Raw genomic sequence first — 72,089 nt, 5'->3', positions numbered from 1 at the left:
CTCCGCTTGGTGTGAGCTGACTTTCATCTTCTTGCCGAGAGTGTTCTCGCCGACAACCATGTTGCCATACCATGTTGCCGCTAACTCCACTGCAGTTGAAGGATTTCTGATGTTTTTCTCCTTGATGAGGTACGATTCAAAAATTAAACGATGGTGTTTCGTCAACGTTTTGGTATTCTCACTGTCTTTATCATTTAGTAACTGGGTAATATTTTCTTCCCTCAAACTTGTAAACCTACTCGTAGCCATTTCTGATGTTTGTCTGCCAAAAATAACACAAGCTCGTACCCAGGTCTTCTCGGTTAACGGTGCCTTAACCTACGAAAACGCTGCATTTGTGACGTCATTTTCTCGTTAAACACAAAATTCTTCCAAATTTGGTCATCACTAACTGGTTATGGTGAATTAAACGTGTGCTTTTAGCCAATCAGAATCGGGGAATTTTTTTGAATGAATAATAAAGAAAAATAATGCTTCGTGAAATTAACGTGAATCTCAATAATTCACGTTAATTTTTGTAAACGTTAATATTCTCACCATTAATTTAGTGTAGCGTTAATTATCGCGACCTTTATTTTCATGATTTTGGCCCCAAATTCTCGATACACTTCTGACATTCATTGATTCATAAAAAGGAGGAGTATGTCAGGGTGAAGATCCGCCGGTATCAGTGAGACTGTGATGAACCCTCGAAGTGGACAGATTTATTCGCTGGATCCCCTTCGTGCGTTTAGGGAAAGAACCACTGAGAAAGTTTCCATTTTGGATTATACGTTTAACTTTGTTCCATTTGTCTCAGCAAGTTCAACCTCGTTCCCAGGTTCTCTCTCCTACCCTTCGATTTCTCTGGCTCCGTAGGAACGGGTAGGAGAGAAACCTGGGAACGAGGTTGCAACAAGTTTTGTTCCTTCGAGAACGTCGCGTTAATTTCCCTCATTTTGAAAAATCACACTCTCTTTCGCGTTAGTTTCCTTTACGAAGTCGTTTTCGCTAATTTAAGTCGCCTTAATTTGCAATACCTTAATTTAATTTATAATAAGGTTGCCTATTTACTTGACTTTAGGACTAATATATAGATTTAGCCAGGGCTAAAAGCGAGGCTCCCATTAATAAATTTATAATTTAAATCAAACAATAAACTTGTATTCCACAATTCAGTTAACTTTAAAGCACATTCGTGTGACTTTTCAGGGAAAGGCTAAGTGATTTTACAAAAAATAATTTGTAAACAGCCCAAGAGTGAACCAAATCTCACATCGAGTTGATAGCCTCATAAGTACACCCAAAAACTGGCAATCATCTTCGATCACATTTATATTAAGAGCCATAATGGCTCTTGATCACCGTAGATTAATTTGGCCTGGAAAAAAAAATTCCGGCCGAATTTTTTGCGTTCGACAAGTTTACTTTACAAAATCTTGCCAACAAATCTGGGTGCGTGTAAACCAAGCTTTTATATCACTTATACATCACATCTGAGGTGAAACAGTACGATGAGACACTGTTTTTATCATACAGACCTCGGACAACAGAATACAGTATTTCACAATATTGCGATACAAATTGCTATCATTCAATTAACTAGCCTGCCCCTACCCCTACCCTACCCTACCCCTTTCAGGCTATAATTAACTGGTCAGCGTACAGCTTCCAAATAAATCACGTCACCTCAATGAGTTGACACATGAGCCCGCGATACGGTCATGGGATACTAGTCAGTGGCTATCCTGTTTTGACAGCTGTCAATTGACCATATTGTGAATAACATTGTGAATGTTCAATGTAAGATGTGGACTTGGCAAGACACGCCTGAGACACCCCTCCCTTCCTTTTGATAGTCTCCCCTACCCCACCCGTACAATCCGTAGACGCGTACGTACGTACGTACGCTCGGTCAATCACGTGACAACCAAACGAAAAGAGGTTGACCATAATCTATGAGTATGGGGCTCTGTCGCGTGGGAGCCCCGCTATAAGTTCGTGACTTCTATCAGAGAAAGAAAAATCGAAGCGCGACACCTGACGTCACAGATCCTCATAAGACAGAACGCTTCACAGAATTATCACGACTTGAGTAACGGCGAACGGGTTTGGACGAGTCCCAGCTTTATATCTTTATACAGGGTTAATTAATAGCATATGCACGCAATTATAAATTAAATTACATTTTGAAGTATGAAACAACGGAGGAAAATAAGATTTAGAGCAAAACTTTTGGTCGTAGTAGCACTTTCCGTGTGCCCGAAATAACGGGTATTGAATATGTCCACCCACTTACGGAAATAACGACTGAGTTTTCATGGTTAATTCAGTCAAATCAAGTACAATATAAGTACAATTTATTATAAGTTCTACGAGAGCAATTCACGAAGGTACTTATGAAGTCCTCGAGAGTATATGAGAAGAGGACTACTAAGGAATAATATTTTTACACTCAGTGCCATATGAAAAATGTCATGTGAAACATCGATCAGCAACATTTGCCTTGCTCGAGCTCCCTTAGTTTTTTTATAATAGTTACTTTGGAGATAGTTTTTTGCCGGAAAAAAAAAAGAAAAGAAAACTGTTGGACGCAGGAGGTCCATTCGGCGATGACGTTTTCAAAAATCCGGCTAGACGCGTACTTGTTTATTTTAAATTATAATTTTGTTCAGGTACCTTTTTTAATTGTTGAAGTCATACTTGGGCTCGCTTGTTGTCCGCTAAAGCCAGAACTGTTACATTAAGAACTCGCGTGGCTCATTGATAGCTTTGCCATCTTGCTTATGATAAGAAGGTGATTGTAAGCACAGACATAGCGATATCGACTACCAGACCAAGAGTAGAGCAGAATTTCTAAAATCTGACGAAAACAAGTGGGAACTGTAAGATCCTCTCTAAAGGTACCTGTGGCGTTGGACGTTGCTCTCTACGCATGTTTCCCATCAACTCGTCCGTTTTTCAACGAAATGGTCGCTTGCATATCAAGAATTTATTGTTGTTGTTGGTGGTGGTGTTTTTGGTAGCGCTAACTTGAGCAACCACCACAAAGACCACGGAAACAAGAAAATATAGGGAAGAAATAGGCAACACAAAAGCTTTGAACGTGTATGACGCTTAAGGCAAATTTCTTTGCTGTCATCGCACGATTAATTTTTTAGACTTAAAAAATAAATTGTTGCCGCTTTTCTTCCTTACCATCAGATGCATATAGCACTATTAATCGGCAAATGCTACCTGAGTTTAAAGCTGAAACCTTAAATTACTTACAGGTGCAGTTTCCTTGCCAATTTCAACATAAAATCATAGGAACTGTGCCTTTTAACCAAATTTCATAAAGTTCTGTCTTTATTTGTTTCGGTTTCCTTGTCCATGGAGAATTGAAAGCACTCTCCTGCCAATCAACAGCTGCATTTTGAAACTGTTTGAGAAGTAGTTAAAATGTATTTAAATGACTTAAAAACCATTTCTACCTCAATTAGAAATTTTTTTTTTTGTATATATATTTAACGGATAAAACCGTCTCAGTCGTGACAGTCGTGACACTCTTTACACTCGCCCAAATGATTGCTGCCTTAACTCTTTATTCCGTAAATTTGTTTTATTCTTTGCGGTATAAATATATTTTTAGAAATGTAAATATAACAAAGCTAATGCAACCACTTGCTGCTGGTTGAAATTGCGTCGTCAGTCGGGGGCTGCCTTGCCACTGCTTTCTTGCTGTATATTTCCGAAAGACAGTGGATGTTCACAGGCTGGTGCTTCTACTCGACGGGGAATTTATTGTTTGTATAAGATTCTGTTAATTGCTTCTATAACTTCTCTAGTGCGCCAGATAAACACAAGTGGATGCAAAGATGTCGTGAGAAAGACAAACGTAACCATAAATGTGTACAAAATTTTTGCATGTTCTAGTTTCTCTGTGCAGACATAAACTTTACAAAAGCTAACAACAGTTATTGGGACATAGCAAACCAAGATAAGGACAATGATAAAGAGAACTGTGCAGGCATACTTTTTAAACCGCGCAAAGTCAAATAAATTTCTCTGGCAACTGTCTGTAGAATTCCAGGGTCTGTGTTGGCTTATTTTGAGTTGATGCCTTCGAACGAGCAAGAGGATTTTGACGTACACGGCCACGATTATGCACAAAAAGGCAAATTTAACTGACTTGGTCATAAGAAGAAAGGTCTTGTCACTCAGCCAGAATCTAGTCATGCTCATTGATATCGAAACACAAAAGGCCACGAACACAGCTATGGTTATTCGTTTCTGCGTCACTACCTCCTTGTATCGCAGGTGAAGATGAAGTGATAGGTAACGATCAATTGTCATAAAAGTTAACAGTGCGAATGAAACATTTAGAGCAACCTGTGAAAAAAACTCGAACGTTAGCCGAGCACCGCAGTATATTTTAAAGTTTTTCGTTATTTCAGCTGCCTTGAAACCGACAAATGCTGGTCCAGCGATAAATCCCAAGATAAAGTCACAAAAGGCAAACCATCCAAGTAATATGTATTCTGGCTTATGAAGTGAGGCTGTTTTCCAAATTGCAATGACGATCAGTAGGTTACCAATAGTGGAACACAAAGCAAAGAAAGAAGTTAATACACAGGAGATAACATTCGAAGCAAGAGTTCCACTAGTCATGAAGACTGGAGCTGTGAAATAAAAGCATGTGACCGACGAAAACTTTTCATCGTTCGAGAATGTAGGGGAGCCGTCCATGTTAATACACAGCAGGCATTAAAGTGACTACAGTGTAACAATTCGATTGCATGAGGAAGGCGGGGTACTCAAGCGAAGAAATATGCTATATTTATACAGATTGTATCGTTACGTATTGGCTTCCCCGAATTCTGATTTTATCAACCGGTACGTTTAATAGAAAATTGCATTTAGCTTACAATATGTTGTGTTTGTTATGTTTAACTTCTGACAGAATTTGAAAAGCTCACGTTCAATATCGAGCAATAAATGAATGTTTTACAGGATGATTTAAGCGATTCAATCAATCAAACATCGTCACGGAGGGTTATTAAAATTTATCCTAACCAATAAGAAAATCTTATATTTTAAAACGATTTCCGTTGAAGGTGAATTATAGCTATAAATGGAATTCTCTTAAAAGACTTAAGGCTTTATTTCAATTTATTCGCAAGAAAAATTTCAAACTCTGAACGGCTAGAACAAGATAATGCGACCGGGGAAAAAAAAGGCGAAAAACAACAACAAACAAAAAATGGCACGGAAATGGTATTAACCTGTGGAAACGTTTAATTTTAGATATTTGTGCTTTGACGTCAAACATTGTTGTATTGTAAGCAGGTTACAATATAGGGCTCTTTTAGTTGCTGCTGAGAAAAAATTGCGCCCCGATATTACGGCACATAACAAATCCATCTCAATACCGCGTAGCTACGTTAATGTGGTTAGAAGGTCTCCCGAGAAGAGTAAAAAAAGATATCAACTTTAGCTTTTTTTGTGTGTTAAATTAAAGTAAATGAATGAAACTGTGCCACCATATTACCTCTTTTAATTTCCTTTAAGTTAAAGCTCCCTAGGTCAAACAACTTAATGTTTGCCACACTACCTGGTGATATAAAAAAAAAGTTAAAAGTGAATTATAACATAACGCCTGTGCTTGCCCTATATACAGGTCCTGTTGAGCCGCTATGAACAAAATCGTTTATGCACGCACGCTAGTGCGTTAATAAAGATTTTTTTTTTTTTTCATGATGACGTGTTCAGCTGTGTTTTTCGTATATTTTCCCAAGTACTAAGTACCCAAAAATCGACGGCAATGATGAAATACTTCATAGCATTTTCGGAATTGAGCTTCTAGCCACTCAAACCAACAGCAAAAGCGATGAAGATGTTTCGCAAATAATAAAGGCTAAATCGTTGAAAAGTCTTTCGTAAAGACTGATATTCAGCTGGAAAAAGACCTCAAATTTCGTCTTTGTCGGGAAATATCCAATTTGTATATAGTGTCCTCCGTTTTTAATGAAAAATTATGTACTTTGTTATCGCCGAATAATCCGACTGAAGCAGGAAGATTTCTCTTGTAATAACAAGAAAAATCAGTTACACAACAAGACAGATTTATTAGTTTTAAACGTTACGTACTCAAGGACTCTGACTGGTACTTAAGTTTACGACAGTATAATATCACTTCAACCGCAAGTTCCTATTTGGCTTGAACGGTGTGAACTTTGTGAAGAGTTAGACTTGTAACATACCAATTTCCGTGTTACAAACTCCCCAGTCTCGACCTATCAATTCATCTACCAAAAATAGCTTGTATGTTGTCCTTTCCTTATAGTTAAGTTAAACTTTATTAAAGTTCTAGACACGATGCCATGATGTAAATTTCGTTGCAGTTATTATTTTTGTATTCATTTACACCCTAGTTATTTCATTATGTTCACTTTTTTTTTTCTGCGCAGTGCATTATCTCGTCATAAAACTGAGTAATATAAATTTCTTAATTATTCTGAATTTAATTTGGTAATCTTTTCTTAGAACAATGTGATTTAGACGTTACAAAATTGATGGAGACCATATTTCTACTCTGTGCATAGCAGGATAGAGTTCACTATTTCAGAGAATGTTCATCTTAATTTGGCTTGATTGTGCAAACTTTGTGAAGGGTTAGAATCATATCAAGTCAATTTCCTTCTCAGCCTCGACTTATCAATTTCCCTGGCAGATAGCTGTTTTAAAAGCTCTGACTTTAATCTATCATCCGTCAGTCGTTTCTAAGGACTGCGATATAGACCTTGCAAAATTGATGAAGAGCATATCAATTCTTTGCCTATGATAGAGGGCACTATTTCAGAGAATGTTCAATCCTTGCGACAACTGGCTCCTAATAATGTAGTAATTATGATCGACCTAAGGAAGTGACTTACCCTTTTTTTTACAACATTCTGCCGGGTGGGTCTTACCCGCTGGCAGCAGGTTAACCTTTCATTGATCCAATATCACCAAACAGACCGTCATAAATTTGCATCGTCATAATACTTTGTTTGTGTATTTCCTCGATCTCGCTAAACACTAATATATTTTCCAGGATAACTGCGTCAGTTAGAAAAAACTGCTATCAATGAAGGCCTTGTCTTCTGAGTTGTTAAAGGGGCTGTTTCACTGTTCTTTTTGTTAATATTGTCAATAAATAACGAGTCCTTTTCCCTAGGGAACTTAGTTACGTTAGCGAATTACTTGTGAATAGGTTTGTAAATAGTCAAGTTCACAATTTCAAAGAAGAAGATAATCTCACTTGAAGACGCAACTTCTGCAGTTGCCCCAAGAAAGCCTAAAAAAATCCAGGCTTGCCGGGATTCGAACCCTGGAAGCAGGCTGTAATCAGCTACAATCCCACTCCGGGCTTTTCGTTTCTTTCTGTGACCGCCCGCCGCTTCTCCATCTTCCTCATCTCAACTTCAAAAACGCCAATGATACGACCTCCAAAGTTAAACAGAAAAATGAAATCGTTATTTCCAACGTCTACCGTATATAGGCGACTAACTCGATTGACAGTGATGACTGTTGAATAACATGGCTGTCAAAAGTCGGTTGGCATGCTAACATACATGTCACAACAACATAAAAAGTTCCTAGATAAATTTTAGGGAAAGTCGCTTCGTTTGAAGGCCATGTAACCTTGTAGGGTTTTGAAGTTATTCAACTTTTAGTGGGGGGAGGAATGGCGTAAAAACTCCTCCCAATGTGAATAGGTTTGTGGGATCCAACACACTCCTCATTCGCTAAATATTGGATTGCCTTGTAATACATTTACCATAACACTGTGAAGAAAAACTGAAGGTCCTAGTCAATTTCTTTGGTCCATATTGATGAAAACACCCGCATATAGCAGCTGTGAACTGAGCTGTGAATATATTTTTATTATTTGCTAAAATATATTCTCCCTCGCTTTGCTGTAGACAAAAGATGTGCACCTCCTCTTGTTTGATGCAGAAATTTTGACTCTCTCCTTTGAAGTTAGCTACGCTACAAGTTACAGGAAAATCATGTTATTTGTAAATTTTAATTTGTTAACCCATGAAGCACTTACAAGTTCTTAAAAAACGTGTCCGTGCGTTCCCGATCGAGTGTTTGCTTTTCAGAACAGAGAAAAACTGGAGTACCCGAAGAAAAATCTCCCGGAGTAAGGGATTTGAACCGGGCCACATTGAACCCTTGAAAAATAGATAATCAAATAAATAAATGAATAAATAAATAAATAAATAAATAAATCTTGAAAAGATTTGAAGTTTGCCAACAATTTGTGATTGGAGGCAGCCACTTGATGATACACAATGGCAAGTTTTTCTGATGATTTCTATCGTCAGCCACAATTGTTACTACTCTACTCTCTACTGATTAAACGGATTCTGTCACGTTTGTGTTATTTGTTGAATATTTGGCTCTTCTGTACATTGAGAATAAATCTCCTCTCGTTCTTGCCAAGCGACGGTGTCCTGTGGGTCCATTTGCAGAATTCAAGAAGTTGTTAGCATGTAGCAAGTTTGGACTTAAAGCTAAAAAAGTGTTAGTCACGTTGGAAACTGAAGTCAACGTGACTCCTGTAGCATTCCTTACCCGCGTGCGACGCCTTTTAGAACTTAAGGAACCGGTTCTGAGGAAGCTAAAAATTGCTTTACGGAAATCTTGCATTCGAAATGAATATACTAGCGTATTCACAAAGGAATTGCTGTATTGAAGTAGTTTAATGACGTATACTATTCTAATCGAAGGATGCGCACAGTCTTTACAGAAGTGAACAATTATAATTATGGATTCAAAGGGCATCCAAGTTATAATGAAAATTGCAGTAACAACAAGCAAAGTTTTTGATAATTTCTTATCCCTTTCAACATCTCTGCGACGCCTCCGTCGATGTCTTATTCGTATCAACAAAGCGCTGTAAGCGAAACAGGCGATTGCTATGGAAACTGATAAAGAAATTACTGTAACCATGTTGACGACACCAGATATCAAATTAAAGCGGTATCCCAAGTAAAGGCAAGATATTGCCACAGCTAAAAACCAGGTGGTAGTTACAGCGAAAATGTACCATTTTATTGGCGTAGAGTGCCGGTACTTCCAGGGCCAACCGACTGCATAAAGCCTTTCTACAGAAACAACTGCTAGGGTAAAGACCGAGGCCATGCCAGATGCAATGTCGATAGTGTAGTAGACGGTCTGGATCACTTGGCTTCCGTTCCAGAGGCTAAATTCTACAAAATGGCAGATGTAAAGAGGGACTGCAAAGGTGCCAACCATCAAATCTGCCACGGAAAGAGAAATGAGAAAGTAGTGCGTTGGTTTTCGGATAAGCCTTGTCTTTGTAAATGCAGCGATGGTCAAGATATTTCCAATAACAATTGTTAAGGCGACCAGGCCAAATGCTGTGCTCAAGGCAAAAGACTCAGTTGTGGTTAATGGAGAATTCGGCGAACTTGGCATTTCAGATATGACTGCAAAATAATAAATAATTTTAGAATACTTTTCTCTTGTTTCTTTGGATGACTTATTGATCCGAACTTTACGGTTAATTGCAGGAAATCATATGCTAATATGAATGCTTAGCCATACTCTTGAAAATCACAATCTGCACGTAAACACTATGCAAATGCTTTCAATGGCCAGTCACCCTTTATATTTGTAAGAGTAAAGGCTATTTTAACTTCTTTGCTACTTTTAATGAAATTCTATCCGTGTAAATATAAAATTGTAAAGCTAAGTATATTTAAGACCACTATAACCAATCAAACAACTTCTTCCATAATTTTGCTTAATATATTGTCATGGGCGCTGTCTTTCCAAAGCAGCTGTAGCCAGCTGTAATTAATTTACATTCTGCCTCAGTTGTGCAGCCTTTTAAGGAGTAACATACTGATAAAGAAGACTTCCGACTGAACACTTTAGAACGCACTTGCATGATATTGTCTATCTTTATTTGTGGTAAAACGCAATATAGCTGACTGACATTTTGACAAGACTATGAGATATTCTTGGGGCCTTTCTATGGCTTAGTCTTTCCTATTTTAACTCCACAAAGTAGGTTTTCTACTCCGGACTTTATCATGCATGAGAATGACTTTCATGAAACATATTAAACGAATTCAAGGAAACCTGTCACTGAAGGGTTAGAATAGTGGCCCTTAACAGAGCTGAATGTATACTATAGATACAAACAATAAGGGCAATTACAAATCTGAACATAACCTCCTAGAAAAATCGTTTTACAGACGAAAGAAGACAGGAGAAGAAATGATACCTGATAAAAATGCGGGTTGTCGTTAATATTTACTTCAGCTGCCAGGATATCGGGATCGCCTTCCGATCATTCAGACGTCTCAGATCTTGCAAAAAGGAAAAAAAAAAGGAATACCAAAAGGAAAGTGTTCATTGTTACGTATAAGCATATCTCTATTTGTTACACAAAAAGTACCTCGGTGTTAAAAACAGGTATGTATTAAACAATGAAAAAACGAGAAAGAAGTCGGTGACAATGTTTTTTAGAGTGCGGTTGAAGTACAGCATGAACTACTCTCACTAGAATTCTATGTGCTTATTCTGAGATAGAATCCCGGAACAGAAAGATTGTCTTGAACATGATTAAGGTAAAACCTTAGTTTTCAACACCGTCATTTTATGACGTTTGCCTTAAAGTTCCGGTGTTTGCCACAATTAGTCTGAAGGAAAAAAAGCAAAATTAAGCTAAGACTTACATATATTTCATCTGTGTCAAGTAGACGGTACCAATTTTATAAATTTTTGCTACTGCTTTTTTTATCATATCTATGTCTTGGGATTTGGCTTTCTAAAAAGGTATCTGCGGCGAGCACTGGGAGGAATTACAGTGTTATACGTTTCTGACTAATCAAAATTCAAATTATATAGTTGTTTTGATGGCAGCAGGACAGTTGACACCGGGTTTTGCAGTACGTCCTAATATTTAATGAACAAACACTTCATAACTACGTGTCATAAAATTGAAATTAATTTTCATTTATCTTACCACAGAATGGAAAATGAAAGATAATGTGCTTGCAGCTGGCAAGAAATCGCGCTTTCTTCAATTATCATCTTTCCAATGGTTTTCTTTTTTCCTTCTTTCTTCTTCCTCTTCTTCCTTTTTTGTTTTTCTTTTTAATCTAACGCGTTTCTTATTTTAAAGAGAACGTGTAAAACAAAGAGGTATTTGATTTGCACATTTTGGACGTTTTATCACAAATATGTCATAAAAGACGTAGGAGGGAGAATAACCTAAAGATTCTAGCAAGAACTTCAATAAATTTCGCAACAGACATTTAATTAAAACCTGAATAAAAATTTTGTCTTTTTCAAGAAAACAATTAAAATTTCACAAGAATGTTAAAAGAGCGTCTCCTATAGTTTACTTGAAAAATTGTAAAGACTAGTTTTATTGCCCTAAAAAGTTTGTTATGCTCTTTATAAATAAGACAAGAGATATATAAAGATATATAATTTAAGTAGACACCAACTTAGTCTTTTAGCGTATTAGCATAACGAATTCTGTAATCTAATTGGCTAATGCACCCCCTATCTATTGCGTGATATTTAAAGTGAGTAGCAATGAGTAGCAAACCTGCGTTTCGAACACAAACAAAACACTAACAACGTTTTAATGAATCGTTATTGCGATTTGTCTTGGGTAGAAGTGTTAATCAAATACCTGCAATGATGCCAAACCAGCAAAAACTGAAGTGGTGAAAAAATAATAATAAATAATATTAAGAACGCACAATTTAAAATATTTATTTTGAAAATCAAACACGCTTTCGTGAAGTCACCCTGTGTAAACGTATCAATCTTATGTATTTTTATCAGAAATTTGTGGTATAAAATCGAAAGATTAAAGCTTGAATAAAAGTAATCATGCTACTCGTTTCCGTTTTATCAGAGATTTATCTTTCTCTGGCCATGGCATGTTTTCTTAGGAGAACTGAGAACCTTATAAAATTAAAAAAATAGATTAAATGGTGAATAAACAATAAATAATGGTATACACTAATAACTTAATAAATAATAAAATTGATAAATTATACCAAGGCTGCCAGCGTGTTGGTTTCGATTTTCAGTCACCTTTTTAGCAGAAAAGATTTAACCGATTTATGTGATTTTTGGCCCAGGCCTCAAGAATAGTGGAACTTTAAGACTAAAACATATTATCGACTTCTAGATATTGGCATAATAATGGATGGGTCTTATTTCACACAAGATAAAGATACATATCGCAAGTTACAACTGTTTATGAATACCGTAAAACATAATTAACTAAATAAACTAATCATAGAATCCTAACTATCCTGTACTAAGGTTGTGTTTATTAAATATTGGACTATTTACAAAGGCAGACATGAAACGCTCAGTATTAATTTTAGGACGGGCACATTGTTTTTTCGGAGATTTTAAGAAAAGACTTTATTTGAAGGAATATATGGAGCTAGCGGGTGACAATTTATAGAAGTTACTTTCTTAAAAATTGTACAGTCTTGCTTCTATAATAGATACTTAATTGAAACAGGGTAAGAAGTAAAACGGCGTTTACGACATCTATCTAAAAAGTTCTGTATAATATTAAGATCAGGTTCAGAAGCTCCATATACGGGTAAATCATAAATAAAATTAGGCAAAACTAAGGAAGTGAACAAGTGATCTATTTTAGCTTGTGAATATTGCTTTTTTCTGAGGGTCCTTAGAACATGGGGACATTTGTTTGCTTTAATTAATCTGAGTTTAACATGTGCCGGAAACTTACAATCACTCTGGATCGTAACCCCCAGTAGAACAAGACTACTGCGATGAGAAATGTCAAATACGGGGTTATATCGAGAATTGTTGCCTTTACTTCTGAAGATAAGTTCTTTACATTTTTTCGGCCCGGATTCTAAGACATGTTCTTCTCTCTGAATTTTGCCACAAGGTTAGCAGACGGATCACACTGATTACTAAAAGGAGACACTATTATGGAGTCATCAGCATAAATACAGCAGGAGCATTGTTATAAGAAATTTCTAAGTCATTCAAAAATATATTAAATAGATAAGGCCCGCTTACGCTTCCTTGGGTGGTTCCTTTGTTAACGACCTTCCAGTTACAGAGGGTCCACAATAGGGGTTCTCAAATCCCGCTTTCCCGCTTTTTTTCTTCTCAATCCCGCCATCCCGCCCTATTTTATGCCCGAATCCCGATCCCGTCCCATTTTTTCACGAGATTTTTTGCTTAATTATTGAAATAGACGTTATGTAAGACTTACCTTCTAAACTTATTGTCAGTTTTGATGGTCATTTTTTCGTCCGCGCATCGGTACATGTTAACTTTCTATTTTTAATTAAAAGTCCTGTATTTTTGGAGTTAGGTAGATTGATGTCTCACGATGACTCAACTGCTTTGCTGCTAGTTTCCGGTGATGAAGCCAATTCTTCCATAAGCCTACTATTGAATCAAATAGCACGACCACATGCAAGCACCCTTCCAAGCAGGAAGTTTGCTTCTCCATCCAAAGTGGCAATAATCAACTTTCGCAAGTTAGCGAGACCATTTTAGTCGCCGACCGTAGCGCGGGGCACAAAGTCCATTGATATTCCAGGTTATAATACATCTAATACAGGGATAATGAGGTCGTTGAAAACCATTAATAATGGCCATGGATAGCGGTTGGACTGCGAGCAGTCTCCTATTTTTCTTTGCAAATTTATTGTACGAGAAACCCAAGGACGCGAGCCTCGATAAACGCCCGGGGGGATACTGCCATATATGGGCTATATAGGTATGTGCCGCTATGAAGGGTATGGTTTTCAAGCAGTTTACTCTAGGATAGGGTATATAAATCAGTACATTTGGGTCTAGAATAGGGTATCATTTTTCGGGGAACTGATCAGTTGGTTGAAGATTTTATCTAGACTAGGGAAACAGCTACTCTAGGATAGGGGGGATTTGTGAAGTTTACTCTAGTATAGGGTAGCAAAATTTAGCTGATCTATCTCTGATGTAGGTTAAGGGTTCCAGGCTCCCAGCGGAACATCCCCACCCAGAAATTCCTAAAGTACCCCCTGGGATAAACGTCTCGTCCTAATCCCTTATTGTAACATAACGTCGTGGTTTGCAATCGCGCTGGCTGCGATAGGAACTAAACGGATTTTAAGAGAAAAAGCGGACTGCAAGCAGTCTAGATAGCAGTAAACTCAGATCGACTCACCAGACTGTTTCTTTTAAGACTTTCAAGGTCTTCACTTGCCTTGAAACAGCAGCTCTAAATTTTTCTTTCCGAAGAAATGCATTCCCACTGGCGCCTTTTTCGTAACACAGAGCCACACAATTTATGATGTCTACCACATCGTCGTCATTGTGCACTTCCATCAGTTCTGTGTGGCATATCGTGATTAGACTTACTTCAGGGGCACCCAACGAGAATATAGTTCAAAACCACTTAAACATAGCATTACGTATTAAACGTATTTTAGTATTTAAACGGTAGATATAGGCTTATTTTTATCCCCTGAAAATTTTTCATCTGTTCGAATTTCCTAGCTGAAAGTCTAGTGATCCGAAAATTATAGGGATCAAAACTTACCTTTTCGAAAATTTCAGCCAGAAAAAAGGTTCCCAACAATTGTAGCTGACCTCAGTTTAGGGTAATAATCCGTTAAAAATTGGCAATTACGCCATTTTTTAGATGTTCGAAAATCCTAGGAGAGGCAGGCAAGCAATAAATTTTACAATAAATGCTCGGAAAATTCTAGTTCTCAAATCGTCCTCCGAACACATATTTTCCGCCGAAAATTGACGTTGGGTGCCCCTGTTACTTAACAAACGCGCAGTCCAAAGGATCGTTCAAGTCCGACAGGTCGGTCCAGGCAAAAGCAGAAAAGGTCAAATCCGTCAACAGAAAAGGAATCAGTGAAGATCAAGTGACAAAAACGACGAAAATAGCAAAACCGGAAAAGACGAACAATATACGAAAGCGATAATGGGCCAAATTTGACAGGCTTCACTTCTTTGACACTCATAGCTTGACTACAAAGGCGGTATACACACTAAAGATTTATTTTTTTCAGTCAACGCTAATAAATTTTTAGTCAAGGCAAAACTAAATTCCCGCATCCCGCTATTTTCTCCTTACGATTACCGCATCCCATCCCCGTAAAAATAGGAATTCCCGCTCCCGCTGGTTATTAAAATTCCCGCATCCCGCTCCTGTTTTCAGCTCGCATCCCGAGTATCACCACGAAAAATGGCCAAATCCCGCATCCCGCCAAACCTATTGTGGACCCTCGTTACAGAGGCGATTATTATAGAAAATTCGCTGTTACCTAGCAAACAAGAAGCTATAGTACCAATTAACGATGTAAGGATTGGGGGGAAGCTGCATAAGTTTAGCCGATAACTTGCTATGATTTACGTAATCAAACGCTTTGCTAAAATCCATTGAAAACAAACGAACTGCCTTACAGTCACTGTTGTCTAGGTTTCTATAGACAGGGTGTTGAATAGATAATAAGGAGTTTGTGCAGTTACCCCTCGCCTGTATGGAAGTTGGGTGGGGTTAAGGCTCTTTTCTATAACCGCTTTAACATGGGTTTACATGTGGTACACAACTTTTTCGAATATTCTTGCGATCACGGACGTGACTTTGATGCCCCGTTAGTCCGAATCCTTTTTGGGGATGTCGATCTTTGGTAGGGGGTTGATGTTTGCCCTCTTCCAAGAGTCCGAGTTGACAGCGCCAAATTCCAGACTTGGGTTATAACCGGTGTCAATAGTTCGGCATAATCCTTCCAGATCGAGAAAGGGATATTATCAGGACCTGTAGCCGTTCGTTTTAGTTTAGTTAGAGCGTTCGAAACTTGCCTTTCGGTTATCTCAGGTACAGTGGCCTCTTGCAAAATTTGCACATCAATAGGTTGTTTATAGCCCTCATCATAACATAGCTTTCCGAAATAGTCGTTCAAATCTCAAGCAAGTCAAGATGTTTAATTACGACGCTGAAAAATCGAGTCGACCCTTTCCCCACCAATCTCGGCTACCCATAGCATTACCGCCGGTAATAAACCTCACAGCTCTCCTGGTTTCAGTGCATTTGCAAGCTTGAAAAGTTAATCATGACCATTAAACGCACTGCACAAAAAGGCTGGTCAAACTTAACCTTAAAATGCTATGCTAAAACGCACAGTGAGTGGAAGAATGCTAACACACTATTTCCTTCCTATCTTCACTGGGCATTTTGCTTGCCATATTTGATTGGGATTGTTCTTTCGGCCTTGCCCGTGAAAAGCCTCTGGTTTGTTCGGTAAAAGTTTGGACTCCCCGTTTTTCTACGTCTCTCTTTATTATCATGTGATTATTGCTATCATTTCTACTATTGTTTCTCGTATTATCGTTTGTGTCCTTTGTTGTCCTTTGGGAGTTATATGCTGCATTTTTGACCCTTTCTAGTTAGTGTGGTGGGGCACATCTTTTATTTCATTGAGAAGTCCATCACGATACAATCTTGGGAATTCAAATGATAATCTTGAATAGCTAATCCTGTTTTTATATCCAAAGCAACACTTTGTGAAAGCCCCTTCACTTTCGCCGCCTCAAGATCCGGAATGCTTTACCACTCGATTTCAGATGCGCCAAGAGAATGCAAGTTTGAAGGCGTATTTAAAGTAAAGCGTAAAACACATATTTCAGTTTAATCAGTATCTATTGTGCAGGCTTTGTACTTTTCTTTATTTTAACATGATTTTATAACATTTGTATAACTTTACCATTGTATCTTTTTAAATTTATATTTAACTAATGCTATTCATTTACTTAATTAATTTTTTTTGCAGATCTTACTTGCTCACTGATTACTTTCCCCCTCGGACTTTTTTGTTTTTTGGAAACTGCTTACTACAGACACAGCAAAGGTAGTACCCCCTTAGTCATCTTAAGACCTTGAGTGTTGGACTGGCACAGAATCGAATCTGGGCCTACTGTTTTGAAGTCTGGTACCCAACCAACTGAGCTATTCACTAACCAGTCAGCGGTTGACTTCCCTGTGTTTTGTATTAGGCCCTTTTTTTAATGAAGATTTTAGCCTTCCGTATACGCGTAAACGGCGTTTTCTGCCACCAAAACCGCAGGTTTTTGAACATGGACCCCAGAGTGGAGATTTTTGAAAACGCCGGTTGGTCGTTTTCGTTTGGACGGACGAAAACGAAAAGTCGTAGGTTTTCGAATACGATGGTGTCATTCATCATTTTCGTGTTGATGGACAAAAAAAAAAAAAACGATTTGGATAACCTACACGTGGATGCGAACTGTTTTTAAAAACACAGAAAAATATTCCCGCTTTCAATACAAAATTTATGCATTTTTATTTCAATTTTGTTGTTGTTATTATTTACCTTTTTTATGCCTTTTCAGTGGTCGGTGAAGAAAGTACCGGCAATATTGATACAGGTGAATAGCTATTTAAGAAGTTCTCACCGCGAGATTAGTTGTTTTATCAGGATTCGCATAACTAAATATAGAGAGGGCAAACTGTTGGGCATTCAATTCCTTTCGAGACATGCATTACTAAATATTCCACCAACGTGGAACTCTGTGCCAGCAATGTTCGCAAAACAATCATGGACCCTTTTAATTAGTAACTTCCTCGATGAAACCTTTTGGTACCTTTTTAATCCTGAGGGCAGCGTAAAATCAATACCTCAATTCTTTAAAAAATAATAATTAAAATAACTGAAGAAAAACAAACAAAAAAAATAGCTGAGTATACATCATAAATCAGGATATCTTAAAGATCCTTTTTTGCACAATTTGATCTCCGAAATTGTAAAGAAAACAAAAATATCAACATAAAACACAAATGTTAACCTCTGCACCATATATTACTCCTTATTTAATGATTTCCTTGGCAAGAATCACCTGGCAAATAGCAAAAAAATTAATCTTCCGTCTAAAATTAAACAATAACCATCTTATGTCATGGTATCGTAGCAACACTCGCACCTTAAGTGGATTTCTTTGCCTGTCATGTAAACACGACGGCATGCCCGACACTTTAAACGATTCTTTATAACGCAGCAACTTCAAGTAGTCATCAAAGTAATTGTTTTCCCCCAGTATTCAGAGAACGTAGTTATTTCAGTATGCCTTGAGTTAATTGTTACTGTTTCAGCGTTTTCCCTTCCATTTGTCTCGACTGTTGATGTTGAACTGGTCTATTCATCTATTCAAGGACAAAATTTCATGAGGACCTTCATGTAGCAGAATATCGTTATTAAGTTTCACGAGAGCACGCTGTGGATTTCTTCAGGCAAAAAGAAAGTAAGATTTTTATGATGACTATCAGAACATTTTTACTTTTTCACTAAAATAACCTTTATTAGTATATACACACTCAGTGATCTTGGTAATTCAAGCAATCTGATTGGTTAGCTATCTCGGACTATGACGTTATATTCACCGCGCTAGGCGGTGAATATAAAGCCGAGCAAAATCGCTGTTGTGAACTGGGTGTTTTGCCAAAGTTTCAAAGTAAAACCTGTTTGAAAATACACGAATATCCAAGTGCTGATGACTTTGAAGGCAAGAAAAGACTTCATGGTGTTTAAACAGCGTGATTTATTGTGAAGTGGTTTACTTTAGCTGACTTTTTGTACGCTCGAAGCTATGTTTACCACTACAGAGGAAAACGAGGTCGCTTTGTCACTGTTTTGTGATTTCGGGATTTTCTCGCAAGACCAATTTTGCCTATAAATAGAGGTTAATTTATGGAGAAGAGAGGAAGGCAAATATTTTCGAAAATTGTACGTGCCAGCAAGTTAACAAGGCAAAGAACTTTGGAGATAAACAACGCTTACCTTGATCGCAGCCGCTGTTGACAGCATTTGCAAGAAGCGGCGAAGAAAACTTTCTCATTCACCGTGAGTTGACAGAAACAAATAAAGCTCTTGATACTTTTCTTCTCAGAATTGGGTAGTAATTTAAATTTTCGGCGTTTTCTTTTAAACCGTTGATGCTAAAGCTTACAAAACTCGATACAAAAGGATTAAAACTATCATTTGCCATGTTTGAAGATACTGTAAAGATCTAACTTTTGCGCATCCACTGTTTACGGCTTCGTGTTCACGCATGAATTTTCACCCGTCAATCAAACTAATGGTTTTTTAATGGTTTCCTTTCTGATTCTGTTGAGATCACTTCGTGTGAATATACTAAAACAATTATTCACCTCAGGCTCAGTTAATATTGTTGAATAATCCCCTCGACTTCGTCTCGGGGATTATTCAACAATATTAACTTCGCCTTCGGCGAATAATTGTTAAATAACACAATATAAGCCAGATAAAGTCCACATTTTAGTCTTTAATAGTGATCTCTAGAAACGACGGACAAAATGGTGATTAGATAATAGAATTACTTGCAGTATTGTCCATTATGCGCACATAATATTGATTAACAGATAATATGAGAGAAATTAGACCAGGAAGAGATAAATGTAATAAATCCAGTCAAATGTCAAATGAATGCTGCTTAAAACCGGTCTACTTCATTTATTTTATTGAGACGAGTTCACTGATCTACCTTTTGGCTATTATCAAATTATTTGTCTGATACCACATCTATCGCAAACGCACGTATTTTCCTTAACGAAATTACCATTTATTTGAGTTCAGAAGCAACGAAAGGATAATTATTTCAAAGATCGATATCAAAAATTATTGTTGAAAATAGATCCATCAAAGGTGGCTTAAAAAATAGATCACATATATGTACTTTGCAGGATTTTTTTAAACATTTTTTAAAGAATATTTTGACATATCACTATCAGACAGCGACTATCTGAGGTGTGTAAACTTCATTTGCTACCTTAAACTATATGGATTATTTTTCAAGTGATTTAGAAAGTTGGCTTTGCTACCTTGGATACCTGGGTTATTACTTATTACAAGTGGTAGTCCGCTAGTCACAAACGGATTCTTGACTAAAAGAAAAGGCATTTATGAGTATATTATTTAATGTTTATGAAAACAATAATATTACCTGTTCACCTTTGAAAACACCTTTCAACCGTCTCCTTTAATATGCTTTTGAGACGTGTGTATAAGTTTTCTTGTTGTTGCTGTAGTTTCTGTTTATTGTTCTAGTATTATTATCACCATATTTTACAGATCCTGACGTACAGATTTACGTGCTTTGCTTAATTGTTTCCTTATCCAAATCTGTTGTTCAACCGAATAAGCAACACATAATGGCTCTCAGGAGAGGCTTAGTGCGGAATACAATTTACCATGCTTAAAACAAGAAAGACTCTTGATGATTAGCGAGGGGTAGCGAGCAAGCACTAGTTTAAGAGTTAAATCTTAGGTCCCGTATCAAAGTAAGAGCCATTGTATTAATAGTATGATGTTTACCATGATAACCAAGTTCCTTGAACGCTTTTAGAGTTTTATCAGAAAATCTCTCCCTTTTTAATTCTTTACGGTCACGCCAGGTCAAGCGTACCCTTGTTGAGCCCGCATGCGTAATGAGCAGTTGAATCTTGACTACAAAATTAATTTTCTGTATTCAGTCAGAATTGAAAAAAAAAACTGAGCTGGCTGAAATTTCTATAAAAGCTCAAGTACCTCACATGTGAATTTACTTCTCGTTGCGCATGCGGGAATGTATACAGGGGATGAAGTAACGGATTCAAATAACCAGCTAGTTAATGGTTTCTTGGAAGGTACGCTACCCGGGTGAGGAATTCCTGGAAATCCTTGGTAAGACTGTGCCGCCGGTTCTCCAAATCCAGACGCAAATGCCATTCTTCACACCTGTTTTCATACCTGGCCTCTAAAATCGATATCCGTTTTCAGACCTGGCCTCTAAGATATGATGTCATCATTACTTACAACGCTAACAAAAAGATTTCTTAAAAGCTACTTCGAACTCGCATATTTATCTTTCTTTCTTATTCATCTGGAATTGAAAGGATGAATACGTTCATACACTCCCGTAGTTTTCTCAAAATTCAGACCCGATTCCAGACTAAATGGGCAAAGTCTATACCTGTTTTCAGACCAAAAACGTCGCAAAAACCGTACCCTTTGGGGCGGCACATACTCATATGGCTTAAATAAGGGAGAGCCCCCCCCCCCCCCCCCCCGGGTCCTCCCAAGAGAACTTGAAAACACTACTCAAAAAAGATTTTCGGGGTAAATAAAACATATGCGCCTTACATTGTCTTTAGTAAGAAGTACCAACCAACGACGCCACGGCTGTCCTAATGTAGTTATCGCTACTCCAAACAATAAAAGCCTTCCACACTAGTCAAAGAAGGAACAAACAACTCAAAGACCATCTCCCAGTTAGCTTTAATTGTTAGCTCAATTGGTACAGAGCTACTCTCGCGTCGCAGAGGACAAGGGCTCGAATCCATCATTTAGAACTGAATGCTGAAATTGGAAGTGTAATATAGAAGGGACTATGTACTGTATAAGACCGCGTCTCGTCAAATTCTTTTTTGAAGATGTATCAATTTTTGCACTTTTGGAAACAGACGCCACTGTCAGCTTCGGAATTAATGGAGTGCCAATAAGTCAATGTAAATGAAACTTTCACACGAAATGGCAGGCATCATCAAATATCCACGGTGAAATTTCAGAGAACATGGAGAACTCTTAGAGTTATAGCAAAAATCGCGTTTATTACACCAGAAAGCATTCCAAGCAATGATTTTATAGCGTAGAAAAATTATTTGAGGGAGCATTCTGAAGTGATTTCAGAAATACAGAATTTATTTTTATAGATGCATTAATTAGTTTATGCTGCAGTAGCGGAGAGAATTTAACAGGATTAAAATCTCTGTGCTTCATTTCAATTCAGATACATAGGTAAATAAAATAGGACACGTGATTATAAGATACACCAAAATAAAGCAGAACTCAGCAATTTACTTTCAGCATAAAAAAAATATTTATATTGTGCGTACACCTTTATTTTCCTTGTGAAACAGTCAGGAGGAGGCAATCACCTCAGTTCCATAAGACCTCTTATTGCAGTTTCCCACCAATTCGTTATGATAAATTCTTACCACATACATAAGAAAAACAATCAAAACAAATAATATGTACAAAAAAAAAACACTCTTACCTAATGTTTTTGGCTTCAGGTGTAGATCAAGTGACTCTCTTTATATCTCCAATTATGGATATATGAAAGCTCTTGTATGTCAGCATGTGGTCAATGCTTTAACCAACAACATATTTTTTTTTTATTTTTTGTCTTTATTTGTTTATTACTTCTGTAAAGACACTAGATCCGAAGCTTGATTTAAGATTTTGTTTGCTAATTTGAGAATGAAATTAAAGTTGAGCCTAAATCGATGAATTTGCTTCCCGAGAACTTGGCTAAACACTCCACATTTTCTCTCTGAATCAGAATTATTACGGTAAATTAAAAACTCAAAATTCCGAATCTTTCCTTAAAAGTCCTAATTTTCAATATTGCTCGACTCAGGCTGCGTCAATGTATTGACTGCAATTAATTATGATGTTAATTCCTTTTCAATTGGTTTCCTCTGTCGAAAAATCATTTTTGTTATAAGTAAATCTAGAATAAGATTGGAGGTTAAACTGCAAGAGCCAACTATCGTCTTTTCTTTGGGTTGTTTCCCGTCAAGCGGGATATTAAATCAGTCATTATCCATTACTACCTTGAAGACCACCGTAGGGAAGTAAAAGGATAAAAAAAAAACACTTGGACTGGCATAATAAAAAAAAATTATTCTCACTTTTATTTGTTTGTCACTGCACATGTACATGTACATGTACCAGAAAGAGTCGTACCTGTACATGTACTTTGGCTTGAAAGTCAGTCCTTAAATTATGGGTGCGGTAATTTTTGGCGTCTGTCAAATGACTTGAATAAACAAATGCCACCTACTTAGAAATCGACAGTCAACACATTTTCAGACCCCAACACCATGCCACTTACGCTTTCACTGAAAACTTTAAGAATCAAATTTCCGAGCATCCCCCAATAATTGCAGTTGTAGGAAACTGGACAGTACGGAATTGCAGAGTTTGTAAGAGAACGATTGGCGCAACTGCAGTACAAATGATGACTTCAAATTTCTTTTCTCGCGTCTTTTTCCTGTAAAGGACTCTTTTTAATTTATTTAACGTAGAAAGGGGCTTTCCGACAAAAGCATGAGGCCAAACCTCAACCGACAAAGATGGAAATTTATTTCATAACAGCACTTTGCTGTAAAAACTTTAATTAACAGAAAGGAAATAATCTTTAGTTAATTTGACATTATTTGCACCTATTTCCATTTCTATAGCTACGTGCAAGATCGCACGTTCTTATTACAACCTGTCCAATCGATAAGTTCATTTCGTTACCGTTAACCATCAGAAATCTCACTCTCCACGGAGCCTCAAGTGAAGACAACTGCAGGGATACAAGCAGAAGAGATCGAGTTAAGGTTCTTGTCTTTCTCAAAACATACTAATTTTATCCGTATTGATTTACAATAAGGGACTTTTTAATGTGTTAACGAACATAACCCATTGGCCCCGAGCATTTACCGTATTATCGCACCAAACCTTCCCCCATTTTCAAAATGGGAAGTCCAAGATGACGCGAAACTTTTCCCCCCAAAAATTAGCTATTTCTGTGCCCTGCCTTTGGCTCTTGAAAGGCGCCTTAATACTGCAATCATTGAAAAAAAAAGGGCAAGGAAACGGTTTTATTAAAACCTTTTTTTTACGTTAAAGCTTTTTCCCCTTACTTAAAGTGCCTAGTTCGAGGGAAATTGTACTTCAAAGTATTTTTAGAGTCGTCAGCAGGACTATTCATATGCCTTAAGAATTTGAATTTCAAAGCTGAGAGGACGAAATTGTAATAACTTTCTATTTGCATAAGAGTTTATTACTGACAGGATATGGATTTCACTATTTTGTCGCTGGGCTACACTGGAGAATACTATAACTTATGTCATGAAAATATCTTTATTTCTTCGTTTATTGCAACTCTATCGTATACTTTCCCAGTGCCTATAGTAATTAAAAACAACATGAAGACAAATATGCTGAAATCTCAATAAGAGGAACAATTTTTGGTGAGAAATCTGCGATGGACGTAGATGTGATCTTCCCACTTATATTAACTTTGAGAGAAAACTAGGAGAAAAAATTTTGATGATATTATTCTATACTAGGAGTAATCGGAGCTTAGGGGGGTGTGTTCTATATGATTTTTAGGTGTGCAGGTAGCAGTTGAGGGGGAAGGGTGGTTGGTTGATGGCATATTTTAAACGTTAGGTTTGCTTACAGCGAAACCTCTATTTAAACTGTGTACCATTATGAAAAAGTCTTCAAGGCTAGTGATATCGTATGGTTCGTCTCAACAAGTGCAGTAGTTTGGTCGAGTGGGTTGATTTCAGTGACTTGTGCGGAGCTACTGTGGGCTGTTTATAAGTTTTTGCGAATGAATAACATAGACCTAAAATGTTCGTTTGTCCGGTGCCGAAAATATCACATGTCATGATGAAATGGCGCCGCCGAGCTTCTCATCTCGATAAATTTACTTTGTGGCACAACGGTCGCCGGAACGTTTGAACGATGAACGCTTTGGAAGATTCAGCAAACACAGATCGATAGTAGACCTTCAGCAAACTCTTGAAATATGTACGCTTTACGAAGATTCAGCAAACGTTTAAAAGATGAACGCTTTACGAAGACAGAATAGCAGACCTCAGCAAAAGTTTGAAAGATGAACGCCGAGGACACAAGAATCACCATGTGAGTTAGTGCATCAAAGTGAAGCAAACAGAAGCAAGGGCCTCAAAGCGAGGCAAATGTGTTTCGACACAAATGCAATCTCGAAAAACCTCGCTTATTAATTGCACAGGACACCCAACAGATATTAGTGGCTGCGTTCTCGTACCTTGAACTCAATGCAGAGATAAAGATTCACGTTTATTCTCTATTCTCAGAATAGAAAATAAGCAGATAAACAGTCCCGAACGATTCCTATGGTTAAAACTGGCATAAAACTACTTATTTTTTTTTGTAGAAGCAATAAAGAGTGAACGGAAAATACGGGGAAAACTTGGTCACGTGGTATAAATTCACGTCTGCCGTTTGGCGTCAACGTAAATTTTAATCTCTCTAATTATTGGGAGAATCACATCTCAATTCACCTCTCTCGTCGGCGGTTTAATTGTTTTATTTTTGTGTCTCTAAATCATAATTAAACAAGGTAAAATAAATACTCAAAACCGTCCCCTTTCTTCACCAGTCAAGCATCGCGGGGATCTAAGGGTGGGCATCTATATGCAAGAGGTTTCTCAGTGTTGTTGACAATCACCATTCTTTGATATTACAGGTGATTGCATCGTAGATGGGCAATTCGCTAAAGCCACAAAACAAAACTCAGGATGTCTTACTGTCTGAGAAGGCAAACATCGCATGGAGCACAATATTTGCTTTAGTCGCTGTCATCATTTTGGCGGGAAATTCCCTTACAGTTGCAGCGTTCACTACCAGACGTTTGGTGCGCAGGCGCACACATTTCTTTCTGATCAGTCTGGCCGTGGCTGACTTGATGGTTGGGGCCCTGGTGATACCACTTTACATCTACTTAAGTATACAGACGGATTTGCCGAAAGGCGCTGTGCATCACGTCTTCGAAGCAGTGGATATTCTTGCAGGGCTTGCTTCAGTCTTTACCCTAGCCATGATATCCGCGGAAAGACTTGTCGCTGTTGGCTGGCCGCTTGTTCACCGGATGTTTCGTAAGCGAAGCTACTTTAATTTCATAAGCTTTGCTTGGTTATTTGCCTTAGCTATATCAGTAATAAATCTGCTCTATCGTTACAAAATAGTGCCTTACTTTGCTACCCTGGATATTGTGCTGACTGCTTTGTTGACCTCTATTGTTTTCACTTGCACTGCGTACATCGCTTTATGGATCAAAGTTCGTTTTCGGGATTACGGAGGATTTCTTGGTAGGGAACATGACAAAAAGCTTGTAAAAACGTTGTTTCTTGTCACTGGAGTTTTCGTTTTAACATGGACGCCTTTTCAGGCGCTGCTGTTTGTTGTCCATTTCTGCGGAACTTGTCCGATCCCCCCGCAGAATGTAGTAAACTTTATTAAGCTACTACATTTCTGTAACTCTTTTATGAACCCAATAATTTACTCCTTAAGAATACCTGAGTTTCTCATTGCAATTTCTGACATCTTTAACTGTCGATACAACCCACATAATAGTGAAATTACCCTAAGAACACTACGCGGACAAACCTTGGATACAATGACAGGAATTCTAAGTTCCTATTCGTCACTGAATGTGCGTTTCTGCATGGGCACAAAGAATATGGTCACATCTGAATTAAATTCGTCGACGTTCAGGCAAAAATTCTTCAAGAGGACAAGCTCCAGGATGAACTCTAGTCGTAGGACGCACGTGACTACGTCTCCAGTTTGACTGCAATTGCAACAATTGGTGCCAGGTCAGCCATGAATTGGCTATTTAGAAGTTGATTGAGAATGAGCACAGGTCGGGCGGGTATCGTTTTATACTATGGGATTTTTATGGGAACGCAATTACCGATTAATAGACAATTATTGGATTATGTTTTTGCGCTATCCCGAATGATCAAGCAGCTGATTGACTATTCATTCCGGATATCACAAAAACCGAATCTAACATTAACACGTAGATATATATTTTTTAGCAACTAATATAATTTACAGTCTGTCTACTTTCAATTGCTTTATTATACATTACGTTGAGGAAACATGCACTGAGCACAGTTGACCTTGCCATTGGAAATCATGCATTGCTTGTGCAACTTACAGATAAGTCAGTCGCATGCTTGTAGAAGAGAAGATGGTGAGCCCAATAATCTCATTAATTGGTTAAGACCAAGAGGTAGCAGAGGAAACTGAACAAACAATCCCATAATACAACTCGATCCAACACCGTCTTGGTCTCAATCCCAACCTTGAAATGTTTATTACTGGTCTAATATCAAAGTGTTGTATGAATTTACAGGTTTTGACTGGAATTACAGCGGTTACCACTAACAGGCGCCCTCGAAGGGTTTTTTCTCTCTCTTGAAACCTGAGTTTTCGTCAACTGTTTCCATGGTTTTCTCACTCGCTCTGACAGAGAAGGTTCCCTCATCGCTGAATAAAGCGGGCAGACTTACCAAGTTACCCTGATCTGTGTGCCAGTAAATTCAATATGAAAACCTTAAAGCAAGGGACACACATACAGCTGTTCATGGCTGCAACTACCCGGGTGATATGGCTGTGCGCATGCGTAAGGTACTGTCCAGGCCGTGGGTTAGTGTATGTGTGCTCCTTGCTTTAAGTTTGTCTTAGTGGGAAGAAGTATTGAGTGAGAACTCAGTTATTCTTTAATTGTCACTTTCAGTTGTTGAAAACGTGGATAGCCCTATCCACCGGATAAATCTTTATCCACTGGATACAAAAGAGAATGAACTCCCACAAGCCACGGCCATCTTGCTCTTCAGAAGCTACTCTGGCCAGATTTTTCCACATAGAAATCTTTTGACTTGTCGACGAAAGTAACACCAAGTTTTCACGTCATATCGCTTGCTGTGCGTGATCGGCAGTGAAGTGATTTACCCCGCCAAGTTTGAAATTACCTGACACCACTCTAACCGACCAATAAGGTGGCGTCCTTAAAATAATCACGCAGTATGACACAGAACCAAGAATAGATTGAAAATACTTTTCAAGGGAAGAGGATCGTGTATGGGGAATTCGCTCTCTTAAATCATTCTCTCTTGCTGGATATCGCAATCGGTTTCCCCGAATACATATCTACTGAGTAGTGATTTATCCGCTAGATAGCGCTATTCAGTTTTTGAGCAACTGGAGCCAGGTGTTACGTCTTCATAACGCAGCTTAGCAGTGTTGCAAACGATTTGGCAAAACTTCATTTTCAAAGGGTGCCTTAAATTGCCTCTTTATTTCTTTATTTGTTTTATTTGACAGTTTCGGTTTTATGTTTCTTTGTTGTTGTTTTTGTTGTTGTTTATTTTTGTTTTTCTTAGAGGGAAACCATTATTAATACCATAATAAGATATAAGGATATTTTCAGTCGATTACTCACAAAAAGCGAGTATCATTAACTTTCTGGAGACATTTGAGCGAAATATTGAGGATAGCTTAATATTAAACGCTTGACAGATCAGTCTTTGACGAGCTCTAAAAATGGTTTAAAAAAATATTATGGCATATAGAGCTGCTGGGATCTTGTGAAGTGATTCTTGGTCAAAATACTTGCCGTATACTGATTTTGCTGAATTATATTTCTTGATAAATACTAAGTCTACGAGGTCTACGACTTATAGATATTCAATGGTTTTCTGAGCCTTGCTATTGAGTTATATGGTGTTCATTTCCACACATGAAATTAAAAGTGGATTGGAAGCTGCTTGCCAAGTTTCAAAGGATGAGGAAAAATCAACATAAAGTAAATCTGTGCGGGTTTATTCAAGCCTTACTACGCATGAGGTAGTGGGAGGAATAAATGAAGAGCTATCTGCTACTGATCAGGGTGGGTGGAGGACGGAGGAAGGATGGCATGTACTCCAACTTCCACCGCTTTTACGTCCGAATGGAAAAGATAATACTTTAAAATATATATCCAAATAATCGTATGATCACAAAACAGGTGATTCAAGACGATTAAAGTGGTTTCAAAATTCTATGTTTAATACCATGAAATTGGAGGACGTTTTTTGATCTTTTCTTTATGGTATCGTATTTTATGATTGGAACAAACGGAAAATAGGATTCAAACCAAGAATAACATTATTAAATAACCCTCAAGAATATCACTGCCTTGTTTTATTTGACCTTCTGCCTTCTAAACTCCCGCAAACCAAAGTGTCCAAAATTGATGTCTTTCTTATCAAATATTTGCGATCGGAAAAATGTAATGCTACTGATAGTTATAAAGAACTCAACAAAAGGTTAAAAAAAAAGCATAACAGCTGGGCAGTGTGAGTAGCTTCTATTGCCGGTATTCTTTTTTTTTTTTTTTTTTTTTGCTTACGTGTACGAATACAACAGTAATTCGGTTAGCAGGACCTGTATGTAAGAAACAAAGAATACTTAACCGCGTTACATCACAGGCAGCAGTTACTATAGCAAACATTGATATAAAAATCAGGTTTATTTTTTGTTTATCATTTGTCTCGTCGTGCTCAAATATTTCTCCCTACAATTGGTTTAAAGTTTCACATGGCTATATCTTAAGACCTTTTCATTCAAAATCCAACAGCATGGTCAAGTTGCTTGGTGAACCGTCCTGTAAAAATAAAAATAAAAAATGAAAACACATTCAAAAGTTGTCTAGATCTCAGGTCCTGTTACCACTTGGTATGCATGAATGAGGGGTCATCTCATTGTTTTGCAGGTGACAGCCCTTTCATTTGGCCCTTTATTACTTTTTGTGTTATTTGTGCACGAAGCCAAATGCAATCAAACTTGTGATTTCAAAACTAACAGACTGTGATTACACATAAAACCAAAAAGTCACTTTTATCCCTGTCTTATATACATAAACTGATGTAAAAACAAACACAACTTCGTGGAAGGCATTAAATTGTGCATATTTCTCTTAGTACCTGAAAATAAATATGTTTGGCTCGTAGTTTGTTTCCAATAACGAGGTTGGTCCTGTCTTTTTGTCTCCCATTATTTGGACACAACTGTCCTCCAATGCTATAGCTGGGAAAGCTTTGCATATTCGGCAAAGGTGCTCCCTAATGCGACTGCCAAAAAAGGGGGAAGCTAGATTGTTGAGAGGATCAGAGAGGGAATAGTGGTTGGTGGGAACAATCAACTCCTCTGGGTTCTCTAATAACGAAAAAGAAATTAACAAAATCATTTTTTTTTTTAATCATTCTAGTACAAAATTCCAGTTACATAACAGCCATCTCTCACGGTTCTTACCCATTTTGTAAATGAGGGTTTGAAAACTAGGTCCGAGAAATAAAAATTATACACCATAATTAACTCTGTTGATTAATGAATGTTACCAAAGCAAATGGAGTCAGTGGCACAGGCGACTTCGAAAAAGAATCCGAGTACTTTCAATGGGACGTCCTTCTGGTTACTAGTTTAGAGTGTCTGTAGTGCCTGCATTTGAAGATTATCCGTTATGGGCAAGAACCTTGCCAGTAGACTGGAATTAATCTGTTTACAGTAATATGCATGCAGACAAACAACAGACGTCTAACAGCACACATTTGGTTTATCGGACCCTTTATCAACATTCAGAGTAACTCCCCCGGAGAATTTCTAGGGACCAAAATACTGAAACCCAGCTGGTATGCCGACTATGTTTACTGTGGGCAAATAAATCAGCTTGCTTGATTGGCATGATTAGTATGAAATAAAGGTAACTAAACAAACAGATATTTCCACCACGTTTGCGTGTGTTTGCTTATTTATTTATTTTGGTATTATCCCGGTGTATGGGAGAGGATGTCTTCTTTTCTTCGCCTTTATAAACACTTATTAATCAGAAGATCACAAAAAAAGAAAAGAAAAGGCATTGAAGCAAAATAGTAATGGTAAGAGATTCAACGACGTCCACTGAACTGTTCATGATCAATCTAGGTTTCTCGGGACTCGACAATATTTCAAGGTACTTATTATAACTACATCGGTACTGCTTTGGGCTAAAAGAAAAGACAAAACAAAAAGTGGTTCGTGTTGCATATGTGTATTGTATCTACATGAGCTTAGCCAGAATCATAAAATAAAGTAATTCTTATAGATAATGTTATTTTAACCATCGATGAAAGCTTAAGAAGGTCACCAGTACAAATCAGGTAACAAACCTACGCCTTCGATACACATCGTCAGCTACAGCTTTGGACGAGTCAGTCGATTTAGATTTTACAGTTGTATAATAGTATAATATTTTTCTCTTTCTTTTTAACAGAATTACAAAAATCGTGCTTAAATGTTTGTGTTAAAGAGAACTTTTTGACGATCGACGAAATGGATTTCAACAAATGGAACGTATTTTGGAGTATATGCTTTGGCGTGATGGCATTCATGGTAATCGCTGGAAACGCTATTTCTATTGTTATTCTTTCCACGAGAAGACTACGAAAGCGTCCTCACTTTTTGCTGATAAGTTTAGCCATTGCTGATTTCTTGGTCGGATTATTAGCCATACCAGTATACATGATTGTAGTAATCTCCGGAGCAAAGCTCGCCTCCAAACTAGCTTTTGACTGCGTGGATATGTTTACAGGATTTGCATCTACTTTTACCCTGGCCATCATTTCTCTTGAGAGACTCAATGCCATTGCTCGACCTCTCCATCACCGCCAGCTCACTTTATGGAGTTATTCCGCTGCTATATCGTTGCCATGGGTCCTGTCATCCTTCATAACATCGTTTAGGGTGCTTCTCGATTTTGTTTTCATTACTGTTCACCAGTTCTTGACGATTATAATCATCAGCTTATCTACTCCATTGCTTATCTCGTGTATTAGTTATAGCTACATATGGAAGAAGCAACGCACCCGAATACGTAACAGTTTCAGACAGAGACACGAGACCAGATTCTCCAAGACTGTGTTTTTGATAACTGGAACATTCCTGGTGACTTGGATGCCATTTCAAATTTTAGTCATCGTATTCATTTTATGTTTTCCATGCAGGGCCATCCCCGTTTCAGTTGTATTCGTTATAAAACTCCTTCAATTCAGCAACTCGATTGTTAATTTTCTTATCTATTGCTTTAGGATGCCGAGTTATCGAAGATCATTGTTTGCTATTTTGTCTCATGGTAGGGATTCTCGAAAAGGAAGCCGGGCAGTGTTTCCATTTAATGAGAATCAAACGACAAACATCACTCTTATTTCGTTTTCTAGCTTACAACAGTTAACCATACATGATGAGCGTGAAAAATGACTGATGACATGCTGCTCCATTCCGCTTTCCTCTTGGCACAAAAAAAAAAAAACATTAAAGGACAATAAAATCTTGAATCATACACTTTTGAAAGCGATGAGCACTCAGGAGTGGAAGGAAATTGCGAGGGGAAATACAGAGTTTCGAAAAATGTTTTGCCATTCGCAATGATTGTACTTAATAGTTGAGGCGTACAATTTAAGGGAAAAAGTATCCTGCTGTTGATTAGCAACTATGCAATTGATGATTTCGTAAAGAAAAATTCAGTAGACTGAACATATTTTGGTATTGTAGTAAGAGAGGATCCTATGCAGGAGTGGTATTAAAGTAATAAAATTTATTTTATAATACGGTGCTTCAGCTGTTTTGGGATTTTTCTCATGGTCTTTGGGTGTGGATTTACATATTTTTCAGTTTTTTTTGTTATTATTTCATAACAATTTTGGAGAATTTAAAAATTTTTCTCCAGAATCCCGGAGTAATCTTTACGAAATAGGTGCACATCATTGTTGTAAAAATTATTTGACCGGAAGCATGTAATAAGAATTGTTTTGAAACGATGGAGTAGAAATTAACATTAAAGTTCGAATGAAAATAATTGCAAAGGAAGATCCTACAATAATATGTTACACATTAAATATCTCAAGCAGGTTAGAGCGATTTTCGTATGACCTTGAAAAATGGTTTCGGTAAGTGTTCGTTATTTGTTTTATTAGCCAATCGATGAAAAGATCAAAACATGGACTCTTCGTTTTCCCGCCAAAGAGAACCCTAATACGGAGAAGGCATTGTTCGATTAGCCAATCGTGTCGCAGTATGACGTCAAAGCGATTTCTAGAAAGTTCTTCGGGCATGAAGTTTTTTCAGCCGAGCTTTCGCTTAACCGACCAAAAGCGACGCGCGTTTGTATCCGTTCGACAAACCAATCAAATCGCTCTATTTCCCTTCGTTTGTTGTTTCTGTTTTGTTCGCACGATTTCATTTCAAGGTCATACGAAAATCGCTCTAAGTTTAAACGAAAACAAAAAAGCAAAGTAAACTAAACTAAACCCCCCCCCCTCCCTTTTAATTCCAATTTTTGGCGATTCCACTGTAAATATATTGTTTTATGTAAAAAAAGGTCCTCTAGATTGCCATACCACATCCCATGGCCTTCCTAGTTAAAATTTATGGCCAATTCCCAAAAGGCCGCACGCTGTGTCACCTAAAGATGAGAATGTATTTTACCCGACTGTTTTGCAAGTTCGCTCATCAAAAAAGGCCTTTACTCTATAGGGTGATAGCTGTAACAAATATCGAGCAAAATATAAAGTGGCACATAGAAAAAGATCAATGACCAAGGTAATTGCAGTATCTAGTACATATGCATTGCTAGATCAGCCGAGTTTAAAACACTGTTTCGTTTTTCAAACCTTTAGTAAATCTTCAGATTATTCATACCAATCTGAATGCTAATAATGAGCATAAAAATAAAAATATTTAAATTTCACTTCGCCTACCGTCTTTAATAATTTCAGCGTTTTCGGTATCAAAATGGAAAGGAAAAAAGCCTGGGTAGAAAAATCAAAAGCACATTGACTACAATGTGTCTGTGCGTCGGTGTGGGCTGAAAGCAGTGCGGCCTCTTACAGCAAACTATCGTGTCTTTGATCATTATTCACGATTGCTATATGTTTAATTAATCATGCCCTACTGGCAAATCAACCCACCGTGGCTGGTCTACAATATATTTCACTGGATTAGAAAGTATTTGGGGAACAAAAAGAAATTTATTCCATGTAATGGTTGATAGTCGATAGCTACCGAGCTGCCAGTGAAGCCAAGGGGTAATGCCATGTTCCTTCCCCGCTAATCGTCAGTGGAACAGTTTTAATTACGCGCATTATGTCATTTGCAAGCGCCTCTTAGACACGATCAGCACAAAACGTTATAGGCAAAAATGGTAAGATATACATTGTCCTTAAGTAGAAAAAGTAGAACTATAGTCAGGTTTTCCTATATAAGCCTGCTTTAAATCAATTGCTCCCGGGTCATTATAATTGTATAAATGAAATGGATTTTTAACTAGACATGTAGAATATGTATCAGTGAACTTGATTAGGCATTTGGCCCTCACCTTTTGTGCATTTTTAAAATTCATCATGTGAGGTTACGAGTCGCAAATTGAAAAAAAGTATATATATTTTTTAAAAGTACAGGTACAACTGGTTAAAAAATTGTAGTGCATTATCGGGTTTACTACATTTTTATGTACCAAAAAAACGTTGGTTAGAGTGGCGAAAACACACTAAAGAAATCAATTTGAAAAGTCTCCCTTTTATCCCATCAAACATTTTTTTGAAGCTGTCACTTAGTCGCAAAAAAATAGGATTCAGGACCATTAAGAACTAAGTAGCTTTAACTTGTCGATTGCCTCTGAAATTAAAAGCGAAAGTTTCCTTCTTGTAAGTTAATCAGCATTAAGTTATTCACTGAAGTGTCCAATGAAAAGGGTCCGTGAAATTGTAGGTTTTCGAAAGAGCTCTTTAAGTGGATTTTTTTCATCACGCTTATTCCAATAGTCTTCCAATGCTACTAGAATTAAGTGCCGTGCAAAAGAGATAAAAAACGATCGGGCGAAGCCTGGTATGTCGCCTGACATGAATGGAATATTACTCCAATTTTACAAAAGTTGGACAGGTATAACTCATAATACAGTGCATCTAATCGCTCCAATCTTCTTATCTTTCACCAACCTAAATGTTAAGGTCAATGTAGTATTATTATAACCACTGATTTTCTTTTTTGAGTTATATAATATATATATATATATATTTTTATAGAATGTGACCCTCCACGGGATTCTGATCCTAAAAGTGCCCACGACACGCTTCCCCTTTAAAACAAAAGAACTCATTTTAACACGCCTTTATTTCAAAGCACACGCTTGAGGCAATTAAGCGTGAGCAATTCGAAAAGAAGAGAGTGGTCAAGTTTTCAAAAAGAAAAAGCCCCGTGCGAACTTTTTCAGTGTGCGCAAAAGCACGCAAGGCGTGTCAGATCTAAAACTAAATTTCCTCTACAAAAATGAGCCGTAAAATATCACAAACGGCACCCTCTTCTGGGCTTATGCCTTACTCGGAAGCGGGTGAATGAACTCGGGTGCTCGTAACAATCGAGAATGAAAAAGTTTTACCTTAGTCAGCTATTGTGGCGATCGCGACGATTATATGGAAACCAGTCAGTTTGCGGGTTCTGATTGGACAAAAACCTTTGTTCTATTATACAAGCCTATAAACTCATAATTATAGAAAACGGCCTTTAGCCACAGCTGCAAACAATGATCTGGAGAAAGCTCAAAAACAGACAATTAATTTACTCTGAGCCAACCTCTCCTTCTTTCAAAAAGCCTTGGTTTCCACGTTCTAGGAATTTCCCTATTCGCTGATGCCGTAATTTTAAAAATGAAAGTGATCTTGTACCCAAAAGCCGGAATCGAAAGCAGTTTTAGCTATATTTCGCGATGATGCGAAATCGCGAAAGACAACAACTGTGGTAATTTCTGTTGTTGATAAAAAGGTAAGTATGTACAAACAAGCAGCAAAACCAATAGATCTAGCATTCTTAACCTTTTTCCTACGCTAGAGTAAAATCCCTGAAAGAAATTGTTCCTAAAATATCTGATCAAGAAAAAAAGATCTTATCTTGGGTAGGAAAAGCGTCCTCTTCAGGTAGTAAACAAGCTGTCAGCGATAATGAAAGATGCCAGTTTCGTAGTTGTTATTTGTCGTTTGTTTGTTTGTTTTTTTCCAATACTTATTTAAGCACTTCGGTAGTGTTGATGCCATAGCCTTCTGTTTTAACATATCGAAAGATGACGCCTTTACCTGGCCACGGCAATGGATCCTGCTTCTAAATTAAGAGCTACAAGTTATGCCGTCCATAGCTGTACGCGCGCACATCCGATACCTTCGCAAAAATACCCACATCCTTACTGCAGCAATCAATCCAAAAAACAGAGCTTGAACAGTGGTGAATGATGAATAAAGTCCACTATTGCAATTGCTGTCAGTGCATTGTAATTCAACACCTATATTATTGACTCAACAAAACACAGCTGCGTACAGCTAAAATGTTCAATCTTGATTCACTTCTGTTTTAAAACACCCATGAACTAACTGTTTCAGCGGGGTGTTTGCTTTTACTGCCGAAATGCAAAGGCAAAATAATGGCCGTTGAATAAGTTTTTTTTTGTTTGATCCAAAAAGTTTTGAGAAAGTTCAAAGCGAAATCAGCAACTACTTTGGTGCGATGCTCCCGTACATAAATTCGGATGAAAGTAAAGCCACGGAACTTGGGCAACTTGATCAAAGCATTGAACCACACTTTTTGCTCGAAAGAACTATTTATTAGTCAACTTAGTTTTATAAAAGCGTTAGGCGGTACTTTCCATTGGTTTACCTAATTTCATAATTCACAACGTAAGTAAACAAGCTTTCGTTCTAGTTAGCTCGAATATAGAAGCTCACTATGAAATGACCAAATGTCTATAGCAGTGACATAGGTAAGTGACATCGCCTCCGAAAAAAACTTTTTCTGACTTATATATTGTTCTTGTATTTTTGTTTGATAATTGCATCTGTAGACAATGGAAAGCAGATGGCATGGCACAATTGTGTTTAATAGGGGACTGTCTTCTTCTTCTTAGAGTTTTTTTTTTTTTTTAAACTACTCAGTGCGAATCGAAATAAGATACACCACTATCAAAGAAAGACAACCTTAATACATAAGTGGTGAAAGTCAATACGTTAGCTTATAGAATTAAATAAATATCATACTTTATAAAATAACTGAGATATCCAGTGCGCGTTCTGATTGGTTAAAAACCTATGGTTTATTTGGCCGGTAAACTCATAGAAAACTTAAAGTTGCTTTATAAAAGATCTTCGGCTCGTGTTCTCCCATCATCACGCCGGTAAACCCATAGAAAGTGTGGTCTATTGCTTAAGTATACGACTCTACTGTACTGTATATGCGATTCACCATCAAAGGAAGTTAGTTTAGTTACTAAAGAGCAAAGCTCGCATCGTTAATCCTTAAAAAAGTGATAAAGAACATACAGCATTAAGTTTTTTTTAAAAAATATTTTTGGTTTCATTCCGTACTTGTAATAGGAAAACATAATGGGAAACATTTTTATCGCTGTAACCTCACCTGCCTAATACAAGGAATTAGCTGTATAGATATAATGGATATTTAAGTAGACTTGTAAAATGTACATCGATAAATCAATTAAGTATTTATAAATCGTTCTTTTTACCACTTACATTTAAGAACATTTTTATTAAAAGTTCACGTACCACATAAGTCAACTGGATTAAAATTAAACAAAGCAATAATAAGATTCGTCTACTACCTAAATTTTCGATATCATCTAAACTTTATTTATGTCATACCAAAAACTTGGGTAGTTGTGAAAACACATTCAGAGCAAGTACTTTGTAAAGTATGCTCGAAATCCCTTTAAAATCAATTTAAGGAATAAGCGATGCTCTAAGCATACTCTGAACTGAACAATACCAAAACCATTGGAACAATCGCTCAGTATAAACGCCAAAATACACCTGACCCGTCACATCAAAAATTACCAAGCAATACTTAAGCTTATAGTTAGTGCCAATACAGGCTAAGAGGTAAATTCATGAAGTGTCTTGACTGCTTAATCAAGACATATCAGTTTTTAAGTAAGGAAAAAGAACAAAACAGGTCATAGCTCGAGCAGACTAGCATCACTGTACGACAATTTTTAAAATTTTTAAAACTAAGTAGTGAGCAGCACTCTTCGAACTGTTGCTGTAAAACTTCTTTATTCTCCTACGCGTTTCATCTAACTAACGTAGACTTCTTCAGGGAGTTTTACAATCAAATACTAAACGCCTGTATTCAGCGGGCTACTGTATTCAAGACTACTTTTAATTGCAGTCACGTACGTATTAGGAATGTAATCAACAGGATTATGCCAGAAATAGACTGTACCGTATGTTACAAAGCTACTGTAACATTAGCTAATCTTTGTAAGTAAGTTTTTCGGGGCCACGGTTTTAGCTAAAACCGTGGCCCCAAAGTATTCTTACGCCTTGCGTAAAAAATTTCACAGCTGCGCCTTTTCCTTTTCGTAAATCCGGCCAAACCTTCAATGTTTGCGACCATCATTATTTTTAGTCATATTATGGCTTAAATACAAGCGTTTAGTATTTGATTGTAAAACTCCTTGAAGAAGTCTACGTTAGTTAGACGAAACGCGTAGGAGAATAACGAAGTTTTACAGCAACAGTTCGCAGAGTGCTGCTCACTAGTTTAGTTTTAAAAATTAAAAAATAATTTAAAAAATGGGCAATAACTGCCTGCACTGAGGTCTAGGGATTAATTCTAAAGGATTCCGAATGAAAGATTACGAATTACATACAAAAAATCATGGAACAATTTTTTTCGTGAAATTACACAACAAGAAAAACATACTGAAAATTGCTTAACATGCGTCTGTGTCGGAAACCTGTTAAGCAAAGTTTTATCAGTACGATCGATGAAATTCATTTCATCCGCTTCAAAATTGTACAGAAAGTGCCGCTAAACAAACCGGGCAGTATTAAGAATGAACCATTACCACCAATCTCGTTTCGTTCTCGGGCTTACAATGGTTAATCATGCCAGACATTCATGATGGGCTGGAAATAAAAGCTTACAATTATTGCTCTTCTCGTCTGGAAATTGCAATTTGAAAATGAGCTGGATAAAACACATTAATGCATTAATCAGGGATGGACTACATTTTTTTTGGCAAAGCCTTACAGTTTGCATGTGCAAACACAAATCCTTATATTAGATTCTCAATATTTGAAAGCGAAAAAAAGAAAGATAATTGTCAACAATTGCGACAATTGCAAAATAAACTGACAGGGCTCATTTCTGGATTGCCTCAAAATATTTAGTTACCCAAACCTGCTTCATTATTGAGGTGCGCAATTTGTTAATATTTTTTATTATCATTTCTATCTCCCTGCTGTGAGATTAGGACGCGTTTCCCAATTCAACGATTAAAACAGATTCTGTCATGACTATATATTCATACTTTATACACGCAAATAAGTTTTGGCATCGTCTGCATGAGCAGCAATACAGATTAGCCTGTGATTCCAGCTGCTTCGCACAACTTTTTTGCAGCTACCGTTGCCAAGACCAATAAATCAGCGTGATTTCTTCGCCTTCCTTTCCGATATTAAATGTTTGCTTTTGCTATATTTTGAAGCAATTTTTGTTCGATTTGTGGGGACGAGTTGTCTAATATCACAGGTTTTGCGAAATATGCCTGAATAGGTGTAGGTCATAGTTGTAAAAATCATTGTATTGAAAGCAAGATTAAAGATCAATATTGTTGGAGGTGACGGATTTAAAGTAATTGCACCTAAGAAAAGAATATAAAAACACCTTAAGCAAATATCTCATATAGGTCGAAGATAAGCAGATAACGGCTTAATTTACAAAGCCTGACGTTTCCTAAATATGCAGGTGCATGTGGATAGCGATTAGAACAGAGGCTAGAATCGAAAATGTTGCCAGGGGCAGAAACTCCTGAAAAGATACGCAGAAAATCTGGGGAGAAAGCAATAACAAGGCTCAAGCGCTTAGATCACCTCCTCGATAAAAACAGGTCAAACTTCAAAAAAATAGACGGTGAGTAAGCAATGTAGCGTATATACACCTACGTTAGTATATAGGTTGACGATCGAGATATCGTTGCAATTGAATTATTTTTTTGTGATAACACTGTAACGCTTAAAACCGTCTAAGCGCCAGTGAGATTAGTCTTTACTAAACTGGAAGTAACTAACTGGAAATATACACCGGCATACAATCGGTATTCGTTAATATTTAAAGAAACTTTTTCACTCTGGTATTTTTAAAGGTGTCCGCCAGTTTTATTTTAAACGTTTTCTACACATTGCGGCTTGAACCTTACCCCGGTAGACAAATAAAAATCAATCATCCATCAGCGTCAGATGGAAAAGAAAACTGCACTGCCCGCATTTTTATAACCCATGAACCAACAAAGCTGTCTCTTACTAGACAGGAACCGCACGCTTCAAAACGAGTCACTGAAATTCGTCGATGACGGCGATATTAAAGTCGCCTTAAAGTTTAGCTATTGTGGCTTTGATTTTCATCATGATTGTTATTACCGTTTGACAATTGCATTTGTAGTCAATGGAAGCAAAAGGCAGATGAGCCAAAAATGTCAGTAAAACGTACCGAATTAAAGCTGTACTTTACGTTTTTGGTAGCTTCTCAAGTTATCCATGGAGGGAGGAAAATTCTCAGTAGCAGGTGGATCAGCCTAGAGCCAGTTCCTTAGAGCTAGGATCTTCCTTCTAAGAGGTAGGAAGATCCTAGCCCCAAGTGAACTGCCTTTGCTATTCTTAGTACTAGAAATTATAGGGACAAACCAAACAAAAATGGTGGCGGGTCGTTCAGCGGTTAATCACGGCAATAAAGGCCGACCATTTCGTTTGGCGTTACCACGATCTGATTATTGTGTGAATTATGCTGAAAGGTAATTTTTTAACGCCAGTAAAGAGAGCAAATTGTATTTTTGTTTTTGACGCACGCAATTTTTAATTCCTTCTCGATCCTTCTCTACTTCAGGACACCACAGACTGAAATTTCTACATGCAGACCCAGCGAAAATTTGTTCCACCTTCTATGATCTTCCTCCTTTCATATAAACAGCCCTCTCGACGACACCACCGTCCATATGATGTGTTCCCTAAGTGCATCAATTGGAGAAAACAAGTCCCAGGCGTTAGGGAAAATAAATTTGTAATGATACATTGCTTGTAAACGAAAAGACCTCGTCATAAATGCTGAGATGCGGACGGTCTGCAAATGGAAAAAACATGATGGTGATATAATATCCACTTAGTGTTTTTTCCTGCCTTCTGTCAAGCCACTTTCCAACATGTTTTGATCACGTGCTGTGAGGTATATTGCTTAATCTATCACGATCGGGATACATTTGATTTTAGTCAAGGCCACGTGAACAAGAATCGACCAGTGACAGTCCCTGTTTAGTAAAATCGCCTGGATTATGTCGACCGAACAATCAAGGCTATCCTCTGATGCAATCCAGGACGAACCGAACAATTTAGGCGAGTGAAGTCGTAAAGAATAAAACTGAAATACATGTATGCACAGAAAGGATGGTGAACAATTATCTCGCATAAGAATCTCGATCGTCCCACTGGCAATAACAATTTTGAGGTAGCTATGTGTTACATGGCAGGTGAAGGAAAAAGACAACAGCAATATTCATACTAAATACAAAAAATCTCTTTTCACACAAACTGGATCACTTCGTTAAACAAAAACATCAGTTTTTCACTTTCCATTAGATGTTACCCACTAGGGGTTAACTGTACTGTGTTTGCTAGGATGCAGAATAATACATTTCCGTTTTGCGATGAATTTGGCCTCAAGGAATGGTTGTTTATTAATTATATTTAGAAAGCGTTATAGAAATGTATTTTTTTGTTAAAAGAAAAGAGCAAATAAATATCGTAGAATTGAGAATTACAACCAGTCATTAGGAAGAAGAAGAGTCAAGTTATCGACCACAAAAAGCTTATTACAGACTGTAATTAATTTCAGCACTTTTAAACCTTGTTTTATTTTAAATACTATTTGGTCAAAAGGTTATAACGAATTGACGATAAAACTAAAAAAAAAAAAGAAAAAACTAATTAGGGTAAGGTAGTTTTCATCATGGTGAGGATTGATTACTAACCAAAGCTTAATAGTCCGTGGGCCAGAAAGTGAAACCCTCCCCCCCCTCGGGGATTTTTGCAGACATGTATCATTTCAAAGCTTCACCTGAGGGTATTTGAAAAATGCATGTTTGCACTTGATTGGTTGGTGGGTGTGGCTGTGCAGCAACATTCTTTTCCTCAGCAAAGAGTCACAGGTTACCCACACCAAGAAATGAGTTAACCTCTTCTGAAACACCATTACCGCCAAATTAACACTCAGTCATTTAAGGTAAAGTATTTTTAATCTCATATGTAAGTTAAAATTCTGTACTTTACTTTTAAGTTCCAAAAAATTACTACTGGGCATGTCACAAGGTAACGAGGAATATATGTAAAATAGTGGACTATAGCCATGGAGCACTTTTACAACTGTAAAAACCTTTGTGAATAACCATTTGCAAATTTAATCCCCTTCATTAATTTAGCACATATGTGTTAGATTTAAGCGTAACAGGGCAGTGATGTCCCTCACTTTGTTTTAGGTTTCATGTTCAGTGCACGAAAAGTCCCCTGTAGAACACATTTTCTCTTTGAACAAGTTTATCAAAAGTCATTTTCAAAAACAACATCACTAATACCTTCGTAATCGACAGTAGCATCTTCTTCATCCTCAGAAGATGGATTCAAAGGGCCGGTTATGATGTCTGCGAGTTCCTGAGGCATGAGATTGCCGTCCGTCCAGCAGATTTCAAGCTCACCTTCGACGTTAGTGTTCCAGCCATGCCCGTCTGGTCCCGGGATACTTGGTGTTGCCTGATCAGCTTTCTTCCATATGAGCGCTTGATAATTTGCTCTTCTCACATGCATTTTCAGACTTTCTCGACAAGGTGGAAGAAGGCTCATGTCAACACCATTGTAGCTTGTCAGTACCTCTCCTGGCTTTGCACTGAATCTCTCAATAAATTTTTCGTATTTGAGAGAGTTAATGTCACCCAACTTGCTTCCGTACATCAGACATGTGAACTTTTCAAGATCTTTAAATACTCTGTCTTCTTTGTCAACTCTCGATCCTAGAGCATGAAACGTTGGAAGAAACTCAGGATGTTTTTTGAGGAGTGTGAGCGGCTTCACTTTCCCTCTTCTCACAAAAGCACTGGTCGTATCGCAACCAGTAAATGCGTGCAGAGCTACAAGAGCCAGGTTAATCTCATCTCCGAGATCTTTAGCAACAGCTTGAACATTTACAAGTCGGCGCTTGTCACCCGTTCCAGTGTCAAACAGCACTGTCTGGTTTATATGACGTACAAATCTGAGAAGTAAAATGAACACGTCGGTATCAGGTGATCTCACTAGTATAACCGAGCTTTCTGGTGAGTTGGCAGCAACATCGTTACAATGCAAGATCATTCTGGTATCGGCCTCGTGTGAAGAGCACAACTTCTCAACTTCCTCTGTAACTACATTCTTTCCATCGATACTTTTTAAGCTGATGCATTTCCTCTCATTAACGAAAACTAAATGCTTTCCCTGCAGCTTTGGAGCATATTTTCCCTTTTTCCACTCATCTAAGAGGAAGCTGCACAAGCGCCTTTTGTTTTCTTCATTACACAAGAACTTTTTCCAATCACGAGGAACTTTAGTGGAAGGTCCTTTCACTAGATGTGCTTGTGAAGAACCTCTTCTTGATCGTTCTAATCCTTTTATCGAAAGGGGATGATAGGAAGCTGTTACAAAGTCAACGCGTTGTGCTCTGGGTAGTTGCTGAAAAACGTACTCAGCTAGCTCTCCGAACGTGCTCGGAAGAGAAACCATTGCTTGCAGCAAAGCATTTCCGTCTACTATGTATCATTGAAATCCCACAGTGGGTCTCTGGGCCAGGTGCGATTTGTCCTCCAGGCAATGCATTAATTTAGCTTTGTCAGTTTTTATCATTGCTCCATCTGAAGATGCCAGAGCCCAAGGAACAGGACCAAGCGGGTAACTTAGCACGCGTTCGAGACTAAGCTCATGCTGCAGTGCCAGTATAACAAGTTGCCCCAAAACGTTTCTTTCTGCAGTTATTTCTATGTTCTTTCTGGCCTTTCCTTGGACTAGTGAAGTTTTGGCTTGATTTGCAAACGTTTTTAGATTTTGCTTTTTCACTGGCGCGTGAAAGCTGACGGTTTTGTCTATGAGCCTGCCCTGAACGAACTGCTTGTGGGCTTTCTTGCCAATTTCATCAGACATTAGATTGTCATTCTCCACATTCGAGGGCACGGGAGCACCGGATGACAGACAATACAGCGTGTCCTTATCTTCAATTGTGAAAGGATTGATAAAATTATTTATCGCTTCCATGACGCAACACGTGTCTTGCTCACTCTTCAGTATCTGCGAAGATCTTACCTCCTTGTGCGAGGTAGACTCCAGAGTGTCGATGTTCGCTATCTCTTTGGTTGCTTGCAGATAGCTTGCTCTTGCATGTCTAGTGCGGCACCATCTGTAGTAGGCAGAATGGTTCCGGCTGAAACCAACAATTCCGCTGTGAGATTTCGCATGACGGTTAATTGTTTGCTCAATGGTTATGTCAACGGCATTTCTAGATGATGGAACATCTGATCTGTTAACACTAAAGCCATTATTCTTCAACAGATCCTCTGCTCCTGGATGCGTTTTTTCCAGGTTCAACATATTCAGCAAGTAGAATGTAGAGTATCTCGCATAGTTTGGGTGATCGAAGCTGAAAAACAGGCTGCACATTCTTTGGAGGCTTGCTAGGTGAAGCGTCAGGCAATTCTCTTCTTCTCTCAATTCTCTTCCCCTGAACGACACAAAAACCACAGATCAGAGTGTCAGATGATTGAGCCCTGGTTTCATCCAGAGTGCAAGCTGCTTCTGTCTTAGAGACTGTTATATTTGGCTCGACCTTGTTTTTTGAATAGCAGGGCTCAATGTTTTGTGAAGTGCATTTCGCAGATCGGCTCTTTGTTCTAGTCTGATCAAATTCTTCTGGGGATTCTGAAATGTTTTCTTTGGCAGTCGAAACTTCCTGGATGATAATGCCATGAGCAGTATGTGTTGTACCTGCACCTGATGGCGTTTCTTCCGTCAAGTCGAAGTTGTCCCAGCACAGGTGGGTAACTAAGTTTCTGTTTGGGCTGATTATGGGATAACACCTTGCTTGTCGCTCATCTATAGCTTTGCACATAGCTGTTTCTAGCTCTATAATTCGTGAGTAGGAAGCACAATGACCAAATCGATTAACCAGTGTTATGACTTCAGCACTACCAGTCAAGTGTCGCAATGTCATTCCAAGAAGTAGATGCTTCGGCAGCGTCCACTTCCCATTCGTAACAGCTTTGCAGATGTCTTGGGCAAAAGAAGTCACCAATCTTTGCCTGTTTTCAGAACTATCGCTCTTCACAGAAAGCAAGCACTCTAGAAATTTCTCAAGGCACGAAGGTCGCCGTTCATTATCACTTACGAGGAAGTCTGCTGATGGGGTCCATGGCATTTCCTCAGCCTCAGCGTACGCAGCCTGAATGGCCCTTCGTAAAATAGATGCCGCCTCTTGAAGTCTCTTGGTTTCAGAGGCTGCTGCCTCAAACGCAACTTCAACCGCTTCGCCTTTGGTAATATCTGATGCATACACCAGCTCACTTTTGTAATTTGGTTGCCAGAACTGAATTGAGGTTCCAAATCGCTTCACTAATTTTGATTTAAGTTTATCAGTTTTGTAATCAGGATTATAGCAGTCAGGGTTATTATGCAAAATGGAGGTAAGATACCGTTCTCCAAGCATCGACATTCTCTCCACGTTCCCTCCCGAGATAATTGATGCGTTTACATGTTCACATAAATTCTCAAATGCAGCCTTGTGAGCAGCCTCTACATCTGCCTGGCCCCCTAGTTCTTCCTTTTTAGATATATCATGCCTTTCTTCTGAACGAGTGTAGCTTTTCCGGCACGAAGCATGATAGTGTGCTTCTTTGGCAACTAGGTCAATATCCTTAATCTTGAGTAAAATGAATTCATCTTGCTTTGTCTCTGCGGCCCTCTTTATTGATTCTTCGGCGTTTTAGTAACACATTTGACTAGGTGCTCCTCTTTTCCTGACTTTCTTATCCGGCCTTTGTCGCAGAAGAGACACTTGTCAGCTGGTAATAGCCTTGATGGTGTCGAAGCCGAATGTTGTGACACTCTGCGTCTTTTCACCGAACTTTCTCCGAACTCTGAACTGGTGTTAGGTGCTTTCTTTTTGTGCTTCATAATTCTGGACACATTCGTAAAACGTTGATAACAAGACCTATGGTATCCATATTGGGCTGGCACAAATGACTTGGTATATTTGAGCAAATATTATCTAGTCTGTTTTCACTATCTTGTGATTGCCTCACTTCAGCAGCTGCTTTGATTTTTTGAAAGCTACTTTCTGTCATAACAGTAATACTTCTGTCCTTGACGTTGGCAAAATGAATGAAGCATCCTTGAACTTTCTTTTTTCTTTTTCGTTTTGTTGATTTTAGACTTTTGATCTTCAAAGCCTTTTCACCCTGAACTTTGTCTTCTTTTTCCATTAGAACTTTCTGAAGCAGTAAAATCCCTGAAATCGCCAAATATCAACGAACTTACAATTAATTGAATTTAAACGAGCCTTAGAAAGCGCCGCACAAAAAGAAAATGCCTAACTCTTTACATCTGTAACTAAATATATAAATATTGCATCAAATAGCTGATAATATGAGTAGGTATACCTGTAAACACATGTAACACACACGGCATCGGTTTAAAGATTTCAAACAAAGTTGATTATAGGACCTTTTTAAAGAAATAATGATGATAAAAATGATAAAAAAGCTCCATTTCCAGACTGAAATAAATGCAACCGTCTTTGCCGTGACATCTCTTTTGTTATTTTGATAAAAGACAAGTAATAATTCATTTTATGAACGCTCTCCAAACAGAAAAGATATTGAATCAAATAGCTGATAACATGACTAAATTGTAAAATATTGAATAGACACGGCAATTCTTTAAAGACTTCGAACAAAGTTAGTTTCGGACTTTAAGTTAATATTAACGATGACAAAAATGATCAAACAGTTTCATTTTCCGGACTTAAATAAAGATAGCTGTTTTTACAGTGATGTCTAATTTGTTTGTTCATGTAAGATAAGTACTTATTCATTCAAAAAAACTTTTTACAGAGCAAAGAAGTATGATATCTTACTAACTTAACTTTCAGTTTTTCCAAAATGGCGTATCTGAATCTGAGTCTCAAAGGATTGTGGGATAGGAAAAAAGGTGGACTGTGCCTCATGGGATATCAAATAGAGAAGTTTGATATGCGTCTTGAAATAAAATGCACGAAATGATTTTGACAAGTTTTTTGGTTACAACTAATGTACCATAAAAAGCTTGAACAAAATAATTAAATGCTGCCTCAGTGCTGTGGAAAAATTATCGTGCTTTACTTTAGAGGACCTTGCAAAGCGCTGTTGACGTCTCCTCGGCTTGAACATATCGCATAAGCAGCAAACTAGGGATTACTCATCATTTACTAGCTAATACATTCTCATTGGCCAGTAGCTACCAAAATTTCACGTAGGTTAGACATTTTCAAGAATTTTTTAAAGAGTTTGTCGTAAGAGGTGTTAGTTACGTATCCAAGTAAAGGCTAACTTAAACTTGTGACATGCGCAGTAGTAGTTTCTGGAACTTAAAGGTAAAGTACAGAATTTTAACTTACATATGAGATTAAAAAAACGTTATCTTATATAACTCTAAGTGTTATTTTTGTCGGTAATGGTGTTTCAGAAGAGGTTAACTCATTTCTTGGTGTGGGTAACCTGTGACTCTTTGCTGAGGAAAAGAATGTTGCTGCACAGCCACACCCACCAACCAATCAAGTGCAAACATGCATTTTTCAAATACCCTTGGGTGAAGCTTTGAAATGATACATGTCTGCAAAAATCCCCGAGGGGGGGAGGGTTTCACTTTCTGGCCCACGGACTATAAGGCTAAAATAGATGATTAAATATATCTCATTAACTCGAACGGATTAACTGGTTAACGACGCTATTCTAATGAAAAGGGGAAAATTTAGTAACTGAATCATTAAGAATAGTCACTTTCTTGACCAACTTAGAAGTAAAGATTCGGGTTCAGTCATTGATTTGTTAACTAAACCCATTTCGATCGAATCACTTCTCAAACAGGTTAGGGCCCTGGATCTCTATGTCCTATGGCTTTCAGCGAAAATAGAGTAAATAAATTGACGTAAAGATAGTTTCTGAACCGAATACTACCACTGATATTGACCAGCAAATATTTCCATTGTTACACACATTTCAGGTGGATGTCTCTGAGCCATCATCAAAGTATGGATTTCTTAAGATGGAATACCTTATGGAGTTTTTGTTTTGGGGTGATGGCTTTCATTATCGTCGTTGGAAACGCCATTTCCACCTCTATACTTCTCTCAAAACGATTCCGCAAGCGTCCACATTACCTCTTAACAAGCCTGGCAATAGCGGATCTAGTGGTTGGATTACTTGCAGTACCGTTGTACACAATTGTAGCTGATCCAGGACAGAAACTTTTGCCTAGAGTGCTATATGATTGCGTGGATATGTTCGCTGGCAAGTCCTCAATGTTTACTCTGGCCGCCATTTCTCTTGAAAGACTTCACGCTATTGCTCGGCCGCTTCGACACAGGCAAGTGACCTTGGGTCATTATACCATTGCTATAGTTACTCCTTGGATTCTTTCATTTATGGTCGCATCAACTCGCGTGTTGCTACATTTCTCTGTCTTGACAAAGAAGGAGTTCGTCACCGTTGTTACCATCAGCTTATCGACGCCACTGCTGACAACGTGCTTTGCTTATTGCCTCATTTGGAGAAAGCAATCCTCAAGTATACATAATAATGAAATGAGAGCAAGAAATGACGCCAGACTATTGAGGACATCACTTATAATAACTGTAGCATTTGTTTTTTCATGGCTTCCATTCGAAATTCTGACAATTGTGGTCAGCCTCTGCATTTCATGTCAAAACCATTCATTTTTAATTATTTACCCCATAAAGCTTCTACAATATAGTAATTCCTTCATTAATTTTGTCATTTATTGTTTGAGAATGCCAGAATTCAAAAGGACATTATCAAAAATGCTGCCGAGCTGCAAATTTATTCAGGGTCGATGCCAAGTTCCTTACCCGCTAATCGATCATGGGACAGGTGTCGCGCTTATTTCATTTGCAAGCCTGCGCCGGTGAGCAGTTATCAAGAAAACAGGAAAAATGACGTTGAACTTATAGTTAGACAAAATTACACAACATAAAGAAGAAGAAAAAAAATGATAGGATTTATAATTTGCCTTGTAATTGATTGTTAGCTATTGAGATTTATATATACGGCCTGCATGAATTCTTCACCTTTCACTGTTTAACGAGAAATATATTTATAAGTTGTTTGATACAGTTTCTGGGAGACCTTACCGATGTTTTTCAATCGCCTTAAAAGCGATTTTATCCTTGTCCGACAAAATTTCTACCAGTGATTGACTATGAATTTCGCGCGCTCTAGACCTGCTACTGAAAATCCGACACCAGAAACTTAGTGTGGTATTTAGCAAGTAACCTCCGTGAGAAGTAAATAATTATGTATGTTTGAATTCAAATAAAACGTAAATATATTTCAAAACTTATATTTTCGATGGCCGTGATAAATTGTCTAATAAAAAAGTTATAAATAACTCAAATTAAAATCTTGAGTAGTGTCAGAAGGTTGCTTTTATATCATATTTTGATGCATGGAATTTTGGTGTATTTTCTTTCTTGCGATCCTAAAATCTACTAGCCTGTTTTCTCACCACCTGTTTAAGTGAACATCGCGCCAAAACGTCTACGCATGCGCCAGGTTGAGCATTTCCAGTCCCACTTTCCAGTCAGATCAAAGTCTCCGGCGCGCACTCGGCTTCACTCTGTGTGCAGTTTGTGGTTCAGTTGTCCTGCTTAATGTTGCTCGTATTTTTGGTTATCTTGTACTTATTGAAATTTCTTTTATGGATAACCAGGCACAGATCACTGAAACAATTAGTTGATTAGATTACGAAAAGGTAAGTTTATAATAACTTGTGTAATTTTGGCTAGTTTGAGTGTTAGGTAAACTGATTTCCTTTCAGGAAAACAAAGTTTTTGACTGCCATTTTTCACTAAACCTGGCTGAAGTAAGACATAAAAAGTTCTCACTGCAAGCTTGCGCTAATTTTCGGTTCCTCAATTTCTCAGTCTTAATGTCTTAAAACCACTTCGAGCTATTTGGAAAACGACAACACACAATCGCTTTGTAGTTTTATTTAAGCTGATTTAAGCTTAGGTTTACTGGGTGACCCGAAAACACTGACCTTCGGTCCACGGACATGCCTACGGACTTGGTACATGGACTCACGGACCGGTCCACGGACCCCTCTTTACGGACCCCCATAAAAAGACAATAATAAAAATGACAATTAGAAATTTGACTTAACGTTTGTTTCTTTTGTTTTTTGATATTGTTGCCTCCTTCACTGTGGCGATGAAAGGAGGACCTGCGTACTTCGAAAAAGACCAATAGCTAACTTGTGTATTCGCTGCCGGCCTCCGATTGCCCCCGCCATTTTGTTCGGCTCATTCCTCCTCGTGTTCAGTGACTCGTCTCAGACTAAAAAAATACGACACGGTATCTCCCCTTGTTTTCATGTTTTTCATGGCGCAAACACACAGATTTTTCTTTACCAACAAAACATAAAAAAAAAAAAAATTCAACTCCAGGACGATTCACTTATTTTTCATTTTTTCTTAAATTTTTCGACTCAAATTATCTTGATAGTGTGAAGGAACGCAAGGTAGATTTTAAATGACATTTTCACTGCCTTTGCCATCCTGTATCTTGAATTCTTCAACACAAAAGAGTTTAAAGCTCTTTCGGCGAAAATGATATGCAATGTACCTAATACGGAAAAAAGGAAGCAACAACAACAACAAACAAAACAAAAACTGAAATAAAACGGTAAGTCAAATCTCTAATTGTCATTTTTTATTGTTGTCTTTTTATCAGGGGTACGTAAAGGGGGAAGAGAGCCTGATACAAATCTTCTTTGAAACGTCTACGACCCACTCTTTTTTTAATTGATGGACATTTACCGAAACAGCCAATCAGAATTACTTTCGTTCCGCCATACTCGCGAGCTCTTTAGGGCCGTGAAAGAGCAGTGGAAAGCCGTTTTATTGATCGCAATTAACTGCACATTTTTTCGTTCTTGTGTGCTTTGTTTAGAGTATTTTAGTTTTTACTTTATAGAAGGTGCCCAGTTCAAATATTAACTTCGATAAAATGTGTTGTGTGTTTAAACCTTGCCTGTAGCTTAGATGATATCATTCTGCGGAGTTGAAGGCGTTGGAGTTGCGGGTGAGTAAATAAGCCTTCCAAGATTTTTCCCAGTGTTTCATCCACCCAGTTGCGTTACTCCAATTGATCGAACGGTTTTTCGATTCCATTTCTTCTTGAGAAGACTCTTCTTATTTCATGCTTGTATCAGAATGTTCATGAATACGTAACTAGGTTACACAGGGTGAAATAAGGTGTTTCCGCAATTCGGAAATGTTGCGGAAACCTGATGGTTCAAAATTCCGTTACGTTTCCGCAGGACGGTTACGACGGGAAACGTGTAAGATGAAAATGGAGGCATTGTTTCGTGTTTCCGCAGCGTTTCCGTTGACTTAAACGTGTGAGCTCGTTTCCATTGCGTTTCCGCAAGCGGTTTTGTACTGAAATTCGCTGGTTTTCATGATCAATCCCTGTTTTCTCATATAATAAAATTTGTTTTAACTGTACTGATTACGCTTCAGGCAACATGAGGAATCATTACATTGACCTAAAATGTCCGAAAGAACAGAGATTATCGCCTGCGCTAAACTACACTTCGTAAATACTGGAAAAGTGATAGATGATTTCCTCTGTCTTTCTTTTCTAGGAGATTCAAAGATGTGTTATTAAAATTATTAACGCTCCAAACATTGAAGCGTAATTTGAAACAATTTAGAAACAGCAAAATAAATTATAAATGATTTTTAACACGCTTGCACGCATTTTGCCTCGCTCTGGAGGCGTGAGTCTTATGAGCATGCGTGCCTCGCTTTCACGTTGAATTTTGAATCGCGCGCCCTTTTGAATATTCTTCGCTGTCGGTTCGCCTTCCATCTTGGTGGTTTGTACATGCAGGGCCGTTTTTTTGTGAAGATGAGCGAGGAGAGTGTGATAGATTGCGGAGATAGACTGCAGGGAGGAATAATAGTTCGAAAAACTATTTAAATGAAACGCCAAGTCCCATGGAAGCGGTGACGAAGGAGTTCAGTGTTCACTCTTGGCGACTCGAATGCACACTGAGTGTTTCATCAACCGAAAGAACGCCTATTTTAAACCGTGGATCCTTCTTGTTGTTCCGTAAGTACATTCTGAATCTTGTTTAAATACATAGAAGCATATTTAAGTCTATGTAATAGCTTTGGGTGTCGATTATAAAAATCGTTTCGCATGTGAGCTTACATAATCGATACATAAGCTTACATGTTTCATGCGACAGCGAGTTGCTCCCTACAGATCTGACCTTTGTATGTTGCCTGTAGTTTCTTTGATAACATAAACCTCTAAAGCACGTGTTTGTCTGATTTCTTTTGCAATAAAGACATAGTTGCTGCTTCACCGAAAAAGAATTTTTCGGTATACTAATGCACATTTTAATGACGAAGATGGCAGCCGTAAAATATTGAATGTCGAATGAGGAAACGGAATCCCGGAACGGAGTACGGAATCAAATATCAATGACAGAAAAATATTTTATAAAAATTCCTTGACACTGAAATGTACAAAACATTTCCACTCCAATTTCTGAGACTGTAGATGTTTATCACAAGGATAAACCTGTACGAAAATAATATTTAATGTTCATAATAATTTTTTGCATACAATGTGCATTCCCTACTAGATTCAAAACGACATATACAATTTGCAGGGACCAATGGGAATTGTTCAAAATTGAAATAAATGTAGTACTTGTTACGCGACTTGTAGGGTTAAAAGGAACCTTTTCTCTTTGTGTATGTGTGCAATGACAAGTTTAATATGATGGTGCATAAAGGTTCTAAAAGTCACAAGATTATAGAGGGATATCATTTCCTTACACTCCAATTTGTCATTAACCTTTGAACACAAGAATAACAGCTTTATTTGATGACAAAGCAACCTTCATTGACACAAGTAAGACGCCCATCTTTGAGTGGGAAGTCGCAATTTTATTTATCCATCTTTGAGTGGACAAAGTAGTGCTTGTGTCGATGATATTTCAAATGTTGCAACAGTCACCAGGAGATAAACAAGAATATTATTCAGGAATATAATTTCCTTACACTTCAATTTGTTGTTAAGCTTCGAACACAAGGATAACAGCTTTATTCGATGATAAAGCAACCTTCATTGACACAAGTAAGAGACGCCCATCTTTGAGTGGAAAGTCGCAATTCTATTTATCCATCTTTGAGTGGACAAAGTAGTGCTTGTGTCAATGATATTTCAAATGTTGCAACAGTCACCAGGAGATAAACAAGAATATTATTTGGGAATATAATTTCCTTACACTTCAATTTGTCGTTAAGCTTCGAACACCAGGAAATATGTAACGGCTTTATTCGGTGACAAAGCAACCTTCATTGACACAAGTAAGACGCCCATCTTTGAGTGGGAAGTCGCAATTCTATTTATCCATCTTTGAGTGGACAAAGTAGTGCTTGTGTCAATGATATTTCAAATGTTGCAACAGTCACCAGGAGATAAACAAGAATATTATTCAGGAATATAATTTCCTTACACTTCAATTTGTTGTTAAGCTTCGAACACAAGGATAACAGCTTTATTCAATGACAAAGCAACCTTCATTGACACAAGTAAGAGACGCTCATCTTTGAGTAGGAAGTTGCAATTCTATTTATCCATCTTTGAGTGGACAAAGTAGTGCTTGTGTCAATGATATTTCAAATGTTGCAACAGTCACCAGGAGATAAACAAGAATATTATTCGGGAATATAATTTCCTTACACTTCAATTTGTGGTTAAGCTTCGAACACAAGGAAATATGTAACGGCTTTATTCGGTGACAAAGCAACCTTCATTGACACAAGTAAGACGCCCATCTTTGAGTGGGAAGTCGCAATTCTATTTATCCATCTTTGAGTGGACAAAGTAGTGCTTGTGTCAATGATATTTCAAATGTTGCAACAGTCACCAGGAGATAAACAAGAATATTATTCAGGAATATAATTTCCTTACACTTCAATTTGTGGTTAAGCTTCGAACACAAGGATAACAGCGTTATTCGATGACAAAGCAACCTTCATTGACACAAGTAAGACGCCCATCTTTGAGTGGGAAGTCGCAATTCTATTTATCCATCTTTGAGTGGACAAAGTAGTGCTTGTATCAATGATATTTCAAATGTTGCAACAGTCACCAGGAGATAAAAAAGAATATTATTATAACAAGAATATTATTCAGGAATATAATTTCCTTACACTTCAATTTGTCGTTAAGCTTCGGACACAAGGAAATATGTAACGGCTTTATTCGATGACAAAGCAACCTTTATTGACACAAGTAAGACGCCCATCTTTGAGTGGGAAGTTGCAATTCTATTTATCCATCTTTGAGTGGACAAAGTAGTGCTTGTGTCAATGATATTTCAAATGTTGCAACAGTCACCAGGAGAAAAACAAGAATATTATTCGGGAATATAATTTCCTTACACTTCAATTTGTCGTTAAGCTTCGAACACCAGGAAATATGTAACGGCTTTATTCGGTGACAAAGCAACCTTCATTGACACAAGTAAGACGCCCATCTTTGAGTGGGAAGTCGCAATTCTATTTATCCATCTTTGAGTGGACAAAGTAGTGCTTGTGTCAATGATATTTCAAATGTTGCAACAGTCACCAGGAGATAAACAAGAATATTATTCAGGAATATAATTTCCTTACACTTCAATTTGTTGTTAAGCTTCGAACACAAGGATAACAGCATTATTCGATGACAAAGCAACCTTCATTGACACAAGTAAGACGCCCATCTTTGAGTGGGAAGTCGCAATTCTATTTATCCATCTTTGAGTGGACAAAATGGTGCTTGTGTCAATGATACTTTCAATTTTTGAAAATGCCACAAGAAGATCAACTAGATGATTATATAGTGTTTTTATATTGTTACACTTTAATTTTGTATTGTGCGTCAAGCACTTGGATAAGGGCTTTATTCGATGATAAAAAGCCACCTTCATCTTTTAAATATTTGTCTTTGTAATGCACTACCAGAAAACTGCCTCACTAAGCTCTCTATTTTTTTTTTAACTAGGCTGTTACAATAATATACATATACATGTAATACATGTATTATTATTTTGATATAAATATTTGACATTTTTTTTGGTCTTTATTTCTTTGAGGTATAATGATGCAGAGAGCAAAAACATGAGGGTATTTTGGTTAATAAAGTGTGGGGAAATTTTGGGTAAAAGAAATGGCCCAAAACAGAGAAAAAAGGTAAGTTGTACACTTTTCTAAGTTTCTTGAATTTGGTATAGTGAAACCCCGCCTTACGGCCACCTCAGTAATACAGTCACCTTGTTATATAGCCACTTTTTTTTGGCGGCCTGGCAAAAACCACCATACATTTTCTTGTAAAAAAAATCCTCTTTAATACAGCCACCTCATTAATATGGCAAAACTTTTTTGGCCCATTGATGACTATATTAATGGGGTTCCACCGTAGTTTCTTGGTATTGCCAACAGGTGCAATCCCCTAATGACATGAATAAAATAGATTGAAAAGCCACTAAATAATACCCACACCAAAAACAGGAGCAAACCAACAGTACTTTTAGCAACACCAAGAAGCACTCTTAATTCCTTTTCTACAGACCTGCACATTTAACATGCTTTCCTTTTGCTAGGGGCCATTTTTCAGTACTGAAGTCAGGGAAGTACCCGCGCAGACGTGGTAAGGTGGCAAAATGGTAAACTTGAGAAACACAGAATTCGGACAAGATGCCAATTTGAGAGCTAAAAAGGTAGGTAAAATATATGTACATTATTTTGTTAATGCTTGCAGTGCAAATATTTCCACTGTGTAGGCTACGTCATCCACTAAGTGATTTATTTAGCCTGTCCTGTAACAGAGCTGTGCTTTGGCAGTGCCTGGTGGCCCCTGTTGCATTATTGTTGCTCTTGGGTGACAAGGAAGTCTTAGTTTGTTCAAAAACATTCATCCTGGGTAACTGGATCTTTCAGGTTAAGGGCACAAGGCTCTTTCATTTTTTAAGAACACAACTTATGTTTTACATGTTTGTCTTATGCATACATAATTTATGATTGTTATAGAATGCACGAGTGCCACACCCTACCCCCTTTGACATTTTTAATGTTAACAGTGTTGTTGCCATTTATTTGAGGGGTTTGATTGTAGTGTAAATTGCTCAGAGCAGAGAGCAAGAACCAAATCTGAAGATTCAAAATAGTCAGAGTGACTATTTTGCCAGTCTAAACTGTTGCTGAAGAACAAAGTAAATGTTAATCAAATGTTTATCACACTAGTCATGCCACTGTGACTAAATAAGTTTTTTTGGTGTTCAGAAATTGAGGAATCGCACAGACGTGTTGGACAAGGCACAACTTTCTCCGAATGACAAAGCCAAAATAAAGGCTTTATTAGACGTACACAATGCTATTCAATTTATGTTTTTGGAGGAGAGTGAAGACAATGAAGAAGGGGGCCAGCTATCCACCACCCAGGTACATCAGGCCACTATGCTCAGAGAGGTCAAAGTTAAGAAACATCAATGCTGTTCTTGACGCCTTTTGTGAGGCTCACATGTCAAAGAGGCAAAAAAAAGAACAGCCAGGAAAATAACCAGAGAGGTTGATAAATACTTGTCAGACAGACAAGTACCAAATAACTGCCCTTCATGGGCAGTATGCCAATAATACCGCCAAAGTAACAAATTGCTACAGTGATCGCTACTATGGCAACTGGGAATAAAAGGTCCAGAAATGATGCTGTGCACATTATGTCCAGAAAATGACCTTTAGCCGAAGCACAAAATGAGATGGCATAGTCGCTCTACATGAGTATAAAATTCTACTTTCCCCCTATTTTTTACTGGTTTAAAACCTATCATATTGTTTTTCTCTTAATCAAGAAAGTATTTGACATTTCTAGTTCACTGGGCAGTAATTCAGTCTTCCCTGCGTTTTACTAACAACGAAACCAAATGAGCGAGGAGCCCTGTGTGACTTTTGGGTGCCACTTGCATAAAGTTGAAATTTGATGGTCAACAGTGACATTCTCTCTTCAGGACTCTGCTTCCACGACCACCATAGTAGAGGTCACTGTAGCAATTTGCTTAAAGTCCCTAATGTATAATCGGCCTTCTTTAGTCAGGATGACCCTGTGATGATCAACTCTAAATTGCACAATCTTATTGGACAGAAGATAAGAGTTTTATTCTTTAAGACAATCTTTACTCGACTGTGTTCATTAAAATTGCTGAAATTACAGGATAGTCAATGGATTATCCTAAAACTATAAAACAGGGAGTGTAGGATAGATGCATTGTGAAAGCGAGGTGCTTGTTAAAAGTGCACAGTTCGTGATTATTATTCAAACTCAAATGTAGGCAAATTCTGGTAGACTACTTTGTATGCCACCAGGTCTAAGTTGTGTCCATGCAGTTACAGCAGAGTGGCAACAAAAAGTGAGACACATATGTAGAGGTGTTGGCTTATACATTTGTATATAAAGCCTATGGTTAGTTTTGTTTGCATCACTGTCGTCTTTGTAGCAACAGTCTGATACTCCCCAATAATATCCTCTCAGCAGTTTGTATAGGCTTTAACAATAATTTTTGGGGATGATCCACCAAGTACTGGTACTTGCTAATAAAAATTAAGGCAGCAGTTTAGATTCCCTAATGAGATTTTGTGCAGAAGTAAGACTTTTATTTGTAATATTGTTCTTATTAAATTATGTAATAATTTTGCTGTGAACTACTTCTTGGAGTTATTTTGGAATGGAAATGCACGTTACTTATAATAATGTTAGTTAATTAATTATTATACAGTCAAACCTCTTTAATACGGAAACCAAAGGGACAGAACCAAGTGTCCGCTTTACAGAGATGTCCGTATTATAGAGGTAGGGAATGTATGATTGTTGGCATTTCTGGGACCAATCGAACTGTCCGTATTAAAGAAGTGTCCATAAGAAGAGGTTTAATAGACTCTATAATTATTATGTTAATTTAATCATTTCAAGGAAACAAAATTGAATTTTGTCAGTTCTAAAAGGATTATTTAATAGGCCATTTCCGAGTTCCCCCGGGCCTCTGTTTCAAAACGAGGGTAGGTGCTCAGCGTTTGATATGGAAATCTTTTTTCATTCTCATGCAAATAAAACTCATTTTCACAAGAAAGGTTGCGCACCTAGCCTCATTTTGAAAGTGAGGGTTTTTGGAACTCGGAAGTGGCCTATTTAAATGGAAAAGTTTCAGTTTTGGATATAAAAACTGTAGAAAATAGGAATACATTGTAAGGAGCCTCTTTTTTATTGTGAAAATATTTAATATACATATGTACATATTATATGAAAATGGAGAGAGAATTATTTTAATAAAATCTTTAATCCCAAAAATCCACCTAAATATGACTCTGCTTGATTTGTGTGTATCAGCGAAAATGGGTCATTGTGGATGTATGAAACGGTCCAGGGTTCTCTCACAAACGTCCACTTTTTTATATACCGGATAGAATGAACATAGGATTCGAAACTGGATTGTTAAGTAAAGTTAACACATTTAGGAAATCTAGTGAATAATCCACCGAAAGTGGAATCTGGGTGAACATGAAGGCTGCAGAAAGTAAACCGATCAAACTGAGTTTCCGCATTCATTCTTCCGGGAACTTAACGGATAATTGAGTATCCTCTGAATTTACGAGCTGCGGAAACATGACGGCGGTTAGCGTTTCCGCAAGAGTAAACCTGACGGAAACGCGAGTATAAGGGATGCGTTTAAGCGCCTCCGCAGAAACTGAAACATGACGGATACACGTGTTTCCCGCAACGGTTAGGTACAATTCCGTCCGCGGATATTCAGGTTTCCGTGAGGTAACCGTTACAAAAACGGAAACGGAAACACCTTTTTTCAACCTGTGTTAAATTTAATTTCAATCTCAAGCTGCTTTATATTTTATCGATCTCTCTTATCTGCCAGTAAGATTGTAAACATTCTGCAAGATTTTCTCTCTGACAACCAGTTTCTGACTTAGAAGATTGAAATAAGTGATTTCCTTTTGTCTGTTGTTTTTCTTGTGCCGTCTTTTATAACAAAAACAATGCAGGTCACTTGTTACAACTTTATCAACGGTCTTCACGTTTTAAAACGGCATAATTTGCATTTGTTGAAAATTACTTAGTAAACGAGGCATTAATTTTTTTGTTGTTTTTAACCAGTCACAGTGCTGTCCACTCCCAGATAATCGGGGAGACTCCAGATTTTGGACTGTATCTCCCGGTCTCCAGATTAGAGTCTGATATCTCCCGGATAATCGCCAAAATTGCTATTTCTTGTACATTAGACTTTCCGACCATAAAAGTTCAAATACTTTGCGTCGTTTAAGCTACGGCGGGAAGGTTTCCCAATAAATTCTGGTATACCACGGTAATTTAAGCAATAATGTGGCTCAATATGAACTATTTGTGCCATATACGTCGATCGGAATCAACGAGCATTTTTGGCACAAATGACGTCATTTGCGCCGTGTGATGTGACCTCATCTATCATTTCGTCCCTATCAATTCTCAATATTTGATCACGTGGGTGATTGACAGCCCTGTAGTCATCTTCCTCCCAGTCTGGTAATATGTCTTCTAAGGTTATGTCTGAATCTTGGCGAAGAAAATGACTCCATGGATTCTTCTATTTCAAGTGTGGTGGACATCGCTGAAGACTTCATTCAAGATCTCCATTCGATTATAGAACCTCACATCAGTTTTACAATCTAACTTTGGGGAAGGTTGTTTTCTTCCTAGCAAATTTTAGTGCATTTTCAATGCTTTAGAACTGGCATTAATGGTTAACTAAAAATTCTTAAAGCTTTAACAGGGGCTTAAATTAAGTCCTTGGTAAGCTGAACATTTTGTACTCGTATTATAAAAAAATGTCTTACGGGTAACCCTATGTATAGTACAGTCGTTGGCTTCACACTAAAAGCGAAGTTAGTTTCATTAAGCACTTCATTCAAGTGCACTTGGAAACCTTAAGTCGCTCTGTAGAAAACATGGCTTCACACTTGTTGACAAAGTATTACTTGAAATAAAAAAGCTATCAATCTCGATCTCTCCGTCCATTAGAATCTTGGAACCGCTGCACGTGCAGCATGCACATCGTGCAAATGGCTTCCATATTTGTTTTTGGTCAGGTGTGTTCTCAAGTGTGGTGTAGCCCATACTTGGCGGCGAACTTCGGCTTCTTTGAACTACAAAAGTTTCCATGGTTACCAAGTAAAGTTGAAGTAGGTACATTTTACCCCTTCACACTCAAAGAAGGTTACAATTGCAAGGGCCCTTACATCATACTTGAAGCTCTAGTGTGAAGCCAACAACAAGTATCTTGAGTAAGTTTAAGGTCATCGAAGCAAATGACATCGAAAATGTACATTATAAGTAGTATTTATATATAAGAATATTTAGCTAAAAAAGCCTAAGTGTACCAGAAATCGAGCAAAAGGTAAGCTTAAGAAAATAAAACTCAAACCTACAATACCCTACAATAAATGGTGTCGTCTCGATCTCGTTTACATCCATTTAATAATTACTATTATAATATCATAGGTGACGAATTACTCCCTAATTTTGGCGCGAAATTTCAGCGTTAATTTGTAATTTCACATGTGAAATTACAAAATTGCCATGGCAACCTTCCGTACGTCTCAGTGTCAAGATGGCGACGAAGTTTTAAAATGTCATGAATGAAGATGTCAGGGCACAAAAAGACGCCTTAGAAAACCTGAACACACGAAAGAGCACATCAAGAAAGATTCTAACAGGTATTTTGTCGAAAAACTCTGAACTTAAGCCAAATTTAAGCTCTAAACGTTCGAGAGAGTGCAGGAGTTCTCGATCGATACGATCCAGGATAGACATGTCAAAAATCCAAGATTGCTAACGTAATTCGTCACCCATGATATTATTAGGTAATCAAATGGTATACTCGTGAAATTATTCCCTAACTTCGCACGTCACCATTTGATTACACATACTTATTCATTCACAATATTTCCCCGATTCACGATTGGCACACGCATAATTCATCATAACCAGTTACTGATGACCAGATTTGGAAGAATTTTGTGTTTAACGAGGAAATGACGCCAAAAATGCAGCGTTGTTGCAGGTTAAGGCACCGTTGACCGAGAAGACCTGGGGACGAGGTTGAGTTGCTTTGGTTGTAAAAACAAAAAATGGCTTTCTCCTGCTTTAATCCGAAATAATCTCACAAACATTCTCAAAACCGCGCGCCATGTTAGCTCATGTTGAACAAAACAATCAAAACAAGTTTTCCGTGACGTCATCCATGCATCTGTCCTCTGATAGATCATGAGCAACGACCAATCACAGCGCTCGTGTAATTCACATAATTGTATAGATAAAGGTTAGGTATGGTTTCCAGTGCAGTTTGGTATTAATTAGGACAAGTTCGCTTTTAAAGGAGTCAATCAGGATGTTGGGTTCTGCAAACTAATGCAAACTTGAGCTAGAAACCACATTTGTATCTATTAATAATATACTAACAAATAATTACATCATTGTCACCTAGGGATGAAAACAACCAAAGCAGGCTGCTCAACTCACTTTGCACTGTACTCTGTCCATGCCAAAAAAAGTAGTTTTACCTTGTGCTTTGGTTTTGTGACCTGTATCTCAATTATAGCTGATCGCAGAATCGTTATTTTTCTTTAATCATCTGAGTAAATCTCTGGTTCATAACTTTCAAATTTTCTCAGACAAAGCATAAATTTGCAGCATATTAAGGATCCCATCTGATATTGGCTGTACTCTATGACATTGCTTGATCACTGACCAATCAAAATCCTTGCTTTGATACCTTTTTCTACAATGAATTACCTTCTATTTCTGTATTCCATTAACCAAAAAGTGGATAAAAATTATATTCATGACTACTTTTTTTCATTTCTGATGAGTGATGAACAGACAATGGTGCAGAAATTGCAATAGCAGTGCACATGATTTTGTTTCAAAATTATCTAACTTCTGATCAGACTCACACCGCTGGCCACTGAGAGATCTCGAATAATGCTACTTACGGAATAACAAGACACATTACTCATAAAGGCCTTGGAGTTAAATATTACCTAGCATTAGCTCGTAAGCGCAAATTTAAGTACCAAGTTATGGCTTCCACCAACTTCAAGTCACTTAGCAACAGGGTAGGAGGCACAAAGGCAAAGGTTCTCTGGGCCACCACCTCATAATTGCTCAGTAGTTGTCTTAAAAAAAGAAGGCACAGAAATTCAATACTGCCAGCTTCGACTTCCTACCACTATAGCTCTCAATATCGGCAAAAGCTACAACCAGTGGTGATAATCATTATTCATTATAAATAATTACCTGTTTTGATGATCAACCTTGCTTCCATGAGTTTCTCTTTATCAGTCCACCTTCTGTGTTGTCCATTTTCTCTCTTCTCCTGGCAAACAAAAGTAAAAAAAGCATCTTAGCAATTGTTGCAAGTTGTTTGCTATATATGCAGTACTCAGTGTTCAAGCCAAGTCTTAAAAGTGAAAAAGTGACAAATTTACATATTACAATTATTTTTTTACTTGTATGTCCTGGATATACACGTGCATAAACACCCATAACTAACAGGTGTTTTAAACTGCTGTCACTTGTATGATAATTACCATAAAAAAAAATGGAATGGAAGGAAAAAACTCTCATGGAAATCAAAGGATTGGTTATAAAATAGCGGCGTGCCCTTGTCACGCCCTTTCGTGAAGCTCCAGTACCGGCAGGCGACCCATTGCAACTGGTAGCGACGGTATTTACAGGAAAAAGAATAATATGACCTGCAAACGTTATACACACAGGAAAAAAGGAAACAATATGAACACTGTTACCTTACTTTTTAAGCACTAGTGGTCGTATAAATCTCCATGATGCCGATTCCTTTCAAACTGAAAGCTCCTGCAAGCCTGTAAAAAATTCACAAAAGTCTCTAGAAACACCACGCAAGTTGTTTTCACCTCTTGAGTATTAGAGACGTTATGTGAAGAAGGAATATTTAGCGATGTTTGAAGCGAAAAATTGAGACGAAATAAAGAAAAAAAACTCTTACCAAGACAGTTGATGACTGAAAACACCATTGCCACGCTTTGTTGCCGCGTCTTTTCCTTCGGGATAGTCGCTCAATCAAGGATGACCAGGGGTGGGTCCTTTTAGCTTGCGGTTTTCCTAGAGTCGTTATGAAACTTTTTTTTTTTTAATAACTTTCTTATTGCCACAACAAGTATTGACATACATATAGTAGTATATACATAATATTATAGTGAAATAAAATCACACAATAAGTCATACAAGATATTTTATTTCAAGTCGAGGGATTCTACGTTCTATGCTTCTTATATATTGTTAATGCAATACATTTTGTGAGAGGTTATTTTTAAAGCGAGACCATTTCCGTACAAAGACGTTTGAGTCGTTATTGTAAAATGCAATCTGCTTTTCAATTTCTATCGAGTTGATAAGTACCTGTATATACAACTGCAGCTTAGGAAGCTTGTTCCCAAGTCTGCAGGTGTATATGCAATGTCTAGCTATAAGGAGTAGGTGATGAAAGATAAGGTCTTTTACGTCGTCAATGAGACCGAAACAGAGAGACAAAGAGGGAGAGACGTTTTCTAAATCTTTGAAGTTTTGAGAGAGCCACTCGAACATGCTCGTCCAGAAGTTCTGGGTGTATTTGCAAGTCCGGAATAGATGAACGAGGGTTTGTTTTGTTCCAACGGTATGAAACTTATATGAAATCAAATAAGTATAAATTGAAAGGCAGCTGGCCCCTTGAAATAACCGGGAACTCATCAGTTCGCGGTAATTGTCTAAAGTTAGAAAACAGGTCCGACCAAATACTGATTGCCAGTCAGATTTAGCCGGATGACCATAACGACTTTGATTGGTCCGCAACCAAGTAAATCACACGAAGGAACACTCGTGCTAAATCACGTGACTGTGATTTGCATTTAGCACGAGCAATAGCCGTTCTACCAGCAGATAATAGAGAGCTTAACAAGCGACGTTTTTTAGCCATGGACGGAAACAGGAAGTGAACATTTCGCATGCCAGGACAGTGGTCTCTCCCAGATTTGCAAACTAATCGTCTCTACTAGTGAAAACATACTTAACAATATAAATGTAGTGGTGTGAAGACAAGTTAAATAGGGAAACAGGTCACTTCTGGTTGCCGCCCGACAACACGCCTCTCCTTTGCGACAACACTCTTGGGCCTGTATGGTTTCGTTTCCAAGGAGACGCGTGGTCAAAAATGCCCACTTCGTGGATTCTCCCCTAGCCTGCGAAAACATCCGTTTCCCCTCGCTCTTCGTCGCTGGGGACGTTTCGCGAAGAGGAACGCCTCCACAACAAACGTCCCCAGCGGCGAAGAGCCAGGAGAAACGGATGTTTTCGCAGGCTAATTCTCCCCCTACAGATGCGGGACACACGATACGGCATGGTTAAAGGGGGCTCATCCCGAGGAACACGAGGGTACGGTGACACGACAGGTGTGCTTCCACTTGAGTCCAAATTATTGCCGTTGGTCCGTCAATATAATAATATATATAATACTATCTGTATTTCATCAGTTTTTTGCTTTTAAAAAATTGATAATTCAGTTGTTTCTTCGTTATTCTTCTCGGTTCTCGGTCGTGTTGGCGTCAATACACGGGTACATGTATCCTTGAGATACGACGAAAATAAACAAACTTTGTATATCTAGAGAGACCCGCATTCCTTCATTGAAATCGGGTCTCTATTACCGTTTTTGCCAATGACACATAATTGCACAGCCTTTCCAGAAAAATCACAATCATCTCTGACAGTGTTTTACAGTCTCTATTAAGAGTGGATGTCCGTAAAAATCAAACAAAATTTAAAACCCTGAAAAATCGATTCCGCTCATATTTTAATTTCAAGTTAGAAAGTGGAATGTCTTTGGGGAACCATGGTATACAGTCAACTCTCTCCAAGACGGACACCTTTGGGACCGGCACTAGCTGTCCGTCTTAGAGAGATGTCCGTATTATAGAGAGTCAAATAGAGGGAGGAAAGAAAGGCAGGGACCAACTCTAGGTCTCCGTTTTACAGAGGTGTCCGTCTTATAGAGGTGTCCGTTAAGAGAGAGTCGACTGTAGTTCGTTTGGTTAAATATTGCTCTATTTGGAAAAAAAATGCAAATTACCGAATGCCGCTGAAAATGTCGATAAGACGGGCGATTTTTGGCTTCACCTTAGTGATGGTAGGGTCAAAATGGTCAAAATTGGCCGATTTATGGCTGATTTTTAAGGAGAGAAATGTTGGCCCCCGAGACCATATTTTTTGAAAAGAAAAAACTTTATTTACAAACCACGTGTTTTAATAGACTTCACCTTAATCGTGAAGAGTATGTCTTACTTAGCTTACTTGGAGAGTCCGTACATTCCTTACTATTTTGGCCTAAATTATTGCAATCACAACAGACAAGATTAGCGCATTCACGCGCGAAATGCCCAAAGCGATTACATTTATGGCACCTCAGGGATTGATCTTGTTGAAACAAATTAACTTGAAAACGCCCAAATCGTAAAGTAGCAGGAAGGTGATGATTAATTAAGGATGACAGAAAATGTGTGAACCCCGTTGAGAATCTTTGTTCGCTGATGGCAATTACGATACGTATTCACTACTTGACATAGTGAGATTCCTGACACATTATATATACGTCACAAAGCGTCTTCCTGATTCAAAGTATAAGCAAAATCCCTAATCAAACAGTTCTAAATAAAGTTATTAGGCTTAAGGTGACACAATATGGCACCTTGTGACGCATATATAAAGCTGCTTGAATCCAATCATTCAGTTGTAGTGGTCATCTATCAAAATTTGACACAAAAGGTCATGCCCTTATTTATGCCAGCAGCTTGCATACATTAAAATTTAACGTGTCTGTACGTCTTATTGTTGATACAAAAGCAGCCAATTAGCGGAAATAAAATCTCCCAGTTTTGGTTAAATAAAATTTTTGTTGTGAGCAGAAATTTTTACAAAATCTAGCGCTATCCCCAACCACCTAATTGTACTAAATACTTCAGCTATGGGCAAACGTGACCACACCAGGAAAAAAAGGTTATGCGAATAATTCACAAGTTCCTCACTCCTGTTACGAAAACGCTCGAAAACTGGTATAACGTTATTTCCAATGTGTGCTTTACAACCGACTATGCATTAAAAAAAAAGATAGATTGCGGCTTAACCTCTTCCCCAGGACTTCTTGATGCGCCTAACCAAACAGAGGAGAAACGTCCTGGGAACGAGGTTGCCACAACTTCCCCTGCTCACGGAATTGCAAAGTTTGTCTTATCGGTTTGCTCACCAAAACGTTTTCAGCTCCAAAGCCTAGAAATACAACCTTTGAGAACAAAATGAAAATGATTATCGAAGAAGAAAATTCAAACTTCGATGCTGCACATTGGCAGTCGAAACCTGCCGAATACGAACATTTCCATGGACACTGATGTCCCCAGAAAAATGAAATAGATAACTATAAAGATACACCCAACTTTTTGGTTCAAGACCCAGTTGTTCAAATAAAGGACAAAAAAGGCAATAGCCACAGTTCCCACGATGAAAAAACACGACACAAATAGTCCACGACTGTTGACCTCAATAGGTGCATTCCACGCCGCTGCCTTAATAAGCCATGGGACACCCAGACACAGAAGAACATCAAATGTTTTGCTTCCCACGTTGTTTGACACCGCCATGTTGCCGTCACCTGAGAGAGACCAAAAAAGAAAATCAGAACTTTCGGACTGGGGAAAGCTCCGCAATGGAGGTAAAAGGAAAAAAAGGACAATTATGTTCCTCCCCTCCCCCTTGCAATCCCCCACGTGGTTCGTAATTAATTGACGAACCTCTGTTACAAAGTCAGCTTTGATCATTGGGAATTTCGACTAAATTCGTATCATTTCTCAATCAGGTTTCTCCCAGATTCAATAGCTGCAATTAGAGATAGCTAGCTCCCTTGGTAAATATTTCTCTTTCTTTCCAGCCTTTGCCTGTATGGTGGCGAAACAAACTTAAGAAAAGGCACGTACTCCAATAAACGTCTACACTGCACATGTCTTGCGTTCTGGTTGAAGAGCTAATATGGTCGTGTGGGACGTAAATTAACTCTCTCGAGTTGAGTTCTGCGATCTACGTGACATTTATGCGAAAGTCTTGTTGCCACTGTAGTACAGTATGTTTTATGGTCAATTGCAACTGGAATGATAGCATAGCTTACCTTTTCGTGCGATGAACAGACTTGCCGAACAATCTGGTACACTGCTTCCAAAAGCGACGAGTGTAAGACCCATGACTGAATCCGGGACGTCAAATGTATATCCAATAACAGTAACCATCCAAACGAGGGTATAAGACGATACTGAAATCCAAGCAATACAAACTATAAAAGAAACTGCCACCCACTTCTGGCAAGATTCCTTCTTCACATCTGGGATGGTGAAAAAATACGCTATGTTGATTGGAAGGCCAAGGAACCAGCAAAATCTAGCCGCCAACCCCTCCGGAGGATTAAATGGCGTCCCTAACAAGAGATCTGGGACGGGTCGGTGTTTTAAACCGTCTCCTGTAAAAACAAAAGGCGTTGAATTTGAGTTTCTCCAAGCCCATATACACCTCTTCTTGGAAAAACTACAAAACAAATTCGGGGGAATCATAACGAACGAAGACTACACCTTTGGGAAGAAACACAAGTAAATTATAAAGATCGAAAAAAAGACTGAAAACAAGGTGGACACACGTCACACCAGCCCCAGGGCGTGGTCATCGACTTTTTTTTTTTCAAATAAATGGATGTACACTCGGTGTTGACGCCACAAAGTGTCCTGCTAAGTCCACTTGCAAGCTACCTCATAATAATTATGTTTATCTATTAACCAAACTTTACAAATATGGTGTCCATGGAGACTTGCTAAACTAGTGTAGAGATTATTTAACGTCAACAGCGTGTTGTAATGAAAGGAGAGGCTTCCGACTGGTTAACCGTAACCTCTGGTGTCCCAGAAGGTTTTTTGTTGGGACCATTATTCTTCATAGTCTACATCAACGATTTACCGGGGGTAATTAGTAAGGACAGTTCAATTGCTTTGTATGCTGATGACAGTAAAATGTATAGGGTTATTAGCACTCAAGGAGATCTGTCTACTTTTCAAAATGACATAGATAAAATTTCAGATTGGTGTAAGATGAATAAGATGAGAATTAATACCAAGAAATGTTGGGGAGTTGGGAAGTTGGGGAGTATAATATTGAAGGTCAACCGTTGGAAAGTGTTAATATGTATAAAGATTTTGGATTATTTACTGCTAGTAATCTTTCATGGAACCAACACGTAGATAAAATAACTGCTAAGGCTAATAGGGTTTTAGGGTTGGTTAAGAGGACTTGTAGGGACTTAAAGGATATTGATACCATGAACACACTTTATTGTAGTCTTGTGAGACCTTTATTAGAATATTCATGCGAAATTTGGAAGCCTCATACTAAACGTAACATTGATAAATTGGAGGCTGTTCAGCGAAGAGCTAGCAGATGGATCACTAGGTCTGATGACTCTTAGACTATCTAAGCTAAAATTGTTGTCATTATCAAATAGGAGGTTCACTAGAGATGTTACATTTTTTTTAATGTAATTAATGGACATTGATATTGACATTTCAAATAAGCTCACATTTTGTAAGGACAGAAATACAGGTTAGAACTTGAGGAAAAATTACACACAGGACCTTGTTCCAAATTTTAGTAGAACTGATGGTTTTAAATATAGTTTTTTTTTTTAGCGTATTGTAAATGAATGGAATGGTTTACCCAATCATATTAGAGAATCAAAAGTATTGCAACTGTAAAAAAAATGTTTTAAGCTTTATCAAGGATAACTAGAACATTTATATTTCTATTTGTATATATTTTTCTTATATTTTAATTAGTGGGGGCATCCCTATTATGGCACATTGGCGCTTTTGGTTGTCTCCTTCTCCACAACTTTCTTTTCTTTCTTATAGTAGTGTTAGCTTATTTCATTTTATTATTTGCTTGTAATGTAGTGGAGTGAATATGTAATAAATAAATAAATGTTTGATTTAAGGTTGTTTTAATTAAGGATTGAGATAACTGTTTTTTTTAGTTAGGAAGACACTTTATGATGGTTATTGTCAGCATTTCTTGCTATACGTCATGTTGAAATGGACCCGAAGTGTAAGGGAACACTTTGTGACGCTAATTGAGGTCTGCATGCATATTATTGCAAGCATTCTGAGCAAAAACTCCTGAAACACGAGATCTTTATGATCTCACTATTTGAGCCGCTTATCACGAAAATCGAACCATCAAAAGCACAAAAAATCCACCGTCAAAGCTATCCCCAAGAAGAGACCCTCTATCCTGTTCCTGTTTTTGAGGGACGGTTCCTGGTCGTTTCCGATTGCCAATAACATTATAAACTCTACCCTTTAGTGGTTGTTTCTGCCCACCGTCCTCTTTCCTTTCTTCTTGTTGTTTCTCTTCCTTTTTTCCATTTCCTTTCTCTTCAGGCGTCTCCTTTGCAGAGTTTGTCTGTTCATTAGTGCTAAGTGATTTCTTCTCTTTTCCTCCGCTGTGGCTCTGTTCTTCATCAGCAATCTTTTGGTATCCATTGTTGCTTGCTTTGATGCCGTGTGAAGCGTGTAGATCGGATTTAAACTCAGGACTGTTCGTATTGGTTATTTTATAAAGCCAGGCCTCAATTCGGGGATTGAAGTACATAATGATTAAATATATCAAATAGGAACACGACATGGCCAATGCCTCTGGCCTGCGAAATAAATAGAAATCACAAAAATAAAAAAGCTTAGCTAAATTTCATTTTGTTCATTGATGATTTAAAAAAATATATTTGCTGGAATCTTTGACCGAGATGATTTCCCTGCTCCGAAATACAAGAAATTAGCAAAGTTTCCGGTGCAGATTACATCATATCAAATCCTTGTACAATACTTTTTTGGCATAGGGCTTCTAGTCAAAAATGTCATGAGACAGTCCCCGAGAAAAAAAAAAACAACAACAACTTCGTTCCCAGAGCTTTTCCGCCTCTCCGGGGGAAAATCCCGAGGAGGTTGACGTTCAACAATATAGCTGCCTTGACGTCACGAGCATCCTCTTTATTGACAATCGTTTCCCATCTTTATCTAAGTCCTGGCTGTGCGGGCCAGTCAAGTGGTTAACTGAAGAGACTACAAATCGATTCAAATCAAATGCTGGTTCTTACTTCAGAGTGAAAAACAGGAGTATCGGGAGCGAGAAAAACAAAGCTTTCCGAGCGGAGTAGAGAACCAACAAACTTATCTCACACAAGTGTCGAGGGCAGAATAGAACCCGGGCAACGTTCATGGAAAGCGACTGCCCTCACCACTGCGCCAACCCTCAGTAGCCAAAGGGACTAAAAATTAATGTTACATGAAGTTAAAACACTCACCAGGTTACAATGCTATCTATGAGCACCAAGATGAGAATGACAAGACTGAAGAGATAGAACATATTGTCTCTGACGAGGGGCCACCATGCTAAATACAAAACCTATTATGGACACATCACACAAGTTAGACGAAGTAGGTTAACGACGAAATTGCTTACTTGAAGTTGCTTCTTCAAATCTCTACTTTATGATCATTTATTTTTCGTTCGGAACATGCGCTCTTGAAAGCATATGTCACCTAAAAGTCTAGTACGCCTTTTCTTTTTGGAACATCTCGGGTTGAACCAAACGGTTTTGTTTGAAGGACAAAGGTAACAAAACGTGATGCACATGCAGCGTTGTTAACGCTTTTATGTGACGTCAAAATAGCCACACCCCCTCCCCTCCTAAAATAGGAACATCAAGAACAAACTAGTCTTTAGCTTCGTCTGCTCTTGGCTCCTGGACACTTCTAAGAATGGGCTCATAAAATGTTTTTTCTAAGATTAGTAAACCAGTAAGCACTGATATACATTTTAACATTGCAATCCTGTCTGTAGTGTTCACTCTACCCTGCCTAGAAACCCAATCTAAAAATACACAGCTGCAGCTTGTTCGTTTTGTTTTCTCCATTCAAAACACTTGATATTTCAAAAAGCGTGCAAGCATAAACACGTGCATGACATAAACACCCTCATCTGGGAAAACAAAATGTACAAGTTAAAGAGGTCTGTTGAGGGATAAGGTCATGTCAGGAGTCCGTGAGCAGGAGGGTACTGCTTCCAAAGATTTATGTTACAGCGAATTTGATTTTTTTTATTATTATTATTTTTAATTTCTATCTTAATAGAAAATTAGAAAATAAGAAGCATTTCTTGGATATGCCCGCAGTTAGCAAAAGCTGGTCGACGCGGGCAGTGTTTACGGTTATTTTACAAGAGAGCAGAAGATTCAAATCTACACGAATTCACGGATTGAGCACTTTTTTAGACTGACGCAAGATCCTTCCCAGCCATTCAGAAGGCTTGCATAATTGATTAGTTCCTTAGGGGTCAATAGTTAATCAATGGAACCTGAGCCAGTCTTGAAATAGCTCGATCCGTGAAAACGCTGTAAATCACGTGGTTATCCTCTCCTGGTCATCTTCTTACCGTTCCAGCCCCTACGCCACATAATCCAATAACGAACAGCACGTTGAATACCGCTGAGCCTAAGATGTTGCCGATCCCAATGTCCCCTTCTGTGATGAAGACACCTATGATTAGAAGGTAGAAATTTGTCATTAAATCTTTTCTAAGGTGTAGAGTCACACTTGCAAAAACTTCCATTCGTTATCAAAACTGCGCGAGTTTCCTGGGGTCTGTACTACGCATGTGCACAATATTTGAGCATATTTGGAAATCTGTGAATAATCCGTAGTTGCATGTTTGTCTACTCGGCGGTCCATATCTGTCTGAAAATATTTCCTTAG

The 72,089-nt window shown here is 37.9% G+C and overlaps 6 protein-coding genes and 1 long non-coding RNA gene across 7 annotated transcripts in view; 4 read left to right on the top strand and 3 right to left on the bottom strand.

The window, feature by feature from the left end:
- Positions 1-3,655: 3,655 nt before the first annotated feature.
- On the bottom strand, positions 3,656-5,349 carry LOC140927113 (cannabinoid receptor 1-like). The gene has a single exon (XM_073376768.1). It carries the CDS (start codon positions 4,705-4,707, stop codon positions 3,760-3,762), a length of 948 nt encoding a protein of 315 aa, XP_073232869.1. The 5' UTR covers positions 4,708-5,349; the 3' UTR covers positions 3,656-3,759.
- A 2,661-nt stretch (positions 5,350-8,010) lies between these two features.
- LOC140927111 (trace amine-associated receptor 1-like) lies at positions 8,011-10,499 on the bottom strand. Its single transcript, XM_073376767.1, has 2 exons — positions 10,265-10,499; positions 8,011-9,461 (listed from the first exon to the last, which is right to left on the bottom strand). Exon 2 carries the CDS (start codon positions 9,448-9,450, stop codon positions 8,365-8,367), a length of 1,086 nt encoding a protein of 361 aa, XP_073232868.1. The 5' UTR covers positions 9,451-9,461; positions 10,265-10,499; the 3' UTR covers positions 8,011-8,364.
- Positions 10,500-25,374: 14,875 nt separating this feature from the next.
- Positions 25,375-26,828, top strand: LOC140927110 (adenosine receptor A3-like). The gene has a single exon (XM_073376766.1). The coding sequence runs from the start codon at positions 25,381-25,383 to the stop codon at positions 26,467-26,469; it is 1,089 nt and encodes a 362-aa protein (XP_073232867.1). The 5' UTR covers positions 25,375-25,380; the 3' UTR covers positions 26,470-26,828.
- Positions 26,829-30,477: 3,649 nt separating this feature from the next.
- LOC140927109 (trace amine-associated receptor 7b-like) lies at positions 30,478-32,271 on the top strand. The gene is made up of 2 exons (XM_073376765.1): positions 30,478-30,601; positions 30,976-32,271. The coding sequence occupies exon 2, from the start codon at positions 31,035-31,037 to the stop codon at positions 31,956-31,958; it is 924 nt and encodes a 307-aa protein (XP_073232866.1). The 5' UTR covers positions 30,478-30,601; positions 30,976-31,034; the 3' UTR covers positions 31,959-32,271.
- Positions 32,272-48,075: 15,804 nt separating this feature from the next.
- Positions 48,076-49,319, top strand: LOC140927108 (adenosine receptor A1-like). Its single transcript, XM_073376764.1, has one exon. The coding sequence runs from the start codon at positions 48,099-48,101 to the stop codon at positions 48,993-48,995; it is 897 nt and encodes a 298-aa protein (XP_073232865.1). The 5' UTR covers positions 48,076-48,098; the 3' UTR covers positions 48,996-49,319.
- A 5,927-nt stretch (positions 49,320-55,246) lies between these two features.
- On the top strand, positions 55,247-58,498 carry LOC140927107 (uncharacterized). Its single transcript, XR_012164527.1, has 3 exons — positions 55,247-55,343; positions 55,754-55,870; positions 56,433-58,498. It is a non-coding gene; the product is annotated as an uncharacterized lncRNA (long non-coding RNA).
- Positions 58,499-66,575: 8,077 nt separating this feature from the next.
- Positions 66,576-72,089, bottom strand: part of LOC140926318 (sodium/potassium/calcium exchanger 4-like) — a 6,776-nt gene continuing 1,262 nt past the window's right edge. The window contains exons 3-7 of the mRNA XM_073376073.1: positions 71,770-71,873; positions 70,640-70,740; positions 69,636-69,979; positions 67,412-67,756; positions 66,576-66,901 (exon numbers count right to left, since the gene is read on the bottom strand). Of these exons, the coding sequence (XP_073232174.1) occupies positions 66,576-66,901; positions 67,412-67,756; positions 69,636-69,979; positions 70,640-70,740; positions 71,770-71,873 (1,220 nt within the window). The remainder of the gene's footprint in view (positions 66,902-67,411; positions 67,757-69,635; positions 69,980-70,639; positions 70,741-71,769; positions 71,874-72,089) is intronic.

The sequence above is a fragment of the Porites lutea genome, chromosome 2 (assembly GCF_958299795.1).
Source record: "Porites lutea chromosome 2, jaPorLute2.1, whole genome shotgun sequence".
Classification (NCBI taxonomy): Eukaryota; Metazoa; Cnidaria; class Anthozoa; order Scleractinia; family Poritidae; genus Porites; species Porites lutea.
This window is presented reverse-complemented; position numbering and strand designations above follow the sequence as displayed.

Excerpts from the sequence above, each read along its gene's own strand:
- LOC140927113 (XM_073376768.1), bottom strand. The coding sequence starts at position 4,707 with ATGGACGGCTCCCCTACATTCTCGAACGATGAAAAGTTTTCGTCGGTC.
- LOC140927111 (XM_073376767.1), bottom strand. The coding sequence starts at position 9,450 with ATGCCAAGTTCGCCGAATTCTCCATTAACCACAACTGAGTCTTTTGCC.
- LOC140927110 (XM_073376766.1), top strand. The coding sequence starts at position 25,381 with ATGGGCAATTCGCTAAAGCCACAAAACAAAACTCAGGATGTCTTACTG.
- LOC140927109 (XM_073376765.1), top strand. The coding sequence starts at position 31,035 with ATGGATTTCAACAAATGGAACGTATTTTGGAGTATATGCTTTGGCGTG.
- LOC140927108 (XM_073376764.1), top strand. The coding sequence starts at position 48,099 with ATGGATTTCTTAAGATGGAATACCTTATGGAGTTTTTGTTTTGGGGTG.